This window comes from Liolophura sinensis, chromosome 2 (genome assembly GCF_032854445.1).
Source record: "Liolophura sinensis isolate JHLJ2023 chromosome 2, CUHK_Ljap_v2, whole genome shotgun sequence".
NCBI classification, from domain to species: domain Eukaryota; kingdom Metazoa; phylum Mollusca; class Polyplacophora; order Chitonida; family Chitonidae; genus Liolophura; species Liolophura sinensis.
In genome coordinates this window covers 27,701,035-27,773,123 of record NC_088296.1, presented here as the reverse complement: position 1 = coordinate 27,773,123, position 72,089 = coordinate 27,701,035, and the positions used below count along the sequence as shown (strand labels likewise).

The 72,089-nt window shown below is 39.0% G+C and overlaps 1 protein-coding gene across 1 annotated transcript; it reads right to left on the bottom strand.

Moving 5' to 3' along the window:
• Positions 1 to 27,561: 27,561 nt before the first annotated feature.
• Positions 27,562 to 60,860, bottom strand: LOC135462638 (ankyrin-1-like). The gene is made up of 26 exons (XM_064739861.1): positions 60,699 to 60,860; positions 60,225 to 60,323; positions 57,732 to 57,830; positions 56,799 to 56,897; positions 55,540 to 55,638; positions 54,389 to 54,487; positions 53,456 to 53,554; positions 52,523 to 52,621; positions 51,264 to 51,362; positions 50,112 to 50,210; positions 49,179 to 49,277; positions 47,920 to 48,018; positions 46,768 to 46,866; positions 45,835 to 45,933; positions 44,576 to 44,674; positions 43,424 to 43,522; positions 42,163 to 42,261; positions 41,011 to 41,109; positions 40,079 to 40,177; positions 38,824 to 38,922; positions 37,616 to 37,714; positions 36,503 to 36,601; positions 33,144 to 33,242; positions 32,217 to 32,315; positions 29,452 to 29,550; positions 27,562 to 27,687 (listed from the first exon to the last, which is right to left on the bottom strand). Exons 1-26 carry the CDS (start codon positions 60,858 to 60,860, stop codon positions 27,562 to 27,564), a joined length of 2,664 nt encoding a protein of 887 aa, XP_064595931.1.
• Between the last annotated feature and the right edge of the window lie 11,229 nt (positions 60,861 to 72,089).

Here is a 72,089-nt window from a genome sequence, read left to right as displayed (position 1 = left end):
CAAAACATCCCTCACAAAGACCCGTGTCATGGAGATTGAAGGCAAAAAGCTGTTTGTTTTAATGTGACCAGACAAGAGTATAAATACAAGTATTTCGTCACAGCGACAGTTGAGAGAGAGAGATTGTAGCTTACAGAGATTTCAGGGCTATGAGAATAAAAGAATCTTCCTGTAGCATAGTTATAGAAATTCATTTTGCCATACTGGTATAAATTTCGGTTTGACATAACTAATAGCTTCTTGTACAGACAACGGGATAGTGTGGGATATATTAGGTGGATCTAGGGCCTTTTTGGCCAGTTTGTAGGCCAACTCATTTCCGTCAACACCAATGTGGGCCGGCGCCCATTCAAACGCCACAGATACACCTTGGTAGCCCATTATAGTACAGATATACAGTATTTCATACACAAGCGCTGCCGACTTATTCCAAATAAAGTTACCAAGTGCCTGTAAAGAACTTAAGGAGCCTGTGAAAATAACAGCCCTAATTGGTCTTGACTCGAGTAAATAGTTAAGAGCACACAGAATTGCGGTAAGCTCTGCCGTGAACACGGAAACATAACCTGACAAGCGGAAAGATTTTTCATACCTCATTTCTGGAATACACACTGATGCGCCCACTTTGTTAGTGTCGGGGCATTTGGAAGCGTCGGTAAATACATGTAAGCACTCGTTCCAGTTTGATTTAATATGGTCCTTCACACGTAACAACGATAGATTATTGTTATCCGTTTTTTTGACTTTAGAATGTAATTCCACAAAGACAAATGGGCTCGATAACTTCAAGGGAGGAAAATGAGGAACACAACCAGGCTGAGTAGAAGTATCCCTGGCCTGAAAGAAGTCAGAAATTTCGTTCGACCGTAAATTAAATGGCAAGGCTTTCTTACTGTCTTTACTATATGACTGATTATAATATGAGGGTTTAAGTACAGGTGTTACAGAATTATTAATGGCAGACTTCAGCCTTAAAGTAAACTTCAGAACACGCAACCGACGACGTACGTATAACGGCCACTCATTACAAAAGACTTGCAATACGTTGTGAGGAGTGGAGCGTAAGCCTCCAGTACAAATAAGAAGTGCGGCGCACTGGATAGAGTAAAGTTTAGCTTTGAGGCTGGCACATGCTGAATCATAGGCTTCGCAGCCGTAGTCAAGCGTAGACCTAATCAAGGACCGGTAGAGTAGCAAATGTCATTGCCTGTCGGCTCCCCAGGTTCGCCCGGAAACACATCTCATCAAGTTAAGAACTTTCGTGCATCTAGTAATCGTATAATCTATGTGATTAGACCAGGTAAGGCGCCATCAAATATCACGTCAAGATACCGGAAAGACGAGAATATTTTCACTGGGGGAATTATTAAGAGAAACAGATATTTGCTTGATAGCTTTTCGTGTAAAGATGACAGCCTCGGTTTTAACTGATGAAAACTTAAAACCCCATGTTAAGTTCCATTTCATGATGTCATCCAAGCCCTGTTGAATGTACCTGGTGCAGAGTTTAAGACTGCTGGAACCATACCATACAACTTTATCGTCCGCAAATAACGTGCATGTCAGTTTTGGTGACAGTGCGTCCGGTAGGTCATTTATTGCAATATTAAAAAGAGTAGAAGATAAAACACTACCCTGGTGCACCCCATTCTCAACAGGTACTGGTCGAGAGTAGTCTCGACCCAATGTTACCTTAATGAAACGGCCCGAAGGGAAGTTTTTCACCCGCCCCAGCATTTTCCCGCCAATTCCCATGCTTCTCATTTTCATAAGGACACCCGTTTGCCACACCATGTCATAAGCTTTTTCTATGTCTAGAAACACAGCAAACAAATATTCCTTATTACACAAGGCGTTTCTAATAGAAGATTCTAAAGTGATGATATGGTCGGTTGTAGAAAGTTTGTTTCTAAAACCGCTTTGAACTAGACTGAAAATATTGCGTTTGTTTAAAAACCACACCAAACCACACCAACCGCTTACTGCCACCAAGTGGCAGTAAGCACGATGGGCCTGTACGATGAAGGGGCAGTTAGGTCCATGCCGGGTTTAGGCACCGGTATGACGATAGCACTTTTCCAGTTAAAGGGGAGTTTCATTTGGGTCCATACCGTATTGTATAACATTAATAACACCGTAAGGCACTGTTCAGGCGAGTTACACAACACAGAGTAAGTAACCAAATCCTCTCCAGATGACAAGTCAGTGGATACTGAAAGAGCTTGCTTTAACTCTATTAAAGAAAAATCATCATTGATGGGCATTTCATCAAATGCAATATTTTCAAAAGAATGAGCTTTCTCCATTTCTTCCTTATGAGAGATAAATTCAGGGCAATAATTCCTCGATCTGAAGACATAGGAAAAGCGGTCAGCTAAAATGTTACATTTATCTGAATTGGTGACATATTCAGAATCGTTATGAACAATGGTGGGAATAGCTTTAGATTTCCCCTTGCCATTAATAGATTTAATTTTAGGCCGAACGTTTTTGATTGGTATATTCTCGGGTAAATTACTACAAAATTGCCGCCAATGAGCTTTCTGAGCTCGTTTGGTTGTTCGTTGAGCTACAGTGTTCGCCCTCTTGTACAATATAATATCATCGTAATGTCGTATACGACGTGCTCGATTCTTGAGACGTTTACGTTCCCTAACGTAAACAGCAGCAGAGCAATCGGTATTCCACCATGGAGCTGGCATTTTATATTTGATATCAACAAAAGATTTAAGCATTGTCTTGGTGGCGGAAGCTTTAATGGCATCCACAATGTTGTCAGAAACTACATCCACACTGCCATCGAAAATCTCACAATTAAAGGATTTATAACATACCATTTCGTAAAGCCCCGAATTCGCTCTTTTAATACTCCATCTGGGAGGGTGACCCACTGAGTTTACATAAGGATTGAAATCCCAGGACACATGGACAGGTAGGTGATCACTCCCACTCGGTGAGGTATTATCCACGGACCAATCAAAAGACAGGCTTAGGTCAGGGGAACACAAAGTAAGATCAAGATGTGAGAAATTACCGGAGTGGGGATCAACCATCATTAAGTACACATACATCATATTCATCAATAAATTCTTCAAGTACCCGCCCATTTTGGTTAAAAGTTGCACTACCCCAAAACGGACTGTATGCATTGAAATCCCTGCATAAAATGTAGGAGTTATTCACAGATGACATAAGGGAGTTAAAGTCAGAACGATCCAGACGGTTCGACGGGTTGTAAACGTTTACAACACTAACGGATGGACCATTAGTTCTAGCTATATTGAAACACTGGGCTTCTATGCTGGTAAACGAAGGTAATCTAACCTCGGAAAAGGAAAGTCCATGTTTTAAGAACATAGCCAAGCCACCCCCACCAGTCGTCTCCCTATCTAATCTGTTAATAAAATATACAGGATATGTATAATCAAGATGCTGCTTTAAAAAGGTTTCTTGTAAGCAGACAACATGCGGTTCAGGATTTACATTAGAGAGAAAGAACTTAAATTACTGGCCGTGGGTACCGATACCCCGAATATTTTGACGAAGCAAATTAAACCCCATTGTTGCCGAAAAAAGCAAAGCAGTGAAACAATAAAGGTTAGAATACATATACATTACGACACCCCAGCAGAAACCAGACTAGAAAGTACGGACTTAAGACGGGTAAAGTTGACATGTTCAGGCCCGAGCCGTGACTGGCCGATGTGGAAGACTTCAGCTATAAACTGATCAGCCTATCTAAGCTCAAAAGCTTTGATCATTACTTCAGTGAACACGGCCATGATTTTAGTTGCCCTACAAAAAGACAAATCTTCGGTTTGATTACATGAATCCGACATTGTTTGGGTAAATGCAGATTTGATTACGGGCTTAACTCGCCCTAAATTGTGGGGTGGGTTTCACAGGATGAACGTCTGGACGAGGTTGTGTACTGTTATACGTAGGTTGTGTACTATTATCCGTAGGTGATGTACTATTACACATAGATGGTGAATATTCAGAGCCTTCAAGTAAAGCCCTCTCTGCAGGACTTTCAGGATAAGGTCGACTGTTCTCTTCACGAACATTCCTAAGAGCTTCGGCAAACGAAACTTTCTGCGGTACGTTAATATACTGGGCTTTACTAACCTGCCTGCGATATGGGCAGCCCATGTAGGCAATTAACGCACTTAGGTCTATCCAAACTTTTACAATGCTCAAACGTATGTTCTCCTGCACAACGAGGGCAAAGCTGCTTTCCCCTGCACGAAGACAATATATGACCGTAGCCCTGGCACTTGTAGCGGCGTAATACCGGAGGAACAATTGCCGATGTGCAGCTGGACACGGCCTTATATAGGGCACGTCATGTGGTATATTAACACAAGTAATGGCATCTAGTTTGTTCATTTACATGGGAGATAACCCATACAAAGAAATTGCAAAACAATGGAGCACTGCCTACTCTGTCTGGACGCTATAAAAGGGCGTCGATCGTGGCGTCTGACAGATTGGTACGACAGCAGAGAGAGATGATGGACTGACGACCACGAAGTCTCTACACGGATGATTCGGAGAGCAGCCTGAAGCTGCTTTGGTAAATGTGGTCCATATAGCCACATAAATGTACATTGTGTAATTAGCGAACAGTTGTAAATGTGATTGTTTGACTAAGGCCTGCAGTCACATAGGCTACTATCACCACGAACAATCATGTAAACAAGAAAAATAGAAATGCAAGGGTTATGGCATTTAAAAAATCACATTATACACAAGTTATACTACGTTTATCTTCAAATCAGTACTTCAGGCTCGTACATATCACAAAAAGAACATTATATTAAATATCAACTAATCTGCTGCTATGCCATTTATTCTCCGTACTGCTGTACTGGTTGCTGTGTTTTTTTAAATCGTAACTACATTACATGACTTAATACCGGTATTAGCTAATACACTTCTGAACCACCGAGTCCTGTCCAGAAATAAAATCACCAGACTACTCCGACATATTGTCAAGCTCAACCAAGCCATCTTTGACAAGAATTGCCAGTTTTAGGACAGAAGAAATTACCATGCAGGGACTGCATTTCGTGAATTTGCTTTGTTTTATTCATACTTAACAATTTCGTAAGAAGAAGGAACCGACGTGAGGTTTTTGTGAGGTATAACTGGGATATAACTGGGATATAACTGGGATATAACCGGGATATAACCCGGGGCGGGTCATACCTTTAAAGGACTTTAAAAATGGTACTTGTTGCTGCCTCGCTTGGTACTTAGGACTGTCAGGTCTGAGCAAGGAAACATGATTGGTCGGCCCAGTGTCAGCACGACGTTTCCTCCGTTTCTGGGCTCAGTTTGTGGAGTTTTACCCACCATTATGAAAGCTAGTTGAACGTAGAAACTACAATTTTCCTTCACCAGGTGGAAAGGTCCACTTTGACACAAAACTTGAAGTCAAAGATTAACATGCGAAGGCAGAGTTAAACAGTTACATGTGTAAGAATTGTGTAAATTCTACAACACAAAGTTCTTATCACGGATTTTATTGTCATCATACACAGTAAAAGAAATAAAAGATAAATAGGCGGTAAAATTCATATGTACGGTAAATTGTCTAGGTTAGCAAAAATAAACATAACGACGTCGGGAGTCTGATTAAGTTAGCAGATTAGAAAACTGTAAGGATTGAGTACTCCATATACACTTCTACCAAACTTGGTTAATATCACATTAAAAAATCGTCAGTCAACTGTATTCACATGTCTGCCCTTTGTTTCAGAATACATGGATATGTAGTTGATACATTATATCCTCCATAAAGTCTGTTTTAGTCCTGACACATCACACGTGGTCACAACTGGGAATTGTCGCTGGTGACTGTACCACAGGGCCGGAGTGTGGCAATGGGTTTTCACACAAAGGAACAAGCTGTAATGTAAAACACAGATGATCCTTTCATTTAATCACACAAATCTGTTGATGGTTGCGCATGTTATATATAAAAATGAAACAGCCATTATCAATCTCATAACCCATCACTATAAACATGTGAACCAAGAGATTGAAAAGTTACACATATGCAAGATCCTAATATTTGGGTACTTTCTATATCTTGTATTTCAGCAAACTACAAGCATGTATGTGTTCAACACAGATGGTTGAGGGGCATATATGCAACCACTGTTCTTTATGAATAAATCTGTTTGCAACATACACATTTACATATATACACTATTACTATCAACAGATTTATTTTAGCCAGTCAGCTGTACTTTCCAGCAACATTCCAAATATTCCTCGTTAAACTCTTGCCAAAACATCCATAGTTTGTCTCTCAGCTATGTGTATTTGCATACAACGCTTGGGTTTACATGATATTTGAAGAAGATAGCCAAGAATGTGGTAAACTTTTGGCGCTTGGATAGTCAGATAATAGTCCTACACATTACACAAAATTGGCTTACTGTACAGAAATAAGAAGTGCATAATAATGTTTATGCATCCCAAACAAGGGTGCCAGTAAAGTGTATATTGGTTTACACCTTTGCCAACAGTCTCGAATACGATACCAAATGATGTCTGTGTGACTACGGCGATCAAATAAATCCACTTTATTTTGTTTTTATTTAAAATCAAATCCTTTGTAGATTTATTATTGCCAACAACTAAAGCAACTGGGTTCCGATTTATGCATTTCTCCCGACATTAGACAACCACCTGATTAATTAAAACATTTATCCCATAAATGTTCGTTTTTCCGGGTAATAAAGGCATGACATATCGATTTGATATGCACCACGTGTAATATAAATTCCGACATTCTCATTGGTCCGTGTATCTTTTCATTCATCAAATCAACCAGTCAAAGTTACAACTCGGCTGTACAGGCACTACTTTTTTACAACTTTTTCTTGTCGTCTGCAAATTTAAACATGGCCGACTTTCGACCAGGAGATATCGTAAAAATTGACGAAAAAAAAGGACGCACCAGAATTATAAATGTGACGAGATAATCGAATCAGTGTGGAAATTCTCGGCATTGCCTACGACATAGAGCTATCGTAAAGTCCCCAGAACTGAAACATCGGGTAGGCACATTATTTTTCATAACATTATTCAATAGAGCTAAAACTTTGTGCTTCGCTAATTTTGACAATTTCCAGATGAAACCTATTGAACCGTCATCCGAATCTTCACCAGAACACTAGCGAGTGCTTAAATTCCAGTTAGCCGTTACAACTTTGTAGGCTGTTTCGCTTGTTCAACCTTCGTTAAGTAAAGCTGTTAGTTATTTGTTTGAAAGTTGTTAGGACTGCTACTCAGCGCACGTGAAATTTGTCTATTTTTAGGCAGTAACTCTTTCTCTAGTAAAATGTAATATTCTTGTTATAAATATTAACGTATTGATATATTGTATACAGCAAACTGTTGACATATCTATGGTGTAAAAAAGCCGTTATGTAAATAAATTTTGTCTGTACTATATTATACTGCGCCATGTACTTGTCACTTACTCATGACGCTTCACTTGACCTATATATGGGATATCACTACGCGGTCAGACGTCGGCGCATTGTCCGAAAAGTTTAAATTATAATTATTTTTACGCCATAAAATTTAAAATAATGCATTTATGAGATGAATAGGATATGGAAATCGTGACCCTCGATATCAAATTAACTCGAATATTAGTTTTCATTTGTTCCTCGCTGGAAATGAAAACAACTACTCTCGTTTAATAAATTTGATATCTTCCGTCACTCATTACATATCATCCATCTATGCATAAGAACATACATATCCTCATATATTACAAATTTACTCACGAATTCAAGTACTTTGTCAGCACTGTGTACATTTTTCCAATTTTGTCGTCCTCTGAAAATTCTGAAAAACAGAATTCCTAGATTTCTATACTGAAGTATACTATATGTAAATCAGATTTGGTTACCGAGATTATTTGGGTTTAACTGCTTATGACAATATAGCTTTTAACTAGTACTTTCGGGTAGTTTTGCAGTTATCACTATTACGCTGCTACTATTTTGATTAACCTAATTCACTGTTTGTGAAAACTAATGTTTTTTTCGTAAATGGCGATGAAAATAGCAAAGTAATGGCAGACACTTTCCCTCAATTTTACATTACAAACCTTCTGATTCTCCTCACACAAGCAAGACGTTACATTTATTCTGTATTCACTTGGCACAAACGGTGTGAAAAGATAACGTCACAGTCACGTCGGTGATGAGAAAAGGTTAGGACTGTCGATGTCCAGTCAAAGCACGCCTTTGATCGATAAACCTTTTAAAAATGGCTTACACACCCGAGAAGTATGACTAAGACGATCAATTTACCTTTTGATCCTGAAGTAAACAAGGCCAGTAGAAATCACCAAGAGCACACTGAACACTGGAACAATGACCCAGCATGGTTTGAACTCTTCCGAGTCTGGAGGTAAATTTAATAGGAAATGAGCTATTAGTAAGGATGGTATATATTTAGCTGAACTTACGTCCGAAAGTAAGACTGGCTGAATCTCGCTAATCTACAACCAGCTTAATCTTCAATCTCGCTAATCCACCACATCACAATTAGCACTCTAAGATATTTGACACAGAGTACTGTGCCTTTATCTCCTTAGCACTAAAACTACCTCCATTTGTTTTGCTGAGGAATAGCTTGCTGCAAACGCCAGTTTACAGTATGGTCTCGAGGTCGTTGTTCGAAGCGTAGAACATATTATGTTGTTTATAGGAATCCATGGCCATCCCAGGAACGTCATGTGCTGCTGGCAAACCGATCAAAATAAAGTACCAGTTTTCTGTGTTTAGTTCAATCGGTGTTAAACTTCAATCAAATGATTATATAAATATTTCATTTTCAGTATAATTCTTTTTCTGTTTATAGCTCACCTCTATATGGAGGATATCGGCTTGTCACTTTGGCATTATCGGCGCCGTTCACTGTTTTGATTTGAGGAGTCACTAGACAATGAAATTGAAATAAATATGAACAACAAAAAACAGAAGTAGACATAAAAAAGTAGAAAAAGTCACAATTTTCTGGAATGTCGAATAATCAAGCAGTTTTTAAGCTTATAATATCGTGCACACTCCAGTTTGCTTTGCGTGAGGAATACTTCAACGGTACAAAAATGCTATATAGCAGTATTTCACTAAGTCTTCCAAGCGTATAATGTTAAAAAAATTGCATTATGTTTTCATTTAACACCGAACATTCATAAACAAATGACTGCTAACTGTGGAGAAAGAAACATTCCGGTGCCTCAGACGTATGAGCTCTCCCAGATATCAAATTCTAGCTGTATTTTTACTTACCACAGCTTACACGAGCAATGCTCTTGAGTGAAGAATAGCACACTGATGTGTTTATCAGTGATATACTCACCCGACACTGGGGGGGAAACATTAAGGCAAACATCAGCCTCAACCATGGCTTGTTCCTCGGGTACAGTAACCATAACGGAGTACTTGTCACTATATTCTGGTTTAGGGTCACGGAGAACCAAAGAGCAGTCGTCTCCTAGGAAAGCCGTGTTATTAAACTCTGGGAATATGTAGGTGTGACCGCTTGATAGAACACTGAGTACTCTGCGGCTGTTCAGCTGCTGGGAGCGCCATATCACCGTGTATTTAGCATTGGGGTTTTGTGTTGTAATGTTGCATGGCAAAGTAACCTCAGGCTTAGGAAGCTGAATGTCAACTCTGGGGTTTACCAAAACTGTTAAAGCACTAATGCCTGAATAGAAAAAGACAAAACAAAAACACAGCTTATACTGAATGTGTAACACTTCAACCGTTCAGACAAGGCTTAACCTGGAATAAAATTATCATTGAATATCATCGAGGTGAACTGATGACTTCACGATGTACAAGTACACAAAATGAATGATCTGGTACCGTACTGATAGATGCAACCTTGTACTGAATGTAAGCTTATTCTTCAGGTTCTTACATCGGTTTTTCTGTACATCTATGCTTTATACATTTATTTTTTAACTTTATGTCTGCCCCATATGTGATACTATTTAATAAGGCACCACACACTGATCGACATGCTAACTGGCTCCTTTACTTGGTACATGTAAGATGTATAAAAGACCAGTACTTACTGTGTAAAAGACACACAAGGAACACCCAAACACAGACCAGACCAACTGCTACAGCTCCGTACTTGGAGTATGAAATTTCCGTGGAGGTGACATCAGCCTGAATGAAACAACAGAAGAAAGAAGTCCTTTCAACTTCAGAAAACAGTCACTTCCACATGTAAACTTAAGAAACTGATCAGATATCCAGTCTGAACGTTGTCTTTTTTTTCACCAGAAGATGTACAACGTACCTCATTCTGAACATTACCCGTAGCCCCATTCTTCACCAATAGACGAACGAGTTCCACGTCATAGTTCTTCAGTGCCAGATCTAAGGGCACCACTCCATCCTGTGGGAACGAAATTGAATTAAACGTGACGAGAGTTTGTGGGAAGTAAATTTTGGCATTGTGGATGTCCAGTGTCACGAGGGGTCAGTCACAATGGTACAAAGTAAAATTTCCAACACATGCTTTATTATGTTTTCGCCCTTTAATTCTACGTAGATTATGACGCAAGTAAATAGTACTTTTTTACGAGATCATATGTTAACTTATGGAAAGACAACTTGCCCTTTACATAAAAAGCTGTTGATTACACTGATAATCATCCGACGCCCTCAGCATCGCCCTTACCTCTGTTCGTACACCACGTACCTTATTCTGCACGTTGACATTCGCTCCGGACTTTACCAGCAGACTTACAAGGTCCTTATGGCCTCTCCTCACCGCCAAATACAAAGGAGTCTCTCCTTCCTGTTAGACATCAAAATTCAATGTTCTCAACACTTCGTTTCATCCTTCTGTGACGGTTGTCAAAGATTTAGTGAATCTATACAAATACCCGTAGTTTACTCGAATTTATTGAAAAGTGCTAAACACTATAAGTGCTATATACTACATGTATACCACATGTGTACTGATGGTCACCAAACTCATGTATGCAGAAAACTTGACTCCAGCAAAGAAATATGACTTTAAAATCGTGGGTAATTAAAATTTAGGAATTTACACTCTTTTCATTTGTTTTGGAAAGAGAGAAGCAGGAAAAAATAGGTAAACAAACAGTAATGTATACTAGTAAATGAAAAAATCATTGTCTAACTGCGTTTTGGCCCCGTATTCCATTCCAGTTGCGTTTTGATCTAGTAGTTGTGTCGAATTTCGTTTTGACGTCATATTCAGTCTGTGTTGATTCTGTTCTCTTCATTGGTTTGTTCATGCTGCCTTCCTCTCCGGCCGTACGTGGGAAGGTCTGCCAGCAACCTGCGGATGGTCGTGGGTTTCCCCCGGGAAAACCGGGTCTCTGCCCGGTTTTCACCCACCATAATGCTGGCCGCCGTCGTATAAGTGAAATATTCTTGTGTACGGCGTAAAACACCAATCAAAAAAAAAAAAAAAAAAAAAAAAATCATTGGTTTGTAATTTAACTTCGCAGTGTATATATTATTACAACTGTATTTGTCTCAAATATGCATCATTATTATGTGAACTGCCATTTTTGACCATCTCGTACATTTTTTTTCTGTCAAAATCCGTGTAACATTTATTTGTACTTATTTATTTGATTGGAGATTTTCACCACGCTCTAGAACATTTCACTTGTACGACGCCGGTCAGCGTTATGACGGGATTAAACCGGGGAAAGCAGGGGGAACCCCACGACCATCCGCAGGTTGCCTAGGAACCTTACCACGTACGACTGAAGGGACCGTGTGAAATAGAGACACGTGTGTAAATGTAATCGCAATGTACATGACCTGAAGTCATAAGACATGGCTGATTCCGCTGCATATGTAAGAATTACTCATATGCCTTGCTCTCTACATTGACCTTAGCTCCTTATTCTACCAGTAGATGGACAATGTCTTCACGATTGTTTTTTAACATCCAATTAAAAACTGTCTGTGGTTATTAAAAATGAGTCAAACTACATCACTACATAGTATAATGGATCATTCTACGATACTGGACATATAGTCCCACTGCCCAAAGCACTACAGACACGCAGTATGTCAAACCACACAAGTAGAAAAAAACGACATGCTCGCGGTTCACGTGACACTCATAAAGTTGTAACCTCGTACTTTCATGACGTGCTTTCTAGTCAAACTATTAAAAATAAATGTGCCACACTTGAGGTATGACATGAAAGCTGTTTAGTTCCATAACCTATCGTTGCATTAACATCAGTTTTTAAAGTTTATGCTTGTTTTCCCATCACAATATCATACACTTGAACATTTACGGTATTCCTAGATCTAATTACCGTTCTTTAAGATCGACAACGAGTAAAAGAATCACAGCTCTCCGATTTATTTATGTTATAACCGCTATAACCACACTCGACCTACCTCATAAATGCTAACGGTAAAGAGCTGACAGTGAAGGCGTCTGTCCTTTCTGCAGAGTGTAACAATAACATATAGCGTGGTTTTCAGATATTTTAGAATCTGTGCCACCTTTGCTCCCATGTCTAATCTTTGATACATGTGCACTTAACAAGGCTAAAACAGTATATCATAAGAATTCAAATCTGATGATGGCAAAAGACGTTTGCATTTCCTTGCATTTTTAGAACATATTCATCTATTTATTCGATTGCTGTTTGACGCCATATTTCACAGAATTTTGCTTTACACTGGTAGGTATTTCGTTGAATGGATCAAGGTGGATTATCCGGAGTAAATCATATTGTGCTACTTTCGAGTTACTCTACCAAGTGTGACATATTGTATCTCAATTTGGCGAAAGGCGAGTGGTCGCCACCAAATGATAGTGCGACGGAGAGCAGTCCTCGTCTAGAGCCCCCTCCGTTTAGATCCTCCTGTTGTTTTAACATGTAACTTGTATGTAAAAAGCTTTACGGTAGTCGGTGGCAAGACGTAAACATGGGTTGTTGTTGAATGCAAAGTTTAAAAGACTATAGATTTTGTTCAACTTTATGCCAATTACTTGGCCATGACAAGTGGTGTCAGAAGTGGAATCAAGGTTGAAGCGACATCGATCAAACCTACAAGAGGAATCTGTACAGCACTGAAAAGCTGAAAGCCAGTGTCAAAACGCTACGGCGAGTGGAGTGGTCTTAGACTGATAAAGTGTCCAGTTTTCGCGTTCAAAGTAAATGGAAGCGCTTGAGCCAAGCTGTGGAACAAACCTGAAATTGACCATCTGAAAGGGTATGCTAACAGCGGTCGACATACACAAACAGATATACCTTTACTTGCATGCTATGGAACGCATCAGAATGATGGTAAGCTGACTTCCATCTATGTTTACATGGATACATGTGATTGTGAAAAAGGCTGGTAATTGACGATATAATATGAGATATATATTATATATAATATATAATATTATATATGAGAATATGTCTAGACGAAAACGCAAAGTTAGAAGAGTGGATGGCAACCAAGATAATGATCTGTCGTTTCCGCTATCACGTCAAGAAGAAACCCCATTAGGTCAGACAGACCTTTTGTGCATCCGTCTAAATTTCACGTGGAATCGGCGGAAAATATAGAGCTAAAAGAATTTCAAAGGGTTAAGAGATCAAACAGATGGGACTTCGATAAATTCGAGGACTTCGAGAAAAGATAAATTACTACCAGGCTACCTGACAGGCAGGGTAACAGATTATTACAAAAATATAGATGACCAACAAAAGCAAAATTATCACACGGTCTGTCAGCTACTAACTGAAAAATTTCGACCAAAAGAATTCTAAAGGGCCTATTACTCAGATTTGTTTCAAAGGCAGCAGTTACTAGATGAATGTGTTGATGATTACACTCACTCAATACTGACACTGTCACGGCGAACACATTCTGATTTACCGAAAGACTATGTTGATAAATTGGCAATGGAGCATTTTATTCAAGGCCTGCTAGGCCGGATGAGGACATCTCGCCCCGCCGCACGCGGCCCATGGCCCGCGGAACCTGGGCTGAGCAAATCCCGCGCGAACGGTACCATCCTCGTGCTGCGGGCCGTGAGGCCACAAGGACGGTCATCGTTTGCGACCACGTGAATAAATCAATGTTAGTTATCTTGAGCGCCATCCGCTGAAAGAAATTGACGTGTTTGTTTGGGACATTTTTATACCTTGCACGACACCCATGAAATGGACAAACTTCCTCTCCCATTGTATACACGTGGGCACATATATCAGCAACCTGCGGATGGTAGTGGGTTTCCGCCGGGCTCTGCCCGGTTTTTCCCACCATAATGATGACCATCGTAATATAAGTGAAATATTCTTGAGTACGGCGTTAAACACCAGTAAACAAAGAAATAAATAAATATATAATATATCGGTGAGACAACGTCGGATCGCCCCTGAGCTACAGCTATGATATATCCCTGTGTGTACATGCGTGCATTGTTCACATGAGGTTCTTGGTCAGCAGCTCGCCAGTTCCGAAGTAAATATATTGATCACGTGATGTTTCTCGTCTGCCGCCGTTCATTCAGTTTTACTGACCAGCAGCATTAGTACAGGGTTTACTGAACTGCGTGTACTTTAATGTAATGGCCGTCACTTCTCAGCACAGATTCTCCTCTTCGTATACTGTTTTTCCAACATCTTTCTATATCCTACATCTATGTAATATCTATCCATCCATGTCTACGTGTCGATATGATATCTTTCCATCTGCACTTGAAGTGTATTTAATAATGAGACAAACCCAGAATCAAAATGTTTACACAGAAATGCACAAAAGTTTTTTCTCTCGCCATTTTCTAATACAGAATTAAATATGACCTCTTCATTGTGTTCATTTAACTGTCCTCAGGAAGTACATTGCACATCACAGGCCCACTTCCGGGCTCTACGCGAAATAAACACGTCTAATTTTAGGCTGGTTCACGGACACTCCGCACATCATGTGTAACTTTTAAGATCTTAGGTGTGACCCCACCCGGGATTGACCCTGGATCTACCGCCCCCCAAAGGGACCCTCCACCAGCTATGCCATCGGGGATGGTCGTCCATTTGATTTATTTATTTATTTGATTAGTGTTTACGCCATACTCAGGAATATTTCACTTATATGACGGCGGCCAGCATTATGGTGAGGGGAAACTGTTCAGATCCCCACGACCATCCACAGGGTGCTGGCACACCCTCCTTCGTTGGGCCGGAGAGGAAGCCAGCATCGTCCATTTAAAGAAGAAAGTTGGAGTTATTAGTGGAACAAATGGTGTCAATAAGTGCACAGCTGGGAACTCGGCTGACAGAGAGGGACAATAAGGCTAGAAACCAGAACTACCAGGCCTTTCGTGGTAGAGGACGTGGAACACAGACATCGCAAACAAGAAATGTGAGCCGAAACCTAAGAAAAACAGATGGATAGTCAGTGTGATTTTTGCCGCCGGGTTGGACATGTTGAAAATTCATGCTGAGAGAAGAAGGACTAAAACCAATGAGAGTCACTCCTGGACGGGAAATGGATGGCCAGAGGAATGTTTGATGCCTGTATGATATCAACACTGTGAAAACTGAGCACAGTGGAAAAACTGACCACACTGTAAATACAAATGGCTCTTCGGCCGGATATTCCCGGTAGTCAGACATACACTGGATGAGATACTTTAAGTAAAGTATAAAGTACAAATACTGACTGTACTGCTGACAGTAGTAAGAAGTCCCGGACTGGAGCTGAAGTAGCAACATGCCGTGCTGGCCGTTTTACTCATGATATCCGTATTGATGGTACCTTCAACCTCAATCTAGTGAATGTTTTGACTAATTTGGTCTCTGGTGTGAGCATCATAAGTAAAGCAATAGCTTCACGCCTTCACTCGTGCAGTCTGCTTCCCACTGACAATAGAACTGTTGTGCCAGCTATTTGGGGATCAATTATACCTTTGGTGGCGAGCAGATGTCTGTCATGTATTATGTGGCTTAACCATTTGCCTATGACTGTCTCATTCTAACTGACACTATGCAATCAAGTAGAATGTAGACAGACTTCCACAAATGCACTGATATTTAATTAAAGGTTACTGTACCTATGCTACATGCTGATAATCTTACAGGAACTAGCTGGGCTGTTTGTCTGTTAGATTCAGTACAAATCCCAGGTCGATCAGAAGTGACAATGTGGACAAATATTTGTAAGTTAGCGGATGGACTGGCTGGTGTGGAACCACGAGAAGAACTTGTATCACAGTCTAGCTTTTACCTAGCCCATGTGCTGGCCACCAGTGAACAATCGTGTGTACCAGTTAGAATTGCTAATCCATCTCCTGAACCTGTGCAGGTGGGAAAATCTACCAGAGATGGTTTATTTCAGGTACTAAATCGACGTGATGGCTCCACAACAACAGCTATCCTTCAACCTTCAGGAGCAAAGGTGCCAGTTAGTGATCAGATTAATCTCACTGGATCTAGTTTGGACGTCAAAGGGAAAATTGTGTGGGAAAACCTGTTAAATGAATACAGTGACATTTATATCACTGTATCTAATTTGGACTTCAAAGGGAAAGTTGTATGGGGAAAACCTGTTAAATGAATACAGTGACATTTATATCACTGGATCTAGTTTGGACTTCAAAGGGAAAGCTGTGTGGGAAAAACCTGTTAAATGAATACAGTGACATTTATATCACTGGATCTAGTTTGGACTTCAAAGGGAAAGTTGTGTGGGAAAATCTGTTAAATGAATACAGTGACATTTATATCACTGGATCTAATTTGGACTTCAAAGGGAAAATTGTGTGGGAAAATCTGTTAAATGAATACAGCGACATTTATCTCACTGGATCTAATTTGGACTTCAAAGGGAAAATTGTGTGGGAAAATCTGTTAAATGAATACAGCGACATTTATCTCACTGGATCTAATTTGGACTTCAAAGGGAAAGTTGTATGGGAAAAACCTGTTAAATGAATACAATGACATTTATCTCACTGGATCTAATTTGGACTTTAAAGGGAAAATTGTGTGGGAAAATCTGTTAAATGAATACAGCGACATTTATCTCACTGGATCTAATTTGGACTTCAAAGGGAAAATTGTGTGGGAAAATCTGTTAAATGAATACAGCGACATTTATCTCACTGGATCTAGTTTGGACGTCAAAGGGAAAATTGTGTGGGAAAAACCTGTTAAATGAATACAGCGACATTTATCTCCCTGGATCTAGTTTGGACGTCAAAGGGAAAATTGTGTGGGAAAAACCTGTTAAATGAATATAGCGACATTTATCTCACTGGATCTAGTTTGGACGTCAAAGGGAAAATTGTGTGGGAAAACCTGTTAAATAAATACAGTGACATTTTAGTTGATAAGGATGCAGATCTAGGCAGAACCAATTTTACTCAACATGAAAAAAACCCCAAGGGAATGATTCAATAAAACTTTGACCATACCGGGTACCATCAATCCGGAGAGATATGATTAAAAGGGAAGTAGATAAGATGCTGGATGATGTGGTTATCCCCCAATCTGCTAGTTCCTGGTCACATCCTGTTGTGTTGGTTCAAATACTAGATCAGTCATGTCGCTTTTATGTGGAATATCGAGCCTTGAACTCAGTCTTTAAGAATTTTGTGTACCCAATATTGTTAATACCACTTAACCTGGGGCTAGTGCCCGTAATAGGAGCCATGCTCATTACATCTGCATGATGCATTTATGAACAGTTGCAATCAGTGAGATACTTATTTAATTGTTATTTGACCTGGAACTCTTTCACGGAGTACGAATTTGAACTTTGATATGGAATTCATGCCTGGAATATCCACTGAGTGTCCGGCATCATTGAAAACTGATGACCGCTTCTCTCTTGTGTGTTACCGGCTTCATTTCTTATTTGTATAATTTCTTACATACCTTTGTCTTTAGGAGCTAGTGTTAAACGTTGTTTTGGAAATGGATCTTGCGATTACTGACTTGGAACGCCCTTTATGGGCTACGAATGGTATAGGAATGTCGGACATGACGCTTATATTTGAAGGTGCTAAGTACTTCACATCCCTACACTTACTGTCGGGATAGTGGTAGGTGAAGGTACCGGTAGCCGAAAAGGACAGGAGGAAAAACAGCTTTCTCAATTTTTTGTGGTCATGAGGCCTTTACTGTTATGGCTTTTGGATTGGCAAATGCACCCAGCACCTTCCAACGTCTAATGGACTTATTCTTCGCTGGTTTGATCTGGAAAACCTGTATGCTTTACATTGACGACATAATCACTTTCTCAGTTACCTTTGAAGAGCACGTTTCTCGATTCCGTCAAGTGCTTCAGCGTATCCGTGAAGCAAATCTGAAGATGAAGTTGGCGAAGTCTGTATTCTGTCGGCCAAGTGTCAAATTTCTAGCTCACATTGATGGTGCTGATGGCATACGACCTGATGCGGAGAAAGTAAGAACTTCCAATGTGGCTGAACTCTGCAGTTTTCTGGGCGTTGTGTCGTATTATCACATTATCTGCATTGTCTCCCGAAGAAAGATGTAAAATTTTCATGGTGTCAGGAATGCAAAAACGCATACAAACAACCGAGAAACGCTCTTTGCACTACACCTACTTTACACTATCCAAATTTCTCTCTGCTATTTGTGCTCCACACAGACATCAGGAATCACGGATTAGGTGTTATATTGGCTCAGCTTGATGGTGAAGAAGAGCAAACGATTGTCCATGAAAGTCGGCAGCTGAAGAAAGCAGAACAAAATTATGCAACCATTGAGAAAGAAGCCCTCACCCTCTTTAAGGGTATAAAGACGTTCCGTCATTATCTTTACCGTCAACCATTCACCGTTGTGACGGATCACACCCCACTGAGATGGCTGATAAGTCGGAAAAATCCCGTTGGAAAACTTGCCAGATGGTCACTGGAACTCCAGGAATATGACCTCAAGATCGAGCAAAGGCCAGGTGCAAAGCATAGTAATGCTGACGGCCTCTCGCGTTGACCGTATGCTGCTGCTCAAGTGCAACAATCTGATGATGTCGTTGGCTTTCGAAACACATTACATGTTCGCGTCTGCAATGTTGAGGTATCTAGAGGATAGTATCCTACCAGCAACGTCTACAGAGACTAGGAAAATTGTCGCCGAGTCGGGAGTCTATTTACTGGAGGATGGTGTCTTGTATCACCTCTGGAGTCCAGGCTCACAAGGACCCGGAAAATATACCCGGAAACAGTTGGTAGTTCCGCTGTCAATTATCGCTGAGGTCTTGTTCATGCACTACGATCATCAAACAACCGGTCACCTTGGTTTAATAATACCTACGGAAAAAAAAACCTCTTGTGGAGGACCATATGATCGTATCGCTGTAGATGTGTTAGGCCTGTTCCTGCCTACGGATGAGGGTAATCAGTATATTGTTGCGGTCAGCGACTACCTGACGAAATGACGAAAACCCTTCGCAATAAAGTCCCAAGATGCACGTACATGTGCCAAGCTATGTGTTGAAGAAATATTTGCTCGTCATGAAAATCCCAAAGTCCTCCTGGCAGATAGGGGAACGAACTTCTAACCCAAGCTTTTAAAGGAGATTTGCTAAATCATGAACACTAACAAAGTCAATACTTCTACCTATCATCAGCACACAGATGGGCTCGTGGATAGGTTTAATCATACGTTGGCAACACTGCTGTCCATGTATGTTAGTAACCATTACCGTGACTGAGACTGTATCATACCATTCACACAGTTTGCCCACAAAACAAACATGCAAAAGAGCATCCAGGACACGCCTGAAGGTTCTGTTTACTCTAAGGTAGAGAACCCTTGTTACCAGTGGACACCGCACTCCTTTCGAGGATTTCAACCTTTAAGGTTGCAGACGAACACAAAGATGAAGTCACGGTTCGTCCACGAGAAGCCCGTGAGCTGGTCAAACCCAACATAGACCTGGCTGAACAGGAGGAGAAGAGCCACTATGACCACCATTCTCGTGAACCTCTGTCCCAGGAAGGCGATAAAGTGTCAGTGCATAATCCCAGACCTTCTCCGGGACGATGCAAGAAGTTTCCACATCCTCGGCCTGGGCCATATAGGAATGTCCAGCAAATTTCGCCGGTGTCCATACCAAAGAAACCATTGTTGTTTCACCGTAATCTTGAGAGCATTATGTCGTTTCAACTGTTACGTATAACTATTAAATGAACCCTGACGACTGACAGACATGCTACTTCATTGTAATTCTTTAATTATACCTATCCTTGTTAGGAATCCTTAAGGACGTGGAGATATAATGTAAAGTCGTGCATCTAAGGAAACCGCAAGTTTTTGCTCTACTTTCGTGTGATATTTGATACACTTTCCATCTTGTAGGCGACTCCATTCTTGGTAAAGTCTGATTGCGTGTCTTCCGTGATGTGGGAAAGTAAAGTTTTCTGAAAAATGCTTGGAGTAGTTCCCAGTGATGACAAAAAAGGAGGGGTAGGGATGTGACGGCGAGCAGTCCCCGTCTAGCACCAAACAAACCGAAAAAATGACAAACCGAACACTGCATATATATTTACTTTCGTCTGTATTATATTCACATTCACAAACAGGGGCATCGGTACATATTCTGTGGATAGCCTGGAGGGAATTAAGACTGGTAAACAGTCATGCCTACCTTAGTATGATAACACGGTGAAACGGGCACGGACATGCGGCCTCATATATTTTGCACAGTGGTGCTCAGCGGTTTTTCAATCCTTAAGTATTCCTGTATAATTTACCAGGTTTATGCTGGTCGATGAGGCATCCATGAGGCCTAGATTGTTAAATTTGATGAAAAGACAGCAATGACCAGTGACGTCAACTAAAAATGAGATCTCATTTTTTTTACTTAATTTAACTTTTCCGGTGCTAGCGGCCGCATAATTTCCTACTATTTAGGCCTTTACAACAATAGATAAATTATTACATAAATGACAATATAATGTGGTGATAACCGATGTAATTAGCCCTTTCGTCGGGTTTACTTGCACCGGAACAAAGAAATTTTGATGGAAAATTATACTGGTTTCTGGAACACAAACCAGAATACAGTATACAGTCTCCTATAAACAATACAGAGAGCCCAGCTGCATCAGGAGTACCATTAGGCGGCCTCAGGTTTTCATGTTCATCTGATAAAGTTTGAATCGAATTAAGGCATCCTTCACATTAGAACGTAAGCAAAAAAACATCTTTGAGCAGGCACATGCCTGACATTCATTCTTGTATTTGTAGTGGAATAAATTTTGGTAACACGAAGATAACTGCATAAGGCACACTGAAAATACTGCTCTGCATTTCAACACGGTTTACTTTGTTGACAATTTTTTAACAGACTGTTTGTTAAAAGTAACAAACTAGACCTACTCTGTTACCGACCGTATTCTTGGCATAGTTAACAAAGACAAGTTTGTTTACTTTGAGTCGGCAGCTCCTTCTGCTGCGATTCTGAAACAAACGATCGCCTGGAGAGGTGGAAGAAAGAAGATGCCTGGACGATAACCTAAAGTTCTAACGAGGCCAATCGACGGATCGGTTAAGCCTACTTCTGCAAATGAATTTGCTAGCATTCAGGACTTTTCAGAGTCTAAGTGTTACGAATGTTAACTGGACAAATCATCATCGGAAACTAAGCTGTTGATATCATTTGTTTCAATGGTTTACAGTGTAGTGAATTTAAGGTATAACAGCTACTGAAATGAACAGGGACTGTACTGAAGGTTGAAGTGTACAGCCTTAGGCCCACATAAATTCGGCTACTTGTATCTTGCAATATATTTGTATGTCATCCACTGTGCTGGTCTGTCTCTCGGTGAATGTAGATCGTATTTTCTCAAATTCTCTTTGGTGTTTGACAGATTTTGTAAGACTTCCATTTGGTGTAAAATACAGTCGCTTGGAGCATTTGTTATGAAGATTTTGCCCCCAGTGACCCCAGTAGCTCCAACGCAGACTGGGCGGCCCCTGTTGCATCGTCGCGATGTACGAGAGATCCGCCCTTATGGCACCGTCGCGATGTATGGGAGTTCCGCCCCAATGGCGCCGTCGCGGTGTATGAAAGTTCCGCCCCTATGGTGCCGTCGCGATGTATAAAAGTTCCGCCCCAATGGCGCCGTCGCGATGTATGAGAGTTCCGCCCCAATGGCGCCAAGGCGATGTATGAGAGTTCCGCCCCAATGGCGTCGTGGAGATGTATGAGAGTTCCGCCCCAGTGGCGCCGTCGCGATGTATGAGAGTTCCGCCCTTATGGTGTCGTCGCGATGTATGACAGTTCCATCCTAGTGTCGTCTTCCCGATGCATGACACTTCTGCCTCAATGGCTTCGTTGCGATGTGTGACAGGTTCGCCCCAGTTGCCCCGTCGCGATGCGTGACAATTCCGCCCCAGGGGCGCCATCCCGATGTATGACAGTTCCGTCCCAGTAGCTCCGTCGCGATGTATGACTGTTCCACCCCAGTGGCTCCGTTGCAGACTGGGCCACCACAGAAGCGCCGTCGCGGACTGGTCGCAACGTATGAGAGTTCCGCCCCAGTGGCGTCGAGGCGATGTAAGACAGTTCCGCCTCAGTGGCGCCGTCACGATGTTTGACAGTTCTGTCCCAGTGGCGCCGTCACAAAGTATGACAGTTTCGGCCCAGTGGCGCCGTCATGACGTATGACAGTTCCACTCCAGTGGCGCCGTGGCGTTGTAGGACAGCACCGCCCCAATGGCGCCGTCGCGATATACGGCAGTTTCGGTCCAGTGGCGCCGTGGCGATGTATGAGTCTTGTGCCCCAATGCCACCGACGCGATGTATTAAAGTTGCACCAATGTGCCACGCATAGCGGTGCATGGACGACATTATACTCGGTGGCAGGCAGACAGATTTTTATAATTTTACTGGACATTGTGGCACTTCAGTTTCTTTGATATGCATTATTTCAGACAATGGGGGAATAATGTGTAAGTTACAACTTATTTGGTGCAGAAGTTTTCTCTGTAGTGGGCACACAAAATTTGGTTGGTAGTCCTGACAACAATAATAAAAGGTATTGCCCGGACGGTGGATTATCTAAACATTGCACCATGACATACAGTGGTCACTAAAAAGGGCACGTCATACCCGGAAATTTCTAGCATTCCCTAACATCCCTAAACAGACAGACTTTCATATGTTGTTACCAAGCAAGGCCATACCCTGTTGTTGAGCAGTGTCTTGAAAGCACGGGGCAAAGTTGGTTACGTGGTTTACCGACGATTTCGGATTTCGTGAAATTTTGAATTTTTTAAAGGATGAAACGATTGCTCTAAAATGTTATGTTCTTGTACACAGAATCTAAGTGCATATATATAGTTTAAAAAAAAGGTTTCAAAATGCCTTCACAACTTTTAAATCTTGCCATTGGTCGAAAACATGATGTGACAAAAAGGTTTGCATTTTGATATAACCCTGAAGCATTCTGATGTATTTTTGGCCTTGCAAAGAAATAATATAATTTTTGTTCGCACCATATTTATTGTTATGTTTACGCCAAAGGCAGCATAATATATATAATTCGCGCCCGAAGTGAATAATTTTCCGTCTTCGACATTTGTGGATGCATGTGTTTGAAGATAAAGCTAGATGTTTAAAATGGTACTTAGTCCAACATGCTCTCCTTGTAAATAACCATACATCACGTACCTTATTCTGTACGTTGACATTGGCTCCGTGCTCAATCAACAGACGAACAAGGTCCATATCATCTATCTTCACTGCCCAAAACAACGCCGTCTCTCCTTCCTGTGGGATGTCACAATAATAAGTCATTTATATACTCGTGACACGGTTTCTTCTCTAATTATTACTGCTCCCCAAAATAGCATCTCCTTTATATGGACAAGGATGTTGTACTGGTTGAGGCTAGATTAAAGAAGGGTTCAGGTGAACACAACAAACGCTCCAACAAATACATTTGTTTGAAATGTATAAAGGAATACTAGCAGCATTGTGGTAAGTATAACCCCTGAGGAGAAACTTCATGGATAGAGATCCAAACACTATGTGGAAAATAGTTGGGAGTTGTAGCCCGGTTACGAACTCATTTCTGTAGCATATAGAAGGAAAACGGCTATCTAGTTACCATGACAGCTGCAATGTGAGTCGTGAAACATTGTCGTCTGTGTATCTATGTATCCAACTCTGGGTGAAAAACAGAAGGTTGGGGTGTTCCCCGAACACGAAATCATACCTATATATATATATATATATGTATATATATATATATATATATATATATATATATATATATATATATATATATATATATATATATATATATAGTATACATGGGGAAACTCGCGATCTGGTAACCATGACAACAGCGGAAATGAACAAATGTAAGTCGCGACACATCGTCATCTGCGCATGCTTGCTTACTCTCCGGCCGTACGTGGTTAGGCCTGGCTACAACCTGCGGATGTTCGTGGCTTTTTCCTGGGCTCTGCTCCGTTTCCTACCACCATAATGCTGGCCGCCATCGTATAAGTGAAATATTCTTAAGCACCGCGTAAAACACCAATCAAATAAGTAAATAAACAGATTTAAAAAATTGGCCATAACTACCCAATGAAGATCCGTTTGCGAGTAATGTATGTAACGATGTTACCAACATTTTCTACAGGGTTTTTAGAGAGAATCTGTTTGGTTGGTTGTTGGTATTTTGTACCCCCTAATATTTGCATGCACAAAGGAACCAGGACACCTCAATGGAGAATCAATTTTGTCTGTATTCCTGGAAATAAACCAGACATAAAACATGTGTTTTAGTGTTGGTCTTATTTAGTCTAGAGTCAGAGACAATGTAAAAATCATCGCACTGTACACCACATACCTCATTCTGTATACTGACATCAGCGTCTCTCTCTACCAACAGACGAACAAGATCCAGATTATTTGCCCTCAGGGCTAAAAGTAAAGGCGTCTTCCCATCCTGCAAAAGTTAAAAATAGTATGTAGATAAAGTCCGGACTGAGTGTCAACAAGGTCACGGATTCTACATTTACCTCAGTTTACTCACCACAAAAGGCATCCGTTTTTAGTACAAAAATACATTATTTTTCACGAACTCCCCAATAAACAACTGTCTCGTTCGTGTGGAACAGGTGACAGTAAGGTAACATGTTCACATAATTCAGTGCTATTTGTAGTATTGTTTGTCGTGTCCATTGTGAGTGTTCGTCATGTAGCTAACGAATTGTTCATTCCATGACTGTGTTACCAGTTACATTTCTACCTGTATGATTTCTTTTATTTCCAGGGTGCGGACATTTATGTAAAATTAAAGTTTAGATGAAGTCCAGCCTGAGTATCTGTACTTTTCAGTACAAAGATACATTATTTTTATGAACTGCCCAGTGAACCACTGTCTCGTTCCTGTGCAACAGATGACAGTCAGGGAACATTTTCACACAATTCAGTGCTATTTGTAGTATTGTCTGTCTTGTCCATTGTGAGTGTTACTCATGCAGCTGACGAATTCTATAAATGTGTCACCACTTACATTTCTACCTGTATAGTTTCTTTTGGTTGCAGAACGCGGACATTTATGTAAAATCACAATTTGGCACTTGAGCATGATGTACGTGACGACTAATTGTATTTAGTATCTTGGTCCAACATGCTCTCTTTGTAAACAACCATGCAGCCCTTACCTTATTCTGTACGTTGACATTGGCTCCGTGATTTATCAACAGACGAACAAGGTTCAAATCACCTGTCCTCATCGCCCAAAACAATACCGTCTCTCCTTCCTGTGGGATGTCACAATAACACGTCATTTATATATTGTCACGATACAAGGTTTGGTTTCTAATTATTAATTACCACTACCCCACAAACACCCCACCCTTCCTAACCCCCTCCCCCAGAAAGTATTATCTCTTTCCTATGGTCTGCCAGGATATTGTACTAATTGAGAGGCTAGTCTAAAAACACTACTGAGCGACCATTGGCCGTATCTATTTAATGAATAATTATTCATTATATTTGTTGGTATTTTTGTATCTCCTAATATTTACATGCACAGCGGAACCTCAATGGAGAATGAGTGAGTGCTTGTGTTTAACGTCGTACTCAAAAATTTGTCAGTCATATGACGACGAAGGAATCCTTAGGGTGTATGTAATGTGCCTCCTTGTTGCAGGACGGATTTCCACCGCTCTAAAACCAGTCGTTGCACAATTCCCGTCATGTTGAATGCCAAGCCAGGAAGTTACAACTTCCTCTTATAAAGTCTTAGGTGTGACTCGACCCAGGACTCATCCTGGATCTACCACTCCCGAAGCGGACGCTCTACTAACCGTGCTATAAGAGGCGGTATCTCAATGGAGAATGAATTTAGACTGTATACCTGGAAATTAACCTAAAGTAATGCATGTATTTTTGTAATGGTCTTACGTAGTCTAGAGCTAGAGACAATGTGAAAATCATCGTAACTATACACCACATACCTCATTCTGTACACTGACGCCAGCGCCTCTCTCTACCAACAGACGAACAAGATCCAGATTATTTGCCCTCAGGGCTAAAAGCAAAGGCGTCTTTCCATCCTGTAAAAGTTAGAAATAGTTTGTAGATGAAGTCAGGGTTAAGTGTCACAAAAAGGCCGCACACTTTTGACACATACAGGTTTATGTTTGGGAAAAAATTCTATATGATTCCATTTCTGAAAACACCAACAAAATCAAGCACTGAACCGGTTAGCATGCTGACATTAAATAACGCAAACACTCCAAAACTGTGTACAGAACATTAGCGTCGTTTCTGAACATTTGGATTCTATAATTTTACACCAGTTGTTTACACACAAGGAATACGTTTCCAGTATAAAGATACATTTTTTTTACGAACTGTCCAGTGAACAACTGTGAAACCGGTGACAGTGAGGTGACACTGTTTACATAGTTAGGTGCTATTTGTAGTATTGTCTGTCTTGTCCATGGTGAGTGTTACTCGTGTAGCTAACGAACTGTACATTCCATGACTGTGTTACCACTTACATATATGCTTGTATGAGTCCCATTATTTCCAGGGCACGGACATTTATGTAAAGTCACAGTTTGGTACTAGAGCATGATGTACGTGACGACTGATTGTGTTTGAAGCCTGCAGACTTCAGTAGCACAGTCTGTGTAAAGTCGTGAACTGTTACCTTACACTTGCGGCACCGTTCGGTACACATATCTGGGCCTCTTTCTGGTAAATTACCGTAACGGACATCATATCTGCCTCATTTAAGAGCACATCAGGAATGTATTCCGGTCAAATGAACCAAACTGTGGTATTACACCGTAAAAATATTCAGCAAGTGTACCAATTATGTTCAATATATTCGAGGCATCCGCAATATATGTTTACCAATTTTGTTCAGATTCCCTCGAGTCTAGAATTAGTTTTGAAGCTTTTCAAACATGTTTTATGCAATTAACATTTAAAATCTCTTTTGAGGATAACTGAAACATAAATCCCTTGTTTATATTGACACAGATAATGTGGTTTTTCATTTGATCTGTGGATGACGTACTAGATCCTGAATTTTCACATCAGCTGCATTTCTGACTAGGAGTCTAAGGCGATCCGGATCATTTGCCTCCGATGATCCAGGGGTAATGGTGTCTTTTTCCTCCTGTGTACCGTAACAATAATATATAAACCACGACCTTATCTCCAGGCATGCAGAACTTGCGCCGATTCACCCACGTCACAAAATTTCATTTCGCCAAATTTTTAAATTCAGACATATTGGGAAAAAAAAAGAAATTGCAACTAACATCACCGTTTTTTTATTGATTTATTTATTTTTTAACTAAATCTGCTTAGGCCATTGTGCCTTGAGGGAGGGGGGCAATTTGCTACCATATAGGCATTTACACGAACAGTGAGAATAAAACCCTAACTGAGTGAAAAGCGTAGACCGAAAAGAAGCGTTGTTGCACAGGTGACTGTTTGTCATCTATCACATTGCCTTTACTCTTTGTTGTGTGTGATGAATTATATTGTATTCTCATATAATTTGCCAACTATCACACTGCTGATACTCTCTGTGTTCTAAGATTTATTATATTGTATCGCTATATCCCCCGATTCTGCTGGTGGACTAAGCCTCCATAAGGCCTGGTTCCTTTGCATTCTTTTAACGGTGCTGTGTGTTAATTGTGATGACAACACAGCATTTGAGTCCTTCTAGACCAGTGACGTCAAATTAATTGCCAGTAATAACACTATATTTTTCTTACCTAATTCAGCTTAAGGCCGGATGCTAGCGACCGTGTTATTTCCTGCTATTTAGGCATGTACATGAATAGACGGATCAATACTTAAATGGTAATATAATGTGGTGATACCCGATGTAGTAAACTCTGTGGTCGGGTTTATGTACGTCGGAACAAAATTTATGACGAAACAATACAGAAAGTCCAGGTGCATCAGTGGTACAATTTGGCTGCCTCATGTTTTCATGTTCATGTAACAAAATTTTTTATCGAGTCAAGGCATCCTCCCTACTAGAACGTAAGCAAGAAAACATCTTTGAGCATGCACATGTATGACATTGAGGCCTTCATGTGTGTGTTCAGAATTGTGTATTCAGGAGCTTTGTACTTAGGAGTTCCGTCATGCTTACTAATCAAGTACCAGTCAAAAGTCTATTTCAGAAAAGAGCCTATTATACAAACAGCTTTGTAACATTGATTTCATTTTAGGGGAGAGAACACATTTATACAACCTATAACTTATGTGATAGAGCTATACTTAAAGTTTAAAAAAATGTCTCAATTTTCTGCCAGCAGTGCTGGTTATTTGAATAATTAATAGTTAAACATCGAAGGCTTGGAAATCCCTTTCAGACCGCCATTTTAACAGATTACATACGTCATCGGGCTTAGCTTTGCCCAGTAGCTATTCAGGGCATGGTATTCCAGACACAATTTGGCAGCCTACAGCCACAGATGTAGGCATGATGTACCCTCTAGTGAATCCCAAACTCTTCCTTGGTCTAAACACATTAATATTCACGAAATACGTACGTATTTAGCTACTACTGGACATGCTACGTATGGTAGAAGTAAATCCTTAAGCACAGTGACGTCACAATGAAGATTTAAGAGGAGGAAAGGAGGCTTTTCATTGGATAAGTCTAAAGCGTGGTGAAAATAGTGGACTTTTAATGTTTGTCGTATCGGTGGACTTTGTAGAAAATAACAATGTTTAAACCTATTTTCTTTCTGACGAAAAATTAAAAAGAAATTCCATACAATTTGTGTAGGTCTTTCACGTAAGGCACTGATTGTATAAATGTGTTCTTTTCATTTAAGACCACAGTGATTCCACGATGTTACATCTAGCTCGTCACGTATGTAATATGTGTGTTTCCCAAGCAACAGCAACTCACCTTATTCTGAATGTTGATATCCCCGCCCAGATCCACAATCTGACGGACAATATCCGCATTATTTTTACGCACTGCCCAATGAACAGCCGTTTCTCCTTCCTGTGGAATGTCACAATAACATGCATGTAGCAGGTTCATAGACATGAGTGGTATAGATGTATCTCCCGATTGTTAGTGTATATCGTGTAGGTAAAGGAACTATCTATTGATAAACCGAACTGACCAAGGATGTGTTGCGTTAGTCCGCAGTGCCGCAATCACACTATACCGCAGTAGCGCGGTCACACGCAGCACCACAACACCGTAGCGATGTACCACAGTCTCGCAATCACACTGTACCACAGTGTCGCGGTCGCTAATAGCACCACAACACCGTAACGATGTACTACAATACCGCGGCCACACACAGCGCCGTAGCATCGTAACGATATACTACAGTGCCACGGTCACACTGTATCACAGTACTGCAGTCACAAACAGCACCACACCACCATAGCGATGTACTTCAGTGTCACTGTACCAACTTGCCGCGGCCATACACTACACCACAGCACTGTAGCGATGTACCACAGTGCCGCGACGACACTGTACCACAGTGCCGCAATGGCACTGTACCACAGTACCGCAACAGCATTGTACCACAGTGCCACGGTCACACACAGCACCACAGCACCGTAGCGATGTACTACAGTTTCGTGGTCACATTGTACCAAAGTGCCCCGGTCATACACTGCACCACGGCATCGTAGCGATGTACCACAGTGCTGCAATGACACTGTACCACAGTGCCGTGGTCACACACAGCACCACAGACTCTGAGGTAATGGCGTAATCTGATCAGAAGTGCGCAGCTGTGTTCCACGAAAAGCGGTGTATTAACTACATTATACAGTGTGACAGCCAGGCAGAGTTTTATAACTTTGCTGGACATTGTTATTTATTTATTTGTTTGATTGGTGTTTTACGCCGTACTCAAGAATATTTCACTTATACGACGGCGGCCAGCATTATGGTGGGTGAAAACCGGACAGAGCACGGGGGAAACCGACGACCATCCGCAGGTTGCTGGCAGACCGTTCCACGTACGGCCGGAGGGGAAGCCAACATGAGCTGGACTTGAAAGCACAGCGACCCCATTGGTGAGAGACTCCCAGGTCATTACACTGCGTTAGCGGGCTAACCAACTGAGCCACAGAGGCCCCGCTGGACACTGTGGCACTCCAGTTTTTCTACTCATCGTAAAAATGAAGAATTATTGAGCATGGCGTTAATCAACACAAAAATCAGTAAATAAAAGAAATATATTATTTGTAAGCACTGCCCGGTGAACGGCTACATGTATCTTTCCATTCTTCGGGATGTTAGACCAATATAATAGGTGTAAGTCATGTAGATGAAGAAACAAAAACTCTTCATCGGAGCGGTGTAGAGCTGTGACACAAGTCCCCTAACCTGAAGCGTTTGGATAATTTATATAACGTCACGAATTATATGTGATGACAAGAAAACCCATCAGCAATCCCAGGTCAGTGACGCCGAAGAAATTACTATTTAAATCGGTACAAATTTTTACAGAATTGTCCACCTTGAATCCTTCCCATGGTGTATATTCTTTTGTATGTTACTCTCGCCTGAGCCATGTCCCTAAGCAGTGCGTGTATGACGCTTTTAGTGAAGCATTAACTGAAAAATTCAAATGCAGACCAGAAGTTTCATGCCAAAGACACAAGACATGACACCCAACCCAGTCACATTTCAGTCTTCTTTCCCTGTTTTAACCTTCTAGTGCTGAGCGCTAAGCGAGGCCGGACAGGCAGAGAACATCGTGTAAAAACGGGACAAAGTTGGTCACTTGTTTTGTCGGCCATTTTGGATTTCTTTCATCTTAGAATTGTTTTAAAACGTCTTTTCACTAATGAACCAATTTTTTTAAAATTCCATATTCTTGTAAACTGACCATGTGTATATGAAGTTTAAGGAAGGCGTCGAAGTTCGTTCACAACTTTAAAGCTGGTCAAAAATATCAGATCGCAAAAATTTCTGGATTTGTATAACCTTCAAGTTTTCTGATATATTTCAGACTGCTTATGTCCATTCTGCTCTTAGTTTTCTCTCGTGCTGGGTAGTTTTTATGAAATTAGCAACAAAAGTGTTCAAAACTGTTCGAAAGCCTCTTATCTATTTAGCAGGCGAGTTTGTGTAAGACTGCATGAAATTTCTTCGCCACTGTAATTTATCGCGGCAACTGGCATCAACCTTTCAACAGTGAATTTTTCTGTGTTCTGTTTTTGGCTACAAGCAGAAGATCAAAGCCACATACCCTGTATGCTGGCCTATAGTAGTATTACCATTGTACTAGATACCTGGCTGTCTGCGATTCAAATCCAACATGCTGTATTTTTTTTGACGTTTTTCTCCTTTTTACCGTAGTTATCATTACTATTACCAACATGATTTATGCAAAACTTGCCAAAGCAGATCTTGGAATTACTGTCCTCGACAGCTATATTTTCAACTTGAATTAGCGAGAATCGAACTACTCAGACAAACTTAAATATTGGGATGCAACGAAAGACATGCTCTTGCTATGTACAGTTGTATGAAGACATTTGCATGATCTTGTTGAATGAGATAGGAGTGTGTAATACAGCTGTATGGTCCACGTGTCTTTTAAATTATTCCTTACTTGGACCATATACGTTTACATGTAGTTGTGAAGATTTGGCCCTTGATCTATTAATTATAGCTGGTTCTACTCAACATACCTGATCCTGTTTTGTGAGACTCACTCCTTTCTTCACGAGTAGACGAACGCTGTCTATATCACCGTCCATTACTGCCTTGTGCAAAGACATCTGGCTTCTCTGTGGATTGTCATAACTATGTATCAATTACGACATCGATTTACAATTACGACATTAGTTTACAATATTTAACTCATCTGCACATATCTCCGGTATACAACAGATATCTTAACTAGTCAGTTACATATTTATCCCACTCACTGTTTACAGATATACTCACAGTCTCCCATCGAAGATACTGCATACATTTAATGCCAGCTAAAACTCCATATCCAGTAATATCCAGTCAGCACATTTTAGTATGTATAGACGACATTACGGAGAGTGACATTTAGGCACAAGACAGTTCGATATAGGCCCGAACCCAGCATGTCGATCAGCGATATTTTGACACTAAATGCTACTCGGGTTTCATGTGTCAGTATGTCGTGTGCCATAATGTCACGTTTTGAGTTTGTAACAAAATGTCCCAACACCAGACTTTATGTAGATTATAAAATGATGTACAAACCTTCATTACATCAACGATAAAATTTTTGTGGAAATACTCTGTATATAATCTGTGAAGGCTTTATTTCCATATCTATAACGTATCAATAATAGTTATCCAAAGTAATGACAAAATGAACGACCCGAAGTACAGGATAGACTTAATGAGCTGTAAAAGTTCAACTTGGAAGGGCACACTCGCCTTAAGTGCTACATGATATGAACTAGAATGGTCCAAGTATGTTTCTCCACATAGCACATGAATACGTGATGGGGCCATGTGCCACAGTTCAAATTAAGGTTGCCTTTCGACGTATTTAAGGAACATAATTCTGTACCATTCGCCATCATACACTGTGGTTGATTTCATTAGCTCTCTATAGATGCAGTATTACATACCTTATCCTGTACACTGGCATCCTCAGCCTTCTTTACCAGCAGAACAACAACGCCCACATGGTTTAACTCTGACGCGATGCGCAAAGCGGTCCTCCCGTCCTGAATTATGTCGCCAGACAGTAAAAATAGTGTAGTTTAGTTTACATTAAGACTCCAAAGGTCAATTAGACTCAGTATCACAGCCGATTATGTAAAAAGTATAAGAGCAAAGAGTTCAATATAACATAATAACTACAAGAAAACAACAAAGCTTTAAAATAAACATAATAGGTCAGAGCGCAGTGTAACACATCACTACAAACATAATCTCCATTTTTACAGTTTCATTAACAGTGTAGGCTTTCAAAATATGAAAATACTAATTATTTCTACAAGGCTCCATACGAACGTGACAAAGAAACATATGTGGCAGAGGATGTAACAGGTTAAAAAGTTATAAAAATTGCTTTACTCAAAGAATATGTCAAAAAATGAATATGTCAAAGTGACTAAATCGAAGTGCACTTAGGAAGGGTGAAGGTAAAGGTAAGCAGTATGAAGACGACTCAAATTGGATCCATTTCACAAGGAATTAACAGGACGTCAATGATTTAAAATTCTACAGTATATAGGTATATGGCATGATTAAATTTCTGTCCTCCGTCAATGGATACACTTTGCGAACAGTTGCCATATTGGGACAATCTTATACAGCATAATTAACTGTTCATGTCCTAAGTAAGACCCAGTTTGATTTGAAAAGAAAATTCTTGAATTTTGCTGTATGAAGTGCTAGGTTGAGACGTATACGTGAGCTCGCACAAACATTGTTATTGGATGTTACATGTATTTATATAGCTTGGAGTTCAGATTTCAATAACGATAAAAAATACCTTTTATTCTGTAATGTTAAAGCCATTTACACAATGTATTTTTTACTCGAAGGCTTGTACAAACGATAGTTATATAAGCAATAATAACTATCGTTACTTGCCATGGCACTTTGTCATGGCGTTTGGGAACAAAATAATGCCCTAAATACATGGACCTCTATGACACTTATGTTACTTATTTTTTCGTCTGTCGAGCACTATGCGGCGTCTGTCCTCGGTTACTTCGTTACGATCAATCCGAGCCACTGTGCTGAAAGCCTCGACGGGTTTGACAAAGAGAGGTAACTGCATCAGGTGTTTGAAGGGAGAGCGCCTGGGGGACCGTTTCACGAAAGTCTAAAGGCCAAGCTTAGACGGCTAACTCAATTGGCCAACTCGCAATTCTGTCTAACACGTTTCAGAGGGAAATTATTGAGCTATCCACTAAAGTCTTTTGTCTTAGAGTTTGAAATTTAGCCCAAAATCTTTTGTGACGTTCGAAGGGGGGTAGGGGGACACAAATCCGGATTTAGTTGTGTTATTATTCCAGTTTGTGAACGGTCATTTATTGATTTAGGAAAAATAGGATTAGATCAGCTTCTGCCAGTAAATGAAGGTCGTGTTCAAGCTTACAACCCACCAAAGCGCATCCGTTGTTGTTGTTTTGTTTTGATGGACTATTTAGAGTTATGGTCCTTTGTTGGCAAACTTCGTCAAAAACGAAAATGAAGAAGAAATTATCATCCTTAAACCCCAAGCACTCATTCGCTCACTCATATAACCGATATTCATTGATATAACTAATTCCTTAACTAATTATAGACATTCTTCTCAAACACAACAGCAGATTTTTTAATGAAAGAAGATAGTTTAGACGTACGTGACTTGGGAGAGGGGTGAGCTAGAGTGGCGAGAAGGACTTTATCTGCAATTTTCCTTGCAGCCAGAAAATGACAAAAAGACATAAACTTTATGTTTTGAAACAATTTAGATCATTCTATCATGTTTCTGTTAAAATTAACTGTTGATTTCAAGTTTAATGATAAATTCAAAATGGCACATATTAGGGATCTTACAATAACACTAAAAACTAAAGGAAACAGCAAAAATTTTGATTTTTTCAAAAGGACTTCCACATTCTCGTTTATCTGTCTCCGGGTGCCATGAAAGGTTTAACTAATATCTTGCTTCTTAATTTGATGTCTTAATTGCATGGTGGCTGTAATGACGGAAACCTGCGCATTGGCCGTCATTGGTTCGTTGTAAGGTCAAGCTCTCTGGATAGCGGAGAAGATTTCTCTCCTCATTCGAAAAACAAAGTAAAGTGATTCATCCAACTCACTGTGGAGTAAGATTGTTTGTGGACGTTTTGAGTAAGTTTGTGAGTGCTTGGGGTTTAACGTCGTACCTAACAATTTTTCCTTAGAGTGGATGTAATGTGCCTCCTTGTTTGCAGCACGGATTTTCACCGCTCTTCTTGCACTATCCACTCCATGTTGATCGCCAAGCGAGGAAGTTACAACTTCCTCTTTTAATGTCTTTTAATGTCTAAACATTTACATGTAAAAAACTTACATGTAAATGTACAGGTCAACCGAATATTTACCTAATGGTGTACAAGAAATGGAGACAAAATGTGCACTGCTGAATTTTCTTCGCTTCATCAACAATACAAAACATGCTTTAAAATTGGTCTTATTAAATTAATAACTGGAGGTTCACAATATACTGATATACATGTTATAATGTTATCAGGCGATTATTCATTTTATAAAAAGGTGTGAGAAAGCTACCATTGCAGAAACGCTATCGCGACATAATTTACTTCTACTGAACCTATAAACATAGTCTGTCTGCTCAAGATCTGAAGCGCTGAAAGCTCATTATGTCACGTTAGTTACATCTTCGGTCTACAAAAAGACGTTAAAAAATATTCACCGTAAATCTTAACATGGAAGTTGGAAATATTCACACTTATTATATCGTATGCAGAGCAAATTTATTTAACTGCAGACAGAAAATTAGGCGCATAGCGCAGGTCTTGAAATTCAAAGGTCAATTGTCACGTGAGTAAACTACCTAGCAAAGTACCATCTATCGGCAAATATTGTGGCCGAACTCACATCAGTATATCATGTACCTTATCCTGAGTTGGTAAAATTTTTTCAGAGGTTTTGGACAACTTAAAGTCGTTAATATGTGTCCGACCTCTAACTGAAATACTCTGTCTGCCCAATAACTAACGCTGTCAATAAGTTACCTTAGTTACACCTGCGGACTACAAGAGCTAGTTGTAAAATATGCGTCGTTTTTTTAAGGAAGGAAGTTTGAAATATTCACACTCATTACATCCTATATAGAGCAATTTTATTTAGTTGCAGCCAGTGGATTTGGCGCAAAGCACAGGTCTTGAAATTCAAGGCTCAATTGCCACGTAAGTAAACTACGTAGCAAAGCCTCATCTATCGGCAAGTATTGTGGCCGGTCTTACATCAGTATATCACGTACCTTATCCTGAGCATCGATATCAGCGCCCTTCTCCAGCAGCACACAAACAACACCCACACTGTTATTGAATGCTGCACCATGCAAAGGTGACCACCCATTCTGTGGAAAGTAAATATAATGTAATACTTAAAATGCAACTTCAGTAAAAATGCTATTAATGACAGATTCACTAATATTGTACGTAAATACACAAATCCACACGCGGAATGTAAAAATGGTACGATTGTCAGTTGCTTTGGTGTCGTACTAGGTAATTCAACGAGGTTGTAATGAGAAAGTAATGTAGAATTTAACAAATACAAATGTATCCATACATCAGCTATGCCTGATTCTGAACATTGACATCGGCGCCCTTCAGCGTCGTATTTTATGAATTTCAACAAATACCTCAACGTGTAAGGCGCTGTTGACATTTATATACGATTTGAAATGGGCAAGTCTTGTTCATTTCATTTCTCAATGTACTGATTTTGCAGTTGGCCTTTTAAAAATCACTATGTCTATGTGTCTATGTCACAGGCACTCTTACACACTGGCGTTATTTTCTACAGCTTTCAAACGAAAAAAACACCTTTCTTAACTGTTTGATGGCACACCGTGACATTTACCTATGTCAACAGTTTAATTTAGTGAATCGTAGTTATCAATTAAACTCATCTCTAACGGCTGTTTTATTTTAAAAGATACGTTTTGGCTTTAATAGTTCAGGTAGACAACGAAATTCTCAGCAATTCTTATCGAAAAGGCTCACATTATGAGTTTTAAAACAGTATGTAGATTTTCACTCCCGTATGAAGTTCGCAGGTTGGTGAAATTTTTTCAGGGGTTTTCGACAACTTAAAGTCGTCAATATGTGTTCGGGTGCTAACTGAAATACTCTATCTGCCCAACACCTAACGTGGCCGTTGCCTCGTCTTTCTAAGGCTGGAAGTTTGAAATATTCACACTCATTACATCCTATGTAGAGAAAATTTATTTACTGGCAGCCGGTTGATTCGGTGCCTAGTACAGTTCTTAAAATTCAAGTCTCAATTGCCACGTGAGTAAACGACGTAGGAAAGAACAATCTATCGTCAAGTATTGTGGTCGGCCTCACATCAGTATATCACGTACCTTATCCTGTACATTGATATCAGCACCCTTCTCCAGCAGCATAAGAACAACACCCACACTGTCTTTCAGGAATGCACATTGCAAAGGTGTTCTCCCATTCTGTGCAAAGTAAATTAAATGTAATACTTGAAATGCTGCTTGAGTAAAAATGCTATTCATGACACATTCACTAATATTGCAAGTAAATACACATATCCCCACGCGGAATGTAAAAATAATAAGATTGCCAGCTGCTTTGGTGTCGTATCAGGTATTTCAACCAGATTGTAATGTGAATGGATTGTAGAATTTAACAAATGCAGTGGTTCTACTTTTGCAATTTGAGAAACAAATAAAGACATGAGTGTGAAAGAGTTGCTGTCATTTATATGTGGCTGGAAATGGGTAGATTATGTCCTCTTCATTTCTCAGTATACTAAGAAATTGTGGTTTTGGGGTTTAGTTTTTAAGTATTGTAGCCTGGCCTCATATCCATACATCACCTATGCCTGATTCTGTACATTGACATCAGCGCCCTTCAGCGTCGTATTTTATGAATTTGAATAAATACCTGAGCGTGTAAGGCGCTGTTGACATTTATATACGGTTGGAAATGGGAAAGTCTTGTTCATTTCACTTCTAAATGTACTGATTTTCCACTTCGCCTTTTAAAAATCACTATGTCTATGTGTCTATATCACAGGCACTCATACACACTGCCGTTATTTGTCAACAGTTTAATTTAGAGAATCGTAGTTAGTAATTAAACTCATTCCTAACGGCTGTTTTATTTTAAAAGATACGTTTTGGCTTTAATAGTTCACGTAGACAACGAAATACTCAGCAATTTTTATCGAAAAAACTAACATTATGAGTTTTAAAACAGTATGTAGATTTTCACTTCCGTTTGAAGTTTGCAGGCTGGTCAAATTTTTTCAGGGGTTTTCAACAACTTAACGTCGATAAAATGTGTCCGAGGTCTATTTGAAATACTCTATCTGCCCAATAACTAACGTGGTCGTCGCGTTGTCTTTCTAAGGATGGAAGTTTGAAATATTCACACTCATTACATCCTATGTAGAGCAAATTTATTTAGTGGCAGCCAGTCGATTTGAAGCCTAGTACAGTTCTTAAAATTCAAGGCTCAATTGTCACGTGAGTTAACGACATAGGAAAGCACAATCTATCGTCAAGTATTGTGGCCGGCCTCTCATCAGTATATCACGTACCTTATCCTGTACATTGACATTAGCGCCCTTCTCCAGCAGCACACGAACAATATCCACACTGTTATTCAAGGCTGCATAGTGCAAAGGTGTCCACCCATTCTGTGAAAAGTAAATATTATGTAACACTTGAAATGCTACTTCAGTAAAAATGCTATTCATGACACATTCACTAATATTGCAAGTAAATACACATATCCACACTCGGAATGTAAAAATGGTACGAATGCCAGTTGCTTTGGTGTTGTACTAGGTATTTCAACGCGGCTGTAATGTGAAAGTAATGTAGAATTTAACAAATGCAGTCGTCCTACTTTTACAATTTTAATAAAAAAATACAGACATGGGAGTGAATGGAGTTGGTGACTTTTATGTGTGGCTGGAAATGGGTAGATCATGTCCTCTTCAATTCTCAGTATACTAAGAAAGGGTACTTTTTGGGTTTCGTTTGTAAGTATTGTGGCCTGGCCTCATAACCATACATCACCTATGCCTGATTCTGTATATTGACATCAGAGCCCTTTAGCGTCGTATTTTATGAATTTGAATAAATACCTAAGACTGTAAGACGTTGTTGACATTTATATACGGTTGCAAATGGGCAAGTCTTGTTCATTTCTCTTCTCAATGTACTTATTTTCCACTTCGCCTTTTTAAAAATCACTATGTCTATGTGTCTATATCACAGGCACTCCTACACACTGGCGTTATTTTCTACAGCTGTCGAACAGAAAACACCTTTCCTAACTGTTAAATATCACAATGTAACATTTATCTATGTCAATAGTTTAATTTAATGAACTTTAGTTCTAACGCCTCTTTTATATTAACAGATACAATTTGGCAATAATATTTCACGTAGACAAAAAAATTCTCAGCCATTCTTATCGAAAAGACTAACATTATGAGTTTTAAAACTGTATGTAGATTTTCAATCTTTTATGAAGTTCACAGGTTAAAACTTTTCATGATTTTCGACAACTTAAAGTCGTTAATATGTGTTCGGGTGCTAACTGAAATACTCTGTCTGCTCAACAACTAACGTGGTCGTGGCGTCATCTTTCTCAGGATGGAAGTTTGAAATATTCACACTCATTACATCCTATGTAGAGCAAATTTATTTAGTGGCAGCCAGTGGATTTGGCGCATAGAACAGGTCTTGAAATTCAAGGCTCAATTGCCAAGTAAATTAACTACATAACAGAGCACCATCTCTTCTCAAGTATTGTCGTCGGCCTCACATCAGTATATCACGTACCTTATCCTGTACATTGATATCAGCACCTTTCTCCAGCAGCATAAGAACAACACCCACGTTGTCTTTTCGGACTGCACAGTACAAAGGTGTCTGCTCATTCTGTGTAAAGTAAATCAAAAGAAATATTTGAAATGCAACTTCAGTAAAAATGGTATTCATGACACATTCACTAATATTGCACGTAAATACACATATCCCCACATGTAATGTAAAAATGGTACAATTGTCAGCTGCTAAGGAGCATTGACATTTATATACGGTTGGAAATGGGCAAGTCGTCTTCATTTCACTTCTCAGTGTACTGGTTTTCCACTTCGTCTTTTTAAAAATCACTATGTCTATGTGTCTATATCACAGGCACTCATACACACTGGCGTTATTTTGTACAACTGTCGAACGGAAAACACCTTTCTTAACTGTTAAATATCACAATGTAACATTTATCTATGTCAACAGTTTTATTTGATAAACTTTAGTCCTAACGCCTGTTTTATATTAACAGATACATTTTGGCTATAATATTTCAAGTGGATAACGAAATTCTCAGCAATTCTTATCGAAAAGACTAACGTTATGAGTTTTAAAACAGTTTGCAGATTTTCAATCCCTTATGAAGTTCACAGGTTGGTGAAATTTTTTCAGGGGTTTTCGACAACTTAAAGTCGTTTATATGTGTTCGGGTGCTAACTGAAAGACTCTGTCTGATCAACTACTAACGTGGTCGTGGCGTCATATTTCTAAGGATGGAAGTTTGAAATATTCACACTTATTACATCCTATGTAGAGCAAATTTATTTAGTGGCAGCCAGTGGATTTGGCACATAGTACAGGTCTTGAAATTCAAGGCTCAATTGCCATGTGAAATAACTACATAACAGAGCACCATCTCTTGTCAAGTATCGTGGCCGGCCTCACATCAGTATATCACGTACCTTATCCTGTACATTGATGTCAGCACCCTCATCCAGCAGCACATGAACAACACCCACATTGTCCTTTCGGACTGCACAGTACAAAGGTGTCAGCCCATTCTTTGTAAAGTAAATCAAAAGAAATATTTGAAATGCAACTTCAGTAAAAATGGTATTCATTACACATTCACTAATATTGCAAGTAAATACACATATCCCCACATGTAATGTAAAAATAGTACGATTATCAGCTGCTTTGCTGTCGTATCAGGTATTTCAATGAGATTGTAATGTGAAAGTAATGTAGAACTTAACAAATGCAGTCGTCCTACTTTTACAATTTGAGTAAAATATAAAGACATGGGAGTGAATGGAGTTGCTGACATTTATGTGTGGCTGGAAATGGGTAGATCATGTCCTCTTCAATTCTCTTTATACTGAGAAAGTGTTCTTTTTGGGTTTAGTTTTTAAGTATTGTGGCCTGGCCTCATATCCATACATCACCTATGATTGATTCTGTATATTGACATCAGCGCCCTTCAGCGTCGTATTTGATGAATTTGAAAAAATACCTGAGCGTGTAAGGCGCTGTTGACATATACACTTCGAGTTTTAAAAATCACCATGTCTATGTGTTTATATCACAGGCACTCATACACACTAGCGTTATTTGTCAACAGTTTAATTTAGTGAATCGTAGTTATTAATTAAACTCATTCCTAACGGCTGTTTTATTTTAAAAGATACGTTTTGGCTTTAATAGTTCACGTAGACAACGAAATTCTCAGCAATTCTTATCGAAAAGACTAACATGATGAGTTTTAAAACAGTATGTAGATTTTCACTCCCGTATGAAGTTCGCAGGTTGGTGAAATTTTTTCAGGGGTTTTCGACAATTTAACGTCGATAAAATGTGTCCGAGGTCTAACTGAAATACTCTATCTGCCCAACAACTAACGTGGTCGTGGCGTCGTCTTTCTAAGGATGGAAGTTTGAAATATTCACACTCATTACATCCTATGTAGAGCAAATTTATTTAGTGGCAGCCAGTCGATTTGAAGCCCAATACAATTCTTAAAATTCAAGGCTCAATTCCCACGTGAGTAAACGACATAGGAAAGCACAATCTATCGTCAAGTATTGTGGCCGGCCTCACATCGGTATATCACGTACCTTATCCTGTACATTGACATTAGCGCCCTTCTCCAGCAGCACACGAACAATATCCACACTGTTATTAAAGGCTCCACAGTGCAAAGTTGTCCACCCATTCTGTGAAAAGTAAATATAATGTAATACTTGAAGTGCTACTACAGTAAAAATGCTATTCATGACAGATTCACTAATATTGCACGTATGTACACATATCCACACTCGGAATGTAAAAATGGTACGAATGCCAGTTGCTTTGGTGTCGTACTGGGTATTTCAACGAGGCTGTAATGTGAAAGTAATATAGAATTTAACAAATGCAGTGGTCCTACTTTTACAATTTTAATAAAAAAAATACAGACATAGGAGTGAATGGAGTTGGTGACTTTTATGTGTGGCTGGAAATGGGTAGATCATGTGCTCTTCACTTCTCAGTATAATAAGAAAGGGTACTTTTTGGGTTTCGTTTGTAAGTATTGTGGCCTGGCCTCATATCCATACATCACCTATGCCTAATTCTGTATATTGACATCAGCGCCCTTCAGCGTCGTATTTTATGAATTTGAATAAATACCTAAGCGTGTAAGGCGATGTTGACATTTACATACGGCTGCAAATGGGAAAGTCTTGTTCATTTCACTTCTCAATGTACTGATTTTCCAGTTGGCCTTTTTAAAAATCACTATGTCTTTGTGTCTATATCACAGGCACTCCTACACACTGGCGTTATTTTCTACAGCTGTCGAACAGAAAACAACTTTCCTAACTGTTAAATATCACAATGTAACATTTATCTATGTCAACAGTTTAATTTAATGAACTTTAGTTCTAACGCCTCTCTTATATTAACAGATAAATTTTGGCTGTAATATTTTACGTAGACAACGGAATTCTCAGCAATTTTTATCGAAAAGACTAACATTATGAGTTTTAAAACAGCATGTAGATTTTCAATCCCGTATGAAGTTTGCAGGTTGGTGAAATTTTTTCAGGGGTTTTCGAGAACGTAAAGTCGTTAACATGTGTTCGGGTGCTAACTGAAATACTCTGTCGGCTCAACAACTAACGTGGTCGTGGTGTCATCTTTCTAAGGATGGAAGTTTGAAATATTCACACTCATTACATCCTATGTAGAGCAAATTTATTTAGTGGCAGCCAGTGGATTTGGGGCATAGCAGAGGTCTTGAAATTCAAGGCTCAGTTGCCACGTGAATTAACTACATAACAGAGCACCATCTTTTGTCAAGTATTGTGGTCGGCCTCACATCTGTATATCACGTACCTTATCCTGTACATCGATATCAGCACCCTCATCCAGCAGCACATGAACAACACCCACATTGTCTTTCAGGACTGCACAGTACAAAGGTGTTAGCCCATTCTGTGTAAAGTAAATAAAATGTTATAATAGAAATGTAACTTAGTAAAAATGGTATTCATGACACATTCATTAATATTGCACGTAAATACACATATCCACACGCGTAATGTAGAAACGGTACGATTGTCAGCTGCTTAGGTGTCGTATCAGGTATTTTAATGACATTGTAATGTGAAAGTAATGAAGAACTTAACAAATGCAGTCGTCCTACTTTTCCAATTTGAGTAAAATATAAAGACATGGGAGTGAATGGAGTTGCTGACATTTATGTGTGGCTGGATATGGGTAGATCATGTCCTCTTCAATTCTCTTTATACTGAGAAAGTGTTCTTTTTGGGTTTAGTTTTTAAGTAATGTGGTCTGGCTTCATAACCATACATCACCTATGCCTGATTCTGTACATTGACATCAGCGCCCTTCAGCGTCGTATTTTATGAATTTGAAAAAATACCTGAGCGTGTAAGGCGCTGTTGACATATACACTTCGCCTTTTAAAAATCACCAAGTCTATGTGTTTATATCACAGACACTCATACACACTGGCGTTATTTGTCAACAGTTTAATTTAGTGAATCGTAGTTATTAATTAAACTCATTCCTAACGGCTGTTTTATTTTAAAAGATACGTTTTGGCTTTAATAGTTCACGTAGACAACGAAATTCTCAGCAATTCTTATCGAAAAGACTAACATTATGAGTTTTAAAACAGTATGTAGATTTTCACTCCCGTATGAAGTTCGCAGGTTGGTGAAATTTTTTCAGGGGTTTTCGACAACTTAAAGTCGTTAATATGTGTTCGGGTGCTAACTGAAATACTCTGTCTGCTCAACAACTAACGTGGTCGTGGCGTCGTCTTTCTAAGGATGGAAGTTTGAAATATTCACACCCATTACATCCTATGTAGAGCCAAATTTATTTAGTGGCAGCCAGTCGATTTGAAGCCCAATACAATTCTTAAAATTCAAGGCTCAATTCCCACGTGAGTAAACGACATAGGAAAGCACAATCTATCGTCAAGTATTGTGGCCGGCCTCTCATCAGTATATCACGTACCTTATCCTGTACATTGACATTAGCGCCCTTCTCCAGCAGCACACGAACAATATCCACACTGTTATTAAAGGCTCCACAGTGCAAAGTTGTCCACCCATTCTGTGAAAAGTAAATATAATGTAATACTTGAAGTGCTACTTCAGTAAAAATGCTATTCATGACAGATTCACTAATATTGCACGTAAATACACATATCCACACTCGGAATGTAAAAATGGTACGAATGCCAGTTGCTTTGGTGTCGTACTGGGTATTTCAACGAGGCTATAATGTGAAAGTAATATAGAATTTGACAAATGCAGTGGTCCTACTTTTACAATTTGAGTAAAAAATACAGACATGGGAGTGAATGGAGTTGGTGACTTTTATGTGTGGCTGGAAATGGATAGATCATGTGCTCTTCACTTCTCAGTATAATGAGAAAGGGTACTTTTTGGGTTTCGTTTGTAAGTATTGTGGCCTGGCCTCATATCCATACATCACCTATGCCTGATTCTGTATATTGACATCAGCGCCCTTCAGCGTCGTATTTTATGAATTTGAATAAATACCTAAGCGTGTAAGGCGTTGTTGACATTTATATACGGTTGCAAATGGGCAAGTCTTGTACATTTCACTTCTCAATGTACTGATTTTCCACTTCGCCTTTTTATAAAACACTATGTCTTTGTGTCTATATCACAGGCACTCCTATACACTGGCTTTATTTTCTACAGCTGTCGAACAGAAAACAACTTTCCTAACTGTTAAATATCACAATGTAACATTTATCTATGTCAACAGTTTAATTTAATGAACTTTAGTTCTAACGCCTCTCTTATATTAACAGATAAATTTTGGCTGCAATATTTCACGTAGACAACGAAATTCTCAGCAATTTTTATCCAAAAGACTAACATTATGAGTTTTAAAACAGCATGTAGATTTTCAACCAAGTATGAAGTTCGCAGGTTGGTGAAATTTTTTCAGGGGTTTTCGACAACTTAAAGTCGTTAATATGTGTTCGGGTGCTAACTGAAATACTCTGTCTGCTCAACAACTAACGTGGTCGTGGTGTCATCTTTCTAAGGATGGAAGTTTGAAATATTCACACTCATTACATCCTATGTAGAGTAAATTTACTAAGTGGCAGCCAGTGGATTTGGGGCATAGCAGAGGTCTTGAAATTCAAGGCTCAATTGCCATGTGAATTAACTACATAACAGAGCACCATCTCTTGTCAAGTATTGTGGTCGGCCTCACATCAGTATATCACGTACCTTATCCTGTACATTGATATCAGCACCCTCATCCAGCAGCACATGAACAACACCCACAATGTCTTTTCGGACTGCACAGTACAAAGGTGTCAGCCCATTCTGTGTAAAGTAAATAAAATGTAATACTTCAAATGCGACTTCAGTAAAAATGGTATTCATGACACATTCACTAATATTGCACGTAAATACACATATCCCCACATGTAATGTAAAAATGGTACAATTGTCAGCTGCTAAGGAGCTGTTGACATTTATATACAGTTGGAAATGGGCAAGTCTTGATTATTTCACTTCTCAATGTGCTGATTTTTCACTTCGCCTTTTTAAAAATCACTATGCCTATGTGTCTATGTCACAGGCACTCCTACACACTGGCGTTATTTTCTACAGCTGTCGAACAGAAAACACCTTTCCTAACTGTTAAATATCACAATGTAACATTTATCTATGTCAACAGTTTGATTTAATGAACTTTAGTCCTAACGCCTGTTTTATATTATCAGATACATTATGGCTATAATATTTTACGTAGATAACGAAATTCTCAGTAATTCTTATCGAAAAGACTAACATTATGAGTTTTAAAACAGTATGTAGATTTTCAATCCCGTATGAAATTCGCAGTTTGGTGTAATTTTTTCAGGGGTTTTCGACAACTTAAAGTCGTTAATATGTGTTCGGGTGCTAACTGAAATACTCTGTCTGCTCAACAACTAACGTGGTCGTGGCGTCATCTTTCTAAGGATGGAAGTTTGAAATATTCACACTCATTACATCCTATGTAGAGCAAATTTATTTAGTGGCAGCCAGTCGATTTGGCGCATAGTACAGGTCTTGAAATTCAAGGCTCAATTGCTACGTGAATAAACTACATAACAGAGCACCATCTCTTGTCAAGTATTGTTGCCGGCCTCACATCAGTATATCACGTACCTTATCCTGTACATCGATATCAGCACCCTCATCCAGCAGCACATGAACAACACCCACATTGTCTTTCAGGACTGCACAGTACAAAGGTGTTAGCCCATTCTGTGTAAAGTAAATAAAATGTTATACTAGAAATGCAACTTTAGTAAAAATGGTATTCATGACACATTCATTAATATTGCACGTAAATACACATATCCACACGCGTAATGTAGAAACGGTACGATTGTCAGCTGCTTTACTGTCGTATCAGATATTTTAATGACATTGTAATGTGAAAGTAATGAAGAACTTAACAAATGCAGTCGTCCTACTTTTCCAATTTGAGTAAAATATAAAGACATGGGAGTGAATGGAGTTGCTGACATTTATGTGTGGCTGGATATGGGTAGATCATGTCCTCTTCAATTCTCTTTATACTGAGAAAGTGTTCTTTTTGGGTTTAGTTTTTAAGTAATGTGGTCTGGCTTCATAACCATACATCACCTATGCCTGATTCTGTACATTGACATCAGCGCCCTTCAGCGTCGTATTTTATGAATTTGAATAAATACCTGAGCGTGTAAGGCGCTGTTGACATATACACTTCGCCTTTTAAAAATCACCAAGTCTATGTGTTTATATCACAGACACTCATACACACTGGCGTTATTTGTCAACAGTTTAATTTAGTGAATCGTAGTTATTAATTAAACTCATTCCTAACGGCTGTTTTATTTTAAAAGATACGTTTTGGCTTTAATAGTTCACGTAGGCAACGAAATTCTCAGCAATTCTTATCGAAAAGACTAACATTATGAGTTTTAAAACAGTATGTAGATTTTCACTCCCGTATGAAGTTCGCAGGTTGGTGAAATTTTTTCAGGGGTTTTCGACAACTTAAAGTCGTTAATATGTGTTCGGGTGCTAACTGAAATACTCTGTCTGCTCAACAACTAACGTGGTCGTGGCGTCGTCTTTCTAAGGATGGAAGTTTGAAATATTCACACCCATTACATCCTATGTAGAGCAAATTTATTTAGTGGCAGCCAGTCGATTTGAAGCCCAATACAATTCTTAAAATTCAAGGCTCAATTCCCACGTGAGTAAACGACATAGGAAAGCACAATCTATCGTCAAGTATTGTGGCCGGCCTCTCATCAGTATATCACGTACCTTATCCTGTACATTGACATTAGCGCCCTTCTCCAGCAGCACACGAACAATATCCACACTGTTATTAAAGGCTCCACAGTGCAAAGTTGTCCACCCATTCTGTGAAAAGTAAATATAATGTAATACTTGAAGTGCTACTTCAGTAAAAATGCTATTCATGACAGATTCACTAATATTGCACGTAAATACACATATCCACACTCGGAATGTAAAAATGGTACGAATGCCAGTTGCTTTGGTGTCGTACTGGGTATTTCAACGAGGCTATAATGTGAAAGTAATATAGAATTTGACAAATGCAGTGGTCCTACTTTTACAATTTGAGTAAAAAATACAGACATGGGAGTGAATGGAGTTGGTGACTTTTATGTGTGGCTGGAAATGGATAGATCATGTGCTCTTCACTTCTCAGTATAATGAGAAAGGGTACTTTTTGGGTTTCGTTTGTAAGTATTGTGGCCTGGCCTCATATCCATACATCACCTATGCCTGATTCTGTATATTGACATCAGCGCCCTTCAGCGTCGTATTTTATGAATTTGAATAAATACCTAAGCGTGTAAGGCGTTGTTGACATTTATATACGGTTGCAAATGGGCAAGTCTTGTACATTTCACTTCTCAATGTACTGATTTTCCACTTCGCCTTTTTATAAAACACTATGTCTTTGTGTCTATATCACAGGCACTCCTATACACTGGCTTTATTTTCTACAGCTGTCGAACAGAAAACAACTTTCCTAACTGTTAAATATCACAATGTAACATTTATCTATGTCAACAGTTTAATTTAATGAACTTTAGTTCTAACGCCTCTCTTATATTAACAGATAAATTTTGGCTGCAATATTTCACGTAGACAACGAAATTCTCAGCAATTTTTATCCAAAAGACTAACATTATGAGTTTTAAAACAGCATGTAGATTTTCAACCAAGTATGAAGTTCGCAGGTTGGTGAAATTTTTTCAGGGGTTTTCGACAACTTAAAGTCGTTAATATGTGTTCGGGTGCTAACTGAAATACTCTGTCTGCTCAACAACTAACGTGGTCGTGGTGTCATCTTTCTAAGGATGGAAGTTTGAAATATTCACACTCATTACATCCTATGTAGAGTAAATTTACTAAGTGGCAGCCAGTGGATTTGGGGCATAGCAGAGGTCTTGAAATTCAAGGCTCAATTGCCATGTGAATTAACTACATAACAGAGCACCATCTCTTGTCAAGTATTGTGGTCGGCCTCACATCAGTATATCACGTACCTTATCCTGTACATTGATATCAGCACCCTCATCCAGCAGCACATGAACAACACCCACAATGTCTTTTCGGACTGCACAGTACAAAGGTGTCAGCCCATTCTGTGTAAAGTAAATAAAATGTAATACTTCAAATGCGACTTCAGTAAAAATGGTATTCATGACACATTCACTAATATTGCACGTAAATACACATATCCCCACATGTAATGTAAAAATGGTACAATTGTCAGCTGCTAAGGAGCTGTTGACATTTATATACAGTTGGAAATGGGCAAGTCTTGATTATTTCACTTCTCAATGTGCTGATTTTCCACTTCGCCTTTTTAAAAATCACTATGCCTATGTGTCTATGTCACAGGCACTCCTACACACTGGCGTTATTTTCTACAGCTGTCGAACAGAAAACACCTTTCCTAACTGTTAAATATCACAATGTAACATTTATCTATGTCAACAGTTTGATTTAATGAACTTTAGTCCTAACGCCTGTTTTATATTATCAGATACATTATGGCTATAATATTTTACGTAGATAACGAAATTCTCAGTAATTCTTATCGAAAAGACTAACATTATGAGTTTTAAAACAGTATGTAGATTTTCAATCCCGTATGAAATTCGCAGTTTGGTGTAATTTTTTCAGGGGTTTTCGACAACTTAAAGTCGTTAATATGTGTTCGGGTGCTAACTGAAATACTCTGTCTGCTCAACAACTAACGTGGTCGTGGCGTCATCTTTCTAAGGATGGAAGTTTGAAATATTCACACTCATTACATCCTATGTAGAGCAAATTTATTTAGTGGCAGCCAGTCGATTTGGCGCATAGTACAGGTCTTGAAATTCAAGGCTCAATTGCTACGTGAATAAACTACATAACAGAGCACCATCTCTTGTCAAGTATTGTTGCCGGCCTCACATCAGTATATCACGTACCTTATCCTGTACATCGATATCAGCACCCTCATCCAGCAGCACATGAACAACACCCACATTGTCTTTCAGGACTGCACAGTACAAAGGTGTTAGCCCATTCTGTGTAAAGTAAATAAAATGTTATACTAGAAATGCAACTTTAGTAAAAATGGTATTCATGACACATTCATTAATATTGCACGTAAATACACATATCCACACGCGTAATGTAGAAACGGTACGATTGTCAGCTGCTTTACTGTCGTATCAGATATTTTAATGACATTGTAATGTGAAAGTAATGAAGAACTTAACAAATGCAGTCGTCCTACTTTTCCAATTTGAGTAAAATATAAAGACATGGGAGTGAATGGAGTTGCTGACATTTATGTGTGGCTGGAAATGGGTAGATCATGTCCTCTTCAATTCTCAGTATAATGAGAAAGTGTACTATTTGGGTTTAGTTTTTAAGTAATGTGGTCTGGCTTCATAACCATACATCACCTATGCCTGATTCTGTACATTGACATCAGCGCCCTTCAGCGTCGTATTTTATGAATTTGAATAAATACCTGAGCGTGTAAGGCGCTGTTGACATATACACTTCGCCTTTTAAAAATCACCAAGTCTATGTGTTTATATCACAGGCACTCATACACACTGGCGTTATTTGTCAACAGTTTAATTTAGTGAATCGTAGTTATTAATTAAACTCATTCCTAACGGCTGTTTTATTTTAAAAGATACGTTTTGGCTTTAATAGTTCACGTAGACAACGAAATTCTCAGCAATTCTTATCGAAAAGACTAACATTATGAGTTTTAAAACAGTATGTAGATTTTCACTCCCGTATGAAGTTCGCAGGTTGGTGAAATTTTTTCAGGGGTTTTCGACAATTTAACGTCGATAAAATGTGTCCGAGGTCTAACTGAAATACTCTATCTGCCCAACAACTTACGTGGTCGTGACGTCGTCTTTTTAAGGATGGAAGTTTGAAATATTCACACTCATTACATCCTATGTAGAGCAAATTTATTTAGTGGCAGCCAGTCGATTTGAAGCCCAATACAATTCTTAAAATTCAAGGCTCAATTCCCACGTGAGTAAACGACATAGGAAAGCACAATCTATCGTCAAGTATTGTGGCCGGCCTCACATCGGTATATCACGTACCTTATCCTGTACATTGACATTAGCGCCCTTCTCCAGCAGCACACGAACAATATCCACACTGTTATTAAAGGCTCCACAGTGCAAAGTTGTCCACCCATTCTGTGAAAAGTAAATATAATGTAATACTTGAAGTGCTACTTCAGTAAAAATGCTATTCATGACAGATTCACTAATATTGCACGTAAATACACATATCCACACTCGGAATGTAAAAATGGTACGAATGCCAGTTGCTTTGGTGTCGTACTGGGTATTTCAACGAGGCTGTAATGTGAAAGTAATATAGAATTTGACAAATGCAGTGGTCCTACTTTTACAATTTGAGTAAAAAATACAGACATGGGAGTGAATGGAGTTGGTGACTTTTATGTGTGGCTGGAAATGGATAGATCATGTGCTCTTCACTTCTCAGTATTATGAGAAAGGGTACTTTTTGGGTTTAGTTTGTAAGTATTGTGGCCTGGCCTCATATCCATACATCACCTATGCCTGATTCTGTATATTGACATCAGCGCCCGTCAGCGTCGTATTTTATGAATTTGAATAAATACCTAAGCGTGTAAGGCGTTGTTGACATTTATATACGGTTGCAAATGGGCAAGTCTTGTACATTTCACTTCTCAATGTACTGATTTTCCACTTCGCCTTTTTATAAAACACTATGTCTTTGTGTCTATATCACAGGCACTCCTACACACTGGCTTTATTTTCTACAGCTGTCGAACAGAAAACAACTTTCCTAACTGTTAAATATCACAATGTAACATTTATCTATGTCAACAGTTTAATTTAATGAACTTTAGTTCTAACGCCTCTCTTATATTAACAGATAAATTTTGGCTGCAATATTTCACGTAGACAACGAAATTCTCAGCAATTTTTATCCAAAAGACTAACATTATGAGTTTTAAAACAGCATGTAGATTTTCAACCAAGTATGAAGTTCGCAGGTTGGTGAAATTTTTTCAGGGGTTTTTGACAACTTAAAGTCGTTAATATGTGTTCGGGTGCTAACTGAAATACTCTGTCGGCTCAACAACTAACGTGGTCGTGGTGTCATCTTTCTAAGGATGGAAGTTTGAAATATTCACACTCATTACATCCTATGTAGAGCAAATTTACTAAGTGGCAGCCAGTGGATTTGGGGCATAGCAGAGGTCTTGAAATTCAAGGCTCAGTTGCCATGTGAATTAACTACATAACAGAGCACCATCTCTTGTCAAGTATTGTTGCCGGCCTCACATCAGTATATCACGTACCTTATCCTGTACATTGATGTCAGCACCCTCATCCAGCAGCACATGAACAACACCCACATTGTCCTTTCGGACTGCACAGTACAAAGGTGTCAGCCCATTCTGTGTAAAGTAAATAAAATGTAATACTTCAAATGCGACTTCAGTAAAAATGATATTCATGACACATTCACTAATATTGCACGTAAATACACATATCCCCACAGGTAATGTAAAAATGGTACAATTGTCAGCTGCTAAGGAGCTGTTGACATTTATATACAGTTGGAAATGGGCAAGTCTTGATTATTTCATTTCTCAATGTGCTGATTTTCCACTTCGCCTTTTTAAAAATCACTATGTCTTTGTGTCTATATCACAGGCACTCCTATAAACGGGCGTTATTTTCTACAGCTGTCGAACAGAAAACACCTTTACTAACTGTTAAATATCACAATGTAACATTTATCTATGTCAACAGTTTAATTTAATGAACTTTAGTTCTAACGCCTCTCTTATATTAACAGATAAATTTTGGCTGTAATATTTCACGTAGATAAAGAAATTCTCAGCAATTTTTATCGAAAAGACTAACATTATGAGTTTTGAAACTGTATGTAGAATTTCAATCCCGTATGAAGTTCGCAGGTTGGTGAAATTTGTTCAGGGGTTTTCGACAACTTAAAGTCGTTAACATGTGTTCGGGTGCTAACTGAAATACTCTGTCGGCTCAACAACTAACGTGGTAGTGGTGTCATCTTTCTAAGGATGGAAGTTTGAAATATTCACACTCATTACATCCTATGTAGAGCAAATTTATTTAGTGGCAGCCAGTGGATTTGGGGCATAGCAGAGGTCTTGAAATTCAAGGCTCAGTTGCCACGTGAATTAACTACATAACAGAGCACCATCTCTTGTCAAGTATTGTGGTCGGCCTCACATCAGTATATCACGTACCTTATCCTGTACATTGATATCAGCACCCTCCTCCAGCAGCACATGAACAACACCCACAATGTTATTCAGGACTGCACAGTACAAAGGTGTTAGCACATTCTGTGTAAAGTAAATAAAATGTTATACTAGAAATGCAACTTTAGTAAAAATGGTATTCATGACACATTCATTAATATTGCACGTAAATACACATATCCACACGCTTAATGTAAAAATGGTACAATTGTCAGCTGCTAAGGAGCTGTTGACATTTATATACAGTTGGAAATGGGCAAGTCTTGTTTATTTCACTTCTCAATGTACTGGTTTTCCACTTCGCCTTTTTAAAAATCACTATGCCTATGTGTCTATGTCACAGGCACTCCTACACACTGGCGTTATTTTCTACAGCTGTCGAACAGAAAACACCTTTCCTAACTGTTAAATATCACAATGTAACATTTATCTATGTCAACAGTTTGATTTAATGAACTTTAGTCCTAACGCCTGTTTTATATTATCAGATACATTATGGCTATAATATTTTACGTAGATAACGAAATTCTCAGCAATTCTTATCGAAAAGACTAACATTATGAGTTTTAAAACAGCATGTAGATTTTCAATCCCGTATGAAATTCGCAGGTTGGTGTAATTTTTTCAGGGGTTTTCGACAACTTAAAGTCGTTAATATGTGTTCGGGTGCTAACTGAAAGACTCTGTCTGCTCAACAACTAACGTGGTCGTGGCGTCATCTTTCTAAGGATGGAAGTTTGAAATATTCACACTCATTACATCCTATGTAGAGCAAATTTATTTAGTGGCAGCCAATCGATTTGGCGCATAGCACAGGTCTTGAAATTCAAGGCTCAATTGCTAAGTGAATTAACTACATAACAGAGCACCATCTCTTGTCAAGTATTGTGGCCGGCCTCACATCAGTATATCACGCACCTTATCCTGTACATTGATATCAGCACCCTTCTCCAGCAGCACATGAACAACACCCACATTGTCTTTCAGGACTGCACAGTACAAAGGTGTTAGCCCATTCTGTGTAAAGTAAATAAAATGTTATACTAGAAATGCAACTTTAGTAAAAATGGTATTCATGACACATTCATTAATATTGCACGTAAATACACATATCCACACGCGTAATGTAGAAACGGTACGATTGTCAGCTGCTTTGCTGTCGTATCAGTAATTTAATGACATTGTAATGTGAAAGTAATGTAGAACTTAACAAATGCAGTCGTCCTACTTTTACAATTTGAGTAAAATATAAAGACATGGGAGTGAATGGAGTTGCTGACATTTATGTGTGGCTGGAAATGGGTAGATCATGTCCTCTTCATTTCTCAGTATAATGAGAAAGTGTTCTTTTTGGGTTTAGTTTTTAAGTAATGTGGTCTGGCTTCATAACCATACATCACCTATGCCTGATTCTGTATATTGACATCAGCGCCCTTCAGCGTCGTATTTTATGAATTTGAATAAATACCTGAGCGTGTAAGGCGCTGTTGACATATACACTTCGCCTTTTAAAAATCACTATGTCTATGTGTCTATATCACAGGCACTCATACACACTGGCGTTATTTGTCAACAGTTTAATTTAGTGAATCGTAGTTATTAATTAAACTCATTCCTAACGGCTGTTTTATTTTAAAAGATACGTTTTGGCTTTAATAGTTCACGTAGACAACGAAATTCTCAGCAATTCTTATCGAAAAGACTAACATTATGAGTTTTAAAACAGTATGTAGATTTTCACTCCCGTATGAAGTTCGCAGGTTGGTGAAATTTTCTCAGGGGTTTTCGACAACTTAACGTCGATAAAATGTGTCCGAGGTCTAACTGAAATAGTCTATCTGCCCAACAACTAACGTGGTCGTGGCGTCGTCTTTCTAAGGATGGAAGTTTGAAATATTCACACTCATTACATCCTATGTAGAGCAAATTTATTTAGTGGCAGCCAGTCGATTTGAAACCCAATACAATTCTTAAAATTCAAGGCTCAATTCCCACGTGAGTAAACGACATAGGAAAGCACAATCTATCGTCAAGTATTGTGGCCGGCCTCACATCAGTATATCACGTACCTTATCCTGTACATTGACATTAGCGCCCTTCTCCAGCAGCACACGAACAATATCCACACTGTTATTAAAGGCTCCACAGTGCAAAGTTGTCCACCCATTCTGTGAAAAGTAAATATAATGTAATACTTGAAGTGCTACTTCAGTAAAAATGCTATTCATGACAGATTCACTAATATTGCACGTAAATACACATATCCACACTCGGAATGTAAAAATGGTACGAATGCCAGTTGCTTTGGTGTCGTACTGGGTATTTCAACGAGGCTGTAATGTGAAAGTAATATAGAATTTAACAAATGCAGTGGTCCTACTTTTACAATTTGAGTAAAAAATACAGACATGGGAATGAATGGAGTTGGTGACTTTTATGTGTGGCTGGAAATGGATAGATCATGTGCTCTTCACTTCTCAGTATAATAAGAAAGGGTACTTTTTGGGTTTCGTTTGTAAGTATTGTGGCCTGGCCTCATATCCATGCATCACCTATGCCTGATTCTGTATATTGACATCAGCGCCCTTCAGCGTCGTATTTTATGAATTTGAATAAATACCTGAGCGTGTAAGGCGTTGTTGACATTTATATACGGTTGCAAATGGGCAAGTCTTGTTCATTTCACTTCTCAATGTACTGATTTTCCACTTCGCCTTTTTAAAAATCACTATGTCTTTGTGTCTATATCACAGGCACTCCTATACACGGGCGTTATTTTCTACAGCTGTCGAACAGAAAACACCTTTCCTAACTGTTAAATATCACAATGTAACATTTATCTATGTCAACAGTTTAATTTAATGAACTTTAGTTCTAACGCCTTTCTTATATTAACAGATAAATTTTGGCTGTAATATTTCACGTAGATAAAGAAATTCTCAGCAATTTTTATCGAAAAGACTAACATTATGAGTTTTGAAACTGTATGTAGAATTTCAATCCCGTATGAAGTTCGCAGGTTGGTGAAATTTTTTCAGGGGTTTTCGACAACTTAAAGTCGTTAACATGTGTTCGGGTGCTAACTGAAATACTCTGTCGGCTCAACAACTAACGTGGTAGTGGTGTCATCTTTCTAAGGATGGAAGTTTGAAATATTCACACTCATTACATCCTATGTAGAGCAAATTTATTTAGTGGCAGCCAGTGGATTTGGGGCATAGCAGAGGTCTTGAAATTCAAGGCTCAGTTGCCACGTGAATTAACTACATAACAGAGCACCATCTCTTGTCAAGTATTGTGGTCGGCCTCACATCAGTATATCACGTACCTTATCCTGTACATTGATATCAGCACCCTCATCCAGCAGCACATGAACAACACCCACATTGTCTTTCAGGACTGCACAGTACAAAGGTGTCAGCCCATTCTGTGTAAAGTAAATAAAATGTAATACTTCAAATGCGACTTCAGTAAAAATGGTATTCATGACACATTTACTAATATTGCACGTAAATACACATATCCCCACATGTAATGTAAAAATGGTACAATTGTCAGCTGCTAAGGCGCTGTTGACATTTATATACAGTTGGAAATGGGCAAGTCTTGTTTATTTCACTTCTCAATGTACTGGTTTTCCACTTCGCCTTTTTAAAAATCACTATGCCTATGTGTCTATGTCACAGGCACCCCTACACACTGGCGTTATTTTCTACAGCTGTCGAACAGAAAACACCTTTCCTAACTGTTAAATATCACAATGTAACATTTATCTATGTCAACAGTTTGATTTAATGAACTTTAGTCCTAACGCCTGTTTTATATTATCAGATACATTATGGCTATAATATTTTACGTAGATAACGAAATTCTCAGCAATTCTTATCGAAAAGACTAACATTATGAGTTTTAAAACAGCATGTAGATTTTCAATCCCGTATGAAATTCGCAGGTTGGTGTAATTTTTTCAGGGGTTTTCGACAACTTAAAGTCGTTAATATGTGTTCGGGTGCTAACTGAAAGACTCTGTCTGCTCAACAACTAACGTGGTCGTGGCGTCATCTTTCTAAGGATGGAAGTTTGAAATATTCACACTCATTACATCCTATGTAGAGCAAATTTATTTAGTGGCAGCCAATCGATTTGGCGCATAGCACAGGTCTTGAAATTCAAGGCTCAATTGCTAAGTGAATTAACTACATAACAGAGCACCATCTCTTGTCAAGTATTGTGGCCGGCCTCACATCAGTATATCACGCACCTTATCCTGTACATTGATATCAGCACCCTTCTCCAGCAGCACATGAACAACACCCACAATGTCTTTTCGGACTGCACAGTACAAAGGTGTTAGCCCATTCTGTGTAAAGTAAATAAAATGTTATACTAGAAATGCAACTTTAGTAAAAATGGTATTCATGACACATTCATTAATATTGCACGTAAATACACATATCCACACGCGTAATGTAGAAACGGTACGATTGTCAGCTGCTTTGCTGTCGTATCAGTAATTTAATGACATTGTAATGTGAAAGTAATGTAGAACTTAACAAATGCAGTCGTCCTACTTTTACAATTTGAGTAAAATATAAAGACATGGGAGTGAATGGAGTTGGCGACATTTATGTGTGGCTGGAAATGGGGAGATCATGTCCTCTTCAATTCTCAGTATAATGAGAAAGTGTTCTTTTTGGGTTTAGTTTTTAAGTAATGTGGTCTGGCTTCATAACCATACATCACCTATGCCTGATTCTGTACATTGACATCAGCGCCCTTCAGCGTCGTATTTTATGAATTTGAAAAAATACCTGAGCGTGTAAGGCGCTGTTGACATATACACTTTGCCTTTTAAAAATCACCAAGTCTATGTGTTTATATCACAGACACTCATACACACTGGCGTTATTTGTCAACAGTTTAATTTAGTGAATCGTAGTTATTAATTAAACTCATTCCTAACGGCTGTTTTATTTTAAAAGATACGTTTTGGCTTTAATAGTTCACGCAGACAACGAAATTCTCAGCAATTTTTATCGAAAAGACTAACATTATGAGTTTTAAAACAGTATGTAGATTTTCACTCCCGTATGAAGTTCGCAGGTTGGTGAAATTTTTTCAGGGGTTTTCGACAACTTAAAGTCGTTAATATGTGTTCGGGTGCTAACTGAAATACTCTGTCTGCTCAACAACTAACGTGATCGTGGCGTCATCTTTCTAAGGATGGAAATTTGAAATATTCATACCCATTTCATCTTATGTAGAGCAAATTTATTTAGTGGCAGCCAGTCGATTTGGCGCATAGGAAAAGTCCTAAAATTCAAGGCTTAATTGCCACGTGAATAACTACATAACAGAGCACCATGTTTTGTCAAGTATTGTTGCCGGCCTCACATCAGTATATCACGTACCTTATCCTGTACATCGATATTAGCAACCTTCTCCAGTAGCACACGAACAACACCCACACTGTTTTTCTGAGCTGCAGTGTGCAAAGGTGTCAACCCATCCCGTGTAAAGTAAATATAATGTAATACTTGAAAAGCTACTTCATACGACGAATTTAAAAATAAAACGATAATGAGCTGTTATTTTGGTGTCGTATCAGGTATCAGGTATTTCAACTCTGCCCTATTTGAACTTGCCGGTCGAACTTCGCCGATCCCACCTGAATAGCGTGATATAGATCGCGTGACATGACAAGTAGACAGCTGATTAGACTCTTCATATGGCGAAGTGGTGCTTATGCCACTGACACCTTTAAATTTTGGCACGGCGTAACTCTCTTTATTGAACATAAAATGCCACAAACCAATACATTCCTTGAAACTGAAGAATGTCTTTGAGGACCATATGTTTTTAGAAACTCTCATCTACATAAGAGTAACTGCGTTAAGTTTGAAAACTTTATCTATCGACCGCCTGATGGGCTTTATATGGCTTACATTATATTGTTCAGAAAAAAATTTTCAACGATCTATAATCAATGATTTGTAACTAGGATATGGCACGTGGACTGATTGGCACTACGCCTCAGGTATTATTCAATAATTTGAACACCAGGTTAATCTGGCAACAGGAATCAAGTCAAAACGTTCGCTGGCAAAAATGACGGCCACCAAAGCTAGTGATAAATGTGCACTTCTCTGTGACCATGTGGTGTTTGATCCAAGCAGATATAAACATAGTACCTGAGATGATGACACGGAGCTGATTGTTTGAAACTTAATCACGGCAATGGTCACATTTTATCAATTTGAATAAAGACTGGAGCGTGTAAATCGTTGTTGACATTTATATACGATGGGAAATGGACAAGTCGTGTTGATTTCACTTCTCAATATGCTGATTTTCCACTTTGAAATCCTTTGAAATCACTATGTCTTTGTGTCTGTATATTACAGGCACTCATACACAGTGGCGTTATTTTCTACAGCTGTCAAACGGAAAAACGCCTTTCTTAAATGTATAATGTTACAATGTAATATTTATTGATTTATTATTTTTTGAGGGTGAGTTGTTAAAGAAACTCCACAGGAGTAAGCAGAGAAAATTATGTGCTGAATAAATTACCAGTGGTTAAACACCTTGCTCTGCGGGGAAAACTGACAGATGTGCCATGGTGGTTAGTCAGTAAGCTCGGACAACGACTTATTTATCTCAGACACAACTTATTTATCTAAGGGTCCATCATTTGTCAATGATAGCAACGGTTACATGACCAAACTGTAAGCCATAATTGTACATCGTTTACCTTATCCTTGGCGTTGACGCTTGCATCCATCAGGCCTAATTGCGGAACGAAATCCACGGAATTCAACATCATCGTCCAGTGCAAATCCCTTCCTTCTGTCTGTTGAATGTTAAAATAACAATGGGGATATTATACAAAATGACTTTGTTTGGAAACCAACCAGCTCTCTTTTACTGTCTGCAGAGAGACCTAAGTAAAGTCACTCTACATATTAAACACATAGCTAACTATTACGAGTGAAAACTGATCCCCATCCAGGTGACAACAGATCTCCACCCATGTGACAAAGATCCTCCACCCAGGTGACAACAGATCTCTACCCAGGTGACAAAGATCCTCCACCCTGGTGACAACAGATCTCTACCCAGATGACAAAGATCCTCCACCCAGGTGACAAAGATCCTCCTCCCTGGTGACAACAGATCTCTACCCAGGTGACAAAGATCCTCCACCCTGGTGACAACAGATCTCTACCCAGGTGACAAAGATCCTCCACCCAGGTGACAACGGATCTCCACTCAGGTGACAACGGATCTCCACCCTGGTGACAGCGGATCTCCACCCAAATGACAACGGATCTACACCTGGTGACAACGTATCTCCACCCAAATGACAACGGATTCCCACCATTTCCATCATTTCTCTACATTCCGAAGTGAAAATTCAAATCAAGTGTCTGTGGAATTTTAAACAATACATCAAGTCGTTATGTGCTCCCCAGGAGAAGTTTGCATATTCATATATATATCTGTAACATGTTTATGATATTACCACTCAGTAACCATAACTATATTCTACATGTACTACATTGTATCCATGGTTGATTGGTTGACTGACTGATTGCTGCCGGATGCTATTGTCAAGAATGTTTATGCGATGGTGGTCAGTTTTATGATGGAGGAAACTGATGTATTTAAGGTAAATCACCGGCCATTGTGTGACAAACAGATATACATATCATACCGTTAGAAGACAAGTGGTCTTCAAACGTTAGACAGACATACGACTTTGCGAGCGCCGCCAAATAACCGTTTGTTTTCACCTATACACCACAAAGAGAGTGCCTGCGTGTATCTACAGTCCCTGTCGATGGGCTGTACCGAACCCGCACTATATGTGACCATGGACCATCAAAAAGTTCACCATTAAATAGACTACGACCTGACGCTCCTTCCATGGTTGTAGAAGTATCATATTTTAGGTACTATGTAGAGTCATGTAGATATGCATGGTATAGGGCCCACATGTATCAGTTGATTACCCATGTGCAGCTTACACTTTCGCTGGGTATTAAGCTTAAGTTAAATGCTATATTGTGTTGTCTTCAGTGTCATATATAAGATTTAGTTGGTTACCATGCAGTATGTGGCTTTCAATTTCTCACTCTTTTGACCTCTTTGGTGGCCTAATGGTTAGAGCGTCCGCCTCGAAGTCGGAAAACCCTGAATCCAACCTGGATTAAAAGCGGTACCTTTTGCTGCCTCGCTTGGCGCTCAGTACTGAGAGGTTAGAGCAGGTAAACAGGACTGGTTCGCCCGGTCTCAGTATAATGTGACTGGGCAGGGGTTATGTCTAGTGTCTTCGGCGTGATACTTAAATGGCGGCAGCACTTTGGCGGCATGGAGTCGCCCTGTCACAAGATGACACAGTTTAATGTATACACACACCCAATGAGCCCTCGTCGCTAAATGACTGAAAAATTGTTAAGTACAACGTTAAGGAAAAAGCATTCATTCATTCATTCAATCATTCATTCATTCAGTTCCTTTCAGATTACATGAGGGAGTTAAACTCACACTGTGACTGTTATGTAGGCCTATTTCCAGCGGTTGTATTGTAGCTACCAACATGCACTGATTAAATGTTAAATGAATATGTTATGGTTTCACTCGCCTGGCTGAGTGCAGTGTTGTCTCCCCTTGACAAAATCCACATGACACGACGTAGGCCTATTACAGGAGCCCATTTAGTGATGTCAGGCATTGTGGAAAATGTCCATCGATCAGCAGTTTCAGTTTTGTGTCTACGGATATCTATATATAAAGAATAGCGTGCTACCACCACATTCAATTAGATGTCTATATTCGAGTAAAAAGCTTTGATATTAGAGAGGTAGGTAGCTAAGAACGTGCTAGTGCCACATTTTAGCAGATGTCTATATTCCAGTAAATAGCTCTGGTATTAGAGAGGTAGTTAGTGAAGAACGTGCTAGCGCCACATTCAAGCAGATGTCTATATTCCAGTAAATAGCTCTGGTATTAGAGAGATAGGTAGCGGAGAAGGTGCTAACTTTACCTTCATGTAGATGTCTATATTCGAGTAAATAGCTTTGATATTGGAGAGGCCCATAGCAGAGATGGTAAACTAGATGTCTATATTCGAATAACAAGCTTTGATATTGGAGAGTTAAGTAGCGGAGAACGTGCTATCACTGTACTCAAGTTGATGTCTATATTCGAGTAAATAGCTTTGGTATTGGAGAGACAAAAAGCGGTGAACGTGCTAGTACTACAATCAAGTAAATGTCTAAATTCGAGTAACTAGCTTTGACATTGGAGGGACAAGTAGCAGAGAACGTTTGAGTACAATATTCAACTTGTTGTCTATATTCCAGTAAATAACTTTCACATTAGATAGTCAAATAGCGGAGAATACATTTAAGTATAGATGTCTATATTCGAGTAACTGGGTTTGATATTGGAGGAACATGTAGCAGAGATCGTTTGAGCACTACATTCAACTAGACGTTTATATTCGAGTAACAAGCTTTGACATTGGAGGGTCAAGTAGCGGAGAGCGTGCTAGCACTGCATTCAAGTAGACGTCTATATTCGAGTAAATAGCTTTGATATTGGAGAGTCAAGTATCGGAGAATGTGCTAGCAATACATTCAAGTAAATCTCTGTATTCGAGTAAATAGCTTTGGTATAGGACAGAGAAGTAGCAGAGAACGTGCTAGCACTACATTTAAGTAGATGTCTATATTCGAGTAAATAGCTTTGGTATAGGAGAGAGATGTAGCAGAGAACGTGCTAGCACTACATTTAAGTAGATGTCTATATTGAAGTAAATAGATTTGATATTGGGGAGTCAAACAGCAAATAACATGCCGACACCATGTTTAACTAATGTTTGTGTTGTATAACAGTTATTATTGGAGACGCAAAGAACACATAACGGGCTAGCAACACATTGAAGTAAACGTCCTGTAAATTTGATACATGAGAGTGGAAAAGACAATATCCTACTGAAACCAAATCCAGTTACAATTTGCACTGGAGAACCGAATAACGAATAACGCACGTTTGGTGTATTCGTTTTAGTCGAGTAAACGTCTTAGTGGAGAGTCTAATAGAGAACAAGAGAAAAGTTACACTAACACCATGAATATACCAGTCATCACGCTACTGAGAATGTGAAGCCTTGTACAAGAAAAGGCCAATGTACACGCAGTGTTGACGTATCCATAGCCTTCACGTTATTGGAGATTCGCATGGCAAAAAGGGGATAGACGGGTATGTTTTATCTTCTTCTACAATTGAATGTCATGTGTTCAGTGTTTTAAATTCGTGTTCTAGATGTGGCTGGTTTGTGAACATAGGAGAAATCTACTCTGTGACAACATTTCCTGGGTTACTGCACGTTTCAGACAGGAACGCATGTTACATGGATATTACCCAGGTGGTTGTATTGCTTACACCATGTAGGTATATATATATGTATACCTTACATCTACGTGATTTCAAAACTTTGCATTAAAATTAGCCTCTAGTTCTACGTGGAATGTAACATCTACATTTACAGTATCCAGGGTGTTGGATAAATAACCATTACATGTAGCTCTTGTCACACTGCCATACATAACCCCAACTTCCAGTGCTGTACATTCTCATTGGCTACATGTATGTTTTACAAAATCCACACTTGGCCACCACATATGCATTATAAAACGCACGTAGATAGCAGAATGATTTAAACAGGCTGTCCCGAAGCCGATGATTGACAGCACTTCTGAGTACTCAACTCCACAGAGGCTGACGCAATGGGATAAACCTGGTTTAAGCTTAGAGAGGAAAAGGTAGGCCGACATTCCAATTTTTAAGAAGAACTGGTTAACATTTTTGTTTGAAATGCAGTGTAGAGATTACACATACATATTGTGCGGCGGGAATATTTAGTGTGAAAATAAAAGTGTTTGGGATCTCATTTAAGAGGTGTTTGACTTCCTTCGTCAAATTGGACATGTTCCATTTCGCATAAGACATAATAGAGGTTACCCCGGCAGCATGATATAATCCGCCAATCTACATATATAAAATAGCGTCGTCAAACCGGGGCGAAGAAAACCTAGCATTACAGGCTACAGCACAATTTGATGCACCCCACCCCCCACCTCTACTTCTTGGCTATGTTTGTATTATAGTGTATTTCTTTTAGAGAGTCGCCTGTATTCAGCTGTCTGTAAAATCAGTCATACTCGCTCCCAAACTTGCCTTTAGTCAGTGACACATAACAACACAAGATCTTCACTGGACATGCTGAAAGTTTATATTCTTGCTGGGAAAACGAAGTTAAAACACTTTTTTCTAATTCATAATGTCAAACTCTATAAGATAATATAGTCATAATTATTCAAAAGCTAGTGGCATGCTGAGTACTGGGCGGAGTTCAACATGTTTTGAAGGAGGGTGACACTAGTTACCTGAACTGTTGTCGACTTTACCGTAAACCCTGTTTCTGAAACGGCCATATTTGAAATCGTCCGCACGTTTTAATATAATATAACCATAATAAATTAATTTTACTCTTGCAGTATATGATCTCTTGTAGTATATGATCTCACGGCAGTAAAGTTGTAGGGATAGGAAATTAAAGTGATCTAGTTATTTATAGAGACAGTAGTGTAAGCTGTGTTGTTGCGTGGAGTTTGTCCTAACCGCTTGTTGGAGCAGCCATTGTAAAACAAATTACTCTCCACGCTTATTATCCAGCATGCCAACTTGCTTCTGAATAATTATTACGTCACCCCAGGCAATGAGATCTTGGTGTCGAAACTAAGCTTATGGAATTTAACATTATGAATTAGAAAGAGTATTCTGCAATTTCTTTGTAGTAACATGGACGTCCAATATATCAATGTGTAGAGCTTGGGCTGCAACGTGACACTAACTAGAGGCAATTTTCGTAGCGATTATGACTGATTTTACAGGCAGCTGAATATAGGAGACTCTCTAAAAGAAATAAACTATAATGCTAGTACATATACTTTGTGATTCGCTATGATTATAATCTGGTTAAAGATTAACATCATGGGATTAAATGTGTTTCTTTAATCAAGTGGTAAAATTGTAACCCACACAAAAGTAATCCCACTATTTTGTATCAAGCCGTTCCTCGTGAATTCTTGTCATGAACTTCGGTTAATAAGTCCCCTCATACAATAAGGAATTCGATTAACGACTTCATGTACTAACTTTGTTTCGGTGGGTTTATACTCAAAATACAGGTTGAGTAATGACAATGTGCTGGTTGTGAGCAGATTAAAACACGGCAATGTTCTACTGTTGCCTGGAGAGATCACGAGAATATGACTTCGATCTTGGAAATTCGAAACATGTATCGGTTTAGAAAACAGGAAGCTATATCTTCATGACATTGTGTTTGAGTTATTTCCCTTTGCTCGATCGCGACACCCCGCTGCACACTAATCAAATATTGCAGACTGTACGCACTGCTGCACTGTAAGAAACTTGTAAATTTTGCACAGTAAATGATTTACTCTTCAGGTAATTTAGATTTTTTAAATTTTTATTTGATGTAAAGGGCATTATACGCACATTTTTCACTGAGTAAATCTGCTAGTTTATTATATTTCCCCAGCAGCGTTCTCTCTTATCTTAGATAGGGGAATTAACGTATAGTGTTTTCTAGGGAGAAGAAACATGGCATTATGAACTGAAAAGCGCCTAAAAGAAATTTTTTTGTAGCTGGAGATGCCTGCTGCATAATTTTGCGACTTTTCCTAGCCATATATGTAAAGCCTGAAAATGGCAGTTCATCGCGTCCTCCATCTTTAACACCCTGTTATTTATGCTTGGGGTGTGTTGCCGCTCAGCCAATGAGAGTCGTTAAAACTGCTGGCTTGTTCGTGTAAACTCGGAACTAACGCCCAAGATTCCGGTTTCCCGATCGTCAATCGGAAATCACCGCAGCAACGCGAAGTGCTGGCAATTGGCGGGTCACATATATTATCTATCGGAAATGCACGAATTGCACTTCGGCCGTTTTTGAAGGGAATTCTCCTCCTTACACAGAAGACTTCAGGACTAGGGCCTAGCTCTTAGGCCAAATATAGTCCCCCACAGGGGATTTTGGCGAATGAATTTATAATTTATCAACTTGAGGTACTCGTTAGAATTTTGTATGGCATGTACATTCGAAGAAATGCATACTATTTGCAATGGTATTTGTTTAATATTTAACTGTTCTTCTTCTTTAAGTGTTTGTCCAGCTATGTTTTGTATCATAAATAGGAGATATTTTCATTGAAATTTTTGACTGAGAGGCTCACAGAATCTGGTAACGTATTCATTTTCTTCTAATTGTTTGACTTGGCGAAGCATATTCCTTAAATGACCGTGGTAGTGCAGTGATTTGAATGACATACTGGTATAGCGCTGTTGTAGCGTAAATGTTGAGTAACGTGCTTTGATTACATCATGTAAGAGTTGTTCCCCCTGAATTGATATTTTATTGATTTTTTTTTTTTTTTTGATTGGTGTTTTACGCCGTACTCAAGAATATTTCACTTATACGACGGCGGCCAGCATTATGGTGGGTGGAAACCGGGCAGAGCCCGGCGGAAACCCACGACCATCCGCAGGTTGCTGGCAGACCTTCCCACGTACGGCCGGAGAGGAAGCCAGCATGAGCTGGTCTTGAACTCACAGCGACCGCATTGGTGAGAGGCTTCTGGGTCACTACGCTGCGCTAGCGCGCTAACCGACTGAGCCACGGAGGCCCCCGATATTTTATTGAATTAATCGAATTTGATTAATACGTCTAAACGTAATTGCTACTTTCATTTGTATATTAGAAAACTTGAATAGTTGTATTTTAGTGGACTCTCGTCATGGTACATACCTTCACAACACTTGCGAGATAATGAGAGTGCTTTTGTGTGTGTGTCTTTTTTGTTTAATGTAATATCATGGAGAAATATCATTGTTTATTTACGTACGCAGTTGTTTTGGTCTGATTGAAAAATTAGAAGAGTATAGTCAGTTTCAATTTAAACACATCCAAAGTTCTCTTCTGAGAATGTATTCGCCTATCATCACACAGACTATCATCACACGTCCTAAAATCTCCTAAAAATCCTGAAAACTGCTTGTCTAATTTACCTAGCCCTGGAACTACCAGAGGTTTATCGGTCTTGTCGTGTGCGAAGAGTTTGACACGTAAAACATAGACCTGTGAGTGAAAATTCCAACATAATGATTCTTCAACGAAATTTACAACGTTCTAGTGGCACGGATCGAGGCCCCTAAAACCTTGGACGAGATGTCCTTTTGCCGGCTTCCTGACATTTGAAAATGGACCCAGGTACTCATATGTATACGCAGTGACATACTAGTGTACATAAACCAAGGGGCTGTGATTCCACATTGATGTCAAGCATAAGTTTTGTCAATATTAGAAAAATGTAAAACATTATTACATGAGGAATAAAGAAGTTATTTTTTCGTATTTCCTGTATTAATTTTCTCCATTGTCGTATCATTGGGCCCTTCACCGAAAATCATGTAATACCAGGTAAACGGATCCGCCGACACAGTCGACTTCAAATTTTCTTCAGAGCTGCGAGAATTCATCAGTTGATTGCGACAACCATAGCATCAGTTGACATGTTACACTCGGGTCAGTCTACAATATACTCAGTTCAGTCCGCAATACACTCAGCTCTGTCTGCAATACACTCTGCTCAGTCTACAATACACTCCGTTCAGTCTACAATACACTCAGTTCAGTCTGCAATACACTCTGCTCAGTCTACAATACACTCAGTTCAATCTACAATACACTCAGTTCAGTCTACAATACACTCAGTTCAGTCTGCAATACACTCAGTTCAGTCTGCAATACACTCTGCTCAGTCTACAATACACTCAGTTCAGTCTACAACACACTAAGTTCAGTCTGCAATACACTGCTCAGTCTACAATACACTCAGTTCAATCTACAATACACTCAGTTCAATCTACAATACACTCTGCTCAGTATGCAATACACTCAGTTCAGTCTACAATACACTCAGTTCAGTCTACAACACACTAAGTTCAGTCTGCAATACACTGCTCAGTCTACAATACACTCAGTTCAGTCTACAATACACTCAGTTCAGTATGCAATACACTCTGCTCAGTCTACAATACACTCAGTTCAGTCTACAATACACTCAGTTCAGTCTGCAATACACTCATTTCAGTCCGCAATACAGTCAGTTCAGTATGCAATACACTCTGTTCAGTCTACGATACACTCAGATCCGTCTACAATATGCTTATTTCAGTCTACGATACACTCAGTTCCATCTACGATACACTCAGTTCAGTCTACAATAAACTAAGTTCAGTCGGCAATACACTCAGTTCAGTCTAGAATATACTCAGTTCAGTCTACGATACACTGAGTTCAGTCTACAATACACTCATGTCAGTCTACAATACACTCAGTTCAGTCTACGATACACTCAGTTCAGTCTACGATAACTTTGTGGGGACGCCATATTTATTAAATGCTTCTCTAGACGGCGAATATAGGATACATTTCGTTAAATTGACGCAGAATGCAATCCATCAAACACGCAGCTTTGCTTATCAACATTTTGTTTTTGTTATTAATTTGTAAACATCATTATGTTAGCTTGAAGTAGGTTCCGGCACTGATCAATGTGACAAGCATTTACAGACTCGTCTGGATACATTCTCCATCTGGAAAATTGAGTTCGAATTCGGAAATGACAATTTTTTAGAAAATTTCTGTGTTTATATCAGGGCGGAAAAAAATAAGGACCAAATTTTTTTTTCACCAAAGAATTCCATTTTCGTCAAAATTTGAAAACATAATGACAACAAGTACATTAGAATAAAAGTAAATGTAGGAAATAAATTTTGAGGATCGGTTGTAAACCTAATGTTTTGGAAGATATGGCTCTCATGCTTTCTTCAACAATTCGTGTCAAGACAGAGGTAAATATCTGCAACTCAAAAGCTACAAAAATTTACCTGATAAGCTGAAACTGAAGCCATCTCATACTTGTAAGGGTACCACTGTCGGAAAGTAAAGATGAGAACTAAATGGCTTGTTTAACTCGCACGTTAAATATGTCATGAGTGACCCGAAGATATCAAATTTATTAAAAGAGAGTAGGAGGAAAACTACTACTCGAGTTTAATAAACTTTATATCGAGGGTCACGAATTTCATATTCTATTTATCCCATAAATGCCTTATTATAAATTTTTTGCGGAAAAAATCATTACGATTTAAACTTTTCGGAAACTACACCGACGTCTAACCGCGTAGTGATATCACATATATAGGTCAAGTGAAGCGTCATCAGTAAGAGACAAGTACATCGCGGAGTATAATATAGTGCACACAAAATTTATTTACATAACGACTTTGTTTTATACCATAGACATGTCAGATGTTTGCTTCATACACTATATTGTTCAATACGTTAATATTTGTAACAAGAGTATTACATTTTACCACAGATTTTACTGTCTATAAATAGACAAATTTCACGTTCGCTGAGTACACGCTGAGTAACTGACAATTTACCTTAACGAAGGTTGAATTAGTGAAACAGTCTACAGAATGTTGATTTCTTATAGAATTTAAGCGCAATGGATATTGTTGGTTTCATCTTGATAATGTCAAAATTAGTGAAGCAAATAGTTTCACGCCTATAGAATAATGTTAAGAAAAATAACGGCCAATCTGGGCGATGTTTCCGTTCTCGGCATTTTCCTTAGCCTTCATGGCGATAGCTCAGTGTTGTAGTCAATGCCGAGGATTTCCACATTGATTCGAATACCTCTTCTCACATTTATAGCTCTGGCGCGTCCTTTTTTGTCAGTTTTTACGATTTCAATCTTCTGGTCGAAGGTTGGCCATGTTAACATTTGCAGACGACAAGAAAAAGTTGTAAAAAAAGTATTGCCTATACAGCCGAGTTGTAACTTTTAACTGGTCGATTTTATGAATGAAAATATATACGGACCAATCGAAATGTCGGAATTTATATTACACGTGGTGAATGTCAAAACGATATCTCACATAATTGTTTTTTTTTTCTAGACTGCTTGAGAATGTGAAACTTCTCAGGACGGACGGGTTGACAGCAGCGTCTATGATGCCGAGTTATCGGTTTAGGTTTCCCCTGGAAATATCCACAAAGTCACTTTCACGGTGAACTGGGGTGAAATGTACCTAATGGCACAAAGAGAAAATGAGCAAGACAAGCTCTAAAATAATGTCTCCAAAAGAACAAAGCAAAAAAAAAAACAACCTCCGAGCACTATATCAGGATAACTTTTTCCAGTGAACTTTTCACCGGGGAGTCGAATAATGAACAACATTTTATGTCCTGTTGCTTGAGTGTAGATAAGAGAATAACAGGTTGGCATCATATTCAATAAAATTTTCATTAACAGAGAAGAACATAGAATAACGCGATCTTGCACCACGTTCAAGTAGATGTATATATTCGAGCAAACTTGTTATTGAAGAGTCAAATAGAGAATGTGCTAGCACCACATTCAGGATATCTTTTTTCGAGTGGGCTTGTCATTGGAGCGTCGAATAACGAATAACATTCTGTGTGTTGCGCCACGATCAAGAAAATGATAATATTCGTTTAGGCCTGCTATTTCAGAGCAGCATAGCGAACATTATATTCAAGTAAAATCGATTTAAAGAGCGGAACAAAGAATAACGCGAACTTGCACCACGATCAAGTAGAAGTATATATTCGAGTAAACTTGCTATTAAAGAGGCAAATAAAGAACGTGTTAGCCCCACATTCAAGTAAACGTTTGTATTCCAGTAATTGTAGATATTATTATTATACTGTAGGTTCCAATAGCGAGTAACCTACATGTATACATACAATGCACAATACCATGACTTACGTAGAATTTCAAAACAAATTAAGTGATGCTAATAAGAATTTATTGAAGGTCAAAAATCGGTGTTGGATATACATGTAAGATGTTACGTTATAGTCGTTCTATGGCTTTTAATATTTCCTTTCCTACGTCCATTAATACTCATTTAAATATGAGCGCGAAAACTGGGCCTCACTGGCCAGCTGCCAGTATAGTCTTGTGTGAAGATGGTGGAGTGTTTCCTACAAGCCCAGCTCTAAAGTCTGCACGAGTTCTGTTTAACGTTCTAAACATGACCTATTCAACTGTGGCCTACTTCCTGGTTTCTGTATGTATGCCATTTAGAATCTTTTTTTAACAAAGGAGATTTCTAATATTTCTACCAAGAATGCGCATTGCGAAATAACCCCCGTGCTTTGATACAACTATAGTGAAACGAAACCAAAACAAACATTTGTGTCATATGGTACATATCCAGTCAGTGTTCCCCAGAAAATGGTATCATCTTCGGGACCACTGACGGCAGACTTCCTCATATGTTTGGCTTATGTGGATGACATTGGTCTGTAAAATTTGTAACATTAAGTCCATCGTGAGTTATTAATTTAAAATTAGTGTGTTTCACTTAAATATTTGTATGCAGATTGTTTGACCCTTGGGATTTATGTGCCCTATATTATCAGCTGTTT

Excerpts from the sequence above, each read along its gene's own strand:
- LOC135462638 (XM_064739861.1), bottom strand. The coding sequence starts at position 60,860 with ATGGAAATGGTGGGAATCCGTTGTCATTTGGGTGGAGATACGTTGTCA. Across the intron at positions 42,262-43,423 it reads ATATCGATGTACAGGATAAG|AATGGGTGGACAACTTTGCA; the intron begins GTACGTGATATA and ends TACTTTTCACAG. Across the intron at positions 29,551-32,216 it reads GTCTCACAAAACAGGATCAG|GAAGGAGAAACGGCTGTTCA; the intron begins GTATGTTGAGTA and ends GACATTCCACAG.